This window comes from Trifolium pratense, linkage group LG3 (genome assembly GCF_020283565.1).
Source record: "Trifolium pratense cultivar HEN17-A07 linkage group LG3, ARS_RC_1.1, whole genome shotgun sequence".
NCBI lineage: Eukaryota > Viridiplantae > Streptophyta > Magnoliopsida > Fabales > Fabaceae > Trifolium > Trifolium pratense.
In genome coordinates, this window is record NC_060061.1 from 38,150,735 (window position 1) to 38,206,146 (window position 55,412).

Below are 55,412 nucleotides of genomic sequence, written 5' to 3' on the forward strand. Positions count from 1 at the left end.
ACTTACAGGTAACGCCAAGGCTTTGCAACCTTTTTAATTTTTCTTTTTCTGACGTACCCAACTCGTAGGTGACGCCAAGGCACTGTAACCCTTGTTTAATAATTTTTTTTTCTGACGTACCCAACTCGTAGGTGACGCCAAGGCACTGTAACCCCTGTTTAATAATTTTTTTTTTCTGACGTACCCAACTCGTAGGTGACGCCAAGGCACTGTAACCCCTGTTTAATAATTTTTTTTTTTCTGACGTACCCAACTCGTAGGTGACGCCAAGGCACTGTAACCCCTGTTTAATAATTTTTTTTTTTTTTTCTGACGTACCCAACTCGTAGGTGACGCCAAGGCACTGTAACCCTTGTTTAATAATTTCTTTTTTTCTGACGTACCCAACTCGTAGGTGACGCCAAGGCACTGTAACCCTTGTTTAATAATTTTTTTTTTTTTTTGACGTACCCAACTCGTAGGTGACGCCAAGGCACTGTAACCCTTGTTTAATAATTTCTTTTTTTCTGACGTACCCAACTCGTAGGTGACGCCAAGGCACTGTAACCCTTGTTTAATAATTTTTTTTTCTGACGTACCCAACTCGTAAGACTTACAGGTAACGCCAAGGCCTTGCAACCTTGTTTAATTTTTCTTTTTCTGACGTACCCAACTCGTAAGACTTACAGGTAACGCCAAGGCCTTGCAACCTTGTTTAATTTTTCTTTTTCTGACGTACCCAACTCGTAAGACTTACAGGTAACGCCAAGGCCTTTCAACCTTACATTTGGTTCAGAGCTTTCGTATGAGTTGATCTTGAATAATTTTTTGTTCAGAGTCCGCAGCTTAATCATGATTACTGCAAATAAGCTTTGATACATTAGAGGTTCAACGATAATAATATATGAAAAATAAAATAAACGAAAATGATACCGCCATGGGCGGTTTGTCGCGGCGCTCCTCGCCTAGTAAGAAAAGCAATTATGTTTTGACGTGGCAAGACTGAGCTCCATTGCGGTAGTTATCGCGGAATATGCTTCAACCTGAAATATTAGTTGGCGGCTTCTTTCTCGCCGAGTGGCAACAATGACCAACTGCTTGTGTTTTAAGATCGCCGCTTGAAAGGGTGTTGATGTTTATTTTGACCATATAAGAAAAGTACAGACAATGCTGATGCTTAGCTTGGTTGTATGTGTGTGTAAGGCTTGATTGCGCAGATTTGTGGTGAAATTTATATCTCATCAAATACAAAATGCAGCACCTGAGCATGAAACTTATTTTGGGACATTTTGAAAGAGTGAGAACACTCAATAGACATTAATAATAATAACAGTAAGCACATTATTATACAAATAATAAATAGATGAATATTAATCTAAAGTAATGGATCATCATATGCTCAATAGCAATGGGTATTCTAAGTTATCATCATTCCTTTGATAAAAATACTAAAATGAGATAAAACAAATCCAAATATCCGTCAAAATAGTTGTAAGTTGTCGAAAACAGAAAGTAAAGGATTGAAGGCACCTGGATTATGGTCGTTCAAGCCGGCAGATGATCTGTATATGTTCGCTTTATAACTTGAATCGTTTACCATTGTACTTGTCCTCCTCCCGTCTCTTTACCTCTCACGTTGTGGTCTACATTGCATCGTATTCATCCTTAAATCGCCATAGTTCCAAAATTTGCTCCAGTTTCCACAAAACAGTTACATGATTTTGACGGCGACCATGTCCACGTTTGAAACAATCGATAAGCGAAGTTGCGCCATCAGGCAATTGGTAGCAGGATGGCGATATTGGACGACGACAACAATTTGGCGAGACGGCGAGTTTAGATTCATGAAACCAAACATAAAAGAAACAAAGTAAAATAGAAACAATAGATGATGAACCAAATTAAAGTGAGTTAGTCATCAACGAACAAGTACGCCAGTACACAAACATTATAGCGACAAAACAAAGGGCAGTTACATGTTGATAGTTTATTTTGAAGCAACAAGACACAGTGCTATGCTCCGTTGTAGCCAATTAGCACAAATCAAATCAATAAAACATACCATGACGGAAAATTGTTAAAGGCTTCATAATTGTGTTAGTCTGTTAGATTTAAGTTATACTCATCGATTTCCACTCATGAATTATACTCATGAATTATACTAAGGTCATCAATTGAAAATATATAAATCAAATCAAATTAAATTAAATAGAATATAAGCACAGGCAATTACCGTGGCAAAAGGGGTTATATTATATTAACAGGTACCGAAAATTATTGAGAGGATTCCATGAAATCAAGAGTACACAGTTGAGAAAACTTAGCTTTTAACAGAAAAACGAGTCAATCGATTACCGCTGTGGGCGTCTTTCTTTATCTCTATGATGGCTTCCAGAGAACAGCATGAGGACAAGAATTTGTTGAATCAACTATGACTTCCCAAACGAACCAACGACGGCGGTGACATCGTCAGAACTCAAATGGAAAGGTTGGTATGACGGCAAAGCAATATCACCGTGTTTATTCAAAAAGAGAGTGGTAGGCTGGGAAACAATAATTTTACCGCAGCCCCACGGTGGGCGCCAAAATGTTCTGGTAAAAAACAAGGGGGTTTGTATTATTGATCAAATGGTGTGATTACACTCAGTTCAATCCCAACAACCCTGGGAGTTTTATATGTCAGAATTCGTCCCTTACAAATGAGAGTATTGGGGCTATTTATAGAGCTTCTATTCTTCTTCTCCAAGCAAGGGTTCCTAAAAATCCGGTCCTTAGCATCTTCTTCGGTGGTGCAGCGTGAAAGTAGGGATGAGAACCTTGGTCTCCAAGCTATGGCAGTTACTAGAAGTTTATTTCTTCTTTCTTAAGTTAGCGGTTGATACCAGGAAGGAGAAGATATTTACAGTAGCACTGAATCCACCCTCTTTGGCGTTGCTTTAGGGTCGCCAGTCACGCCTTAGCTTCTGATCGCCTATTGGACGCTCTAGGACTTGGTTGATTTGGGCTTATCATTCTTTTTACTCTAATTGGGCTTACTGGATATTCTCTTAAACCCATTGCCCAGTCCAATATATATATATATATATATATAACATGGTTAAAGCTGGGAAAATATACTAATAAAGTGGTTTTAAGCAAAATGCAGAACATAGCTTATTAATTAAGTTGGCCGATTCAATGTAATTTTAAAAAAGAGAGTATAATATAAAGAACATAGGGATTCAATACAAAAATTGCCAAATAAGGATGATAATGGGTTTGATCCTCACACTTGCGATAGAGAGGGAAATGAAATTAAACCACTTGATGCTAGAATTTACTCCCGAACCAGATTAAACTAGTGGTGAAAGCCAAAAAAATCGCATAATGGTCGTTGATAGTATCATAGTGATTGATAAGCACATTTCATTCCAGTAAAAGACATAGCAAAAGGCATAGCATAAGGATATGTTAGAGATTACAGGGAATCCCTAGTTCCATTGTTTCGCATAGCAACAAGATTTTCTAAGTTCGGTTGAAACGAGAAAAATCACAATTTTGCACCAAAATAAACAATAAATCATGAGTCAAATTCCTCAAATTGAAAACATGTTTATGACATTATAAAGTACTCTGACACAAATATTGGTAGCTCTAGTTTGAATTATTCAAGCAAAATAGAACTACTATATATTGATATATTTCAATCAGAGACTAATTAATAAAATCACTTAAATATTTATATTTAATTCTAGTCTGTTTATTTATTTTATTTATTTATCAATGTCTTTAAATTCAAATTTTATTCCTTACAAAATCACGTTTTTATGTTTAATCTCTTTTAAATTTTAATAGTAACTTTAGTCTTCAAATATTACGGTTTGTAAAATTAGTCTCTATTTTAAAAACATTTTACGAACGATAGATATTTTTATAGTCCCTTAAATTAGTCCATATAAAATCTAAATATGAACTAAATTAAAGTGAATAAATTTTTTTAGAAACAAAACTTAAAAACTCGTGATTTTGTAGGAACTAAAAACTTATTTAACATTTTAAAAAATTTGTTTAATTTTTTTAAATTTTTTATCTTCACATAAAGTTATTGCTTATTTCATCGTTTATTCCTTAACAAACACTAAAAATTAAGTAATTAAATTTTTGACAAATTACCTATTAAAAAATTTTACTCCATTCCAAAATAAATTATCCAATTATCCAAAAAGAATGATTCAATTAAAATAAATGATCTAATTAGTTCAAAAAATGATCCAATTGAAATAAAATTTTATCCTATATTTGATTTATTCAACTTTTAATTGAATATTTTACAGTGATATATAACCATAAATTATTGAGAAATATTATTTGAACAACTAATTTTTAACAACTTTTTGACAACTTTGTCTGTCATACACTCATACTCACATAATATTTCTATTATCTCTCTTCTTTTTTTTCTCTCTATTGTTTTTGTCTAACAAAAATAGAGGAAATGAAATTTGTGCCAAAAACTGTCCTAAAATTAATTATTGTTCATATAACACACCTCTAAATTATTACTACAATTTCCAAGTAAATAATCAATATTCCCTTCGGTCATTTTTATAAGAAACACTTTAGAAAAAAAATTGGCCTTTTTTATGAGAAGTTTTGACAAATTTTCAAATGTTTTAAATGTTCAATTTCAAAAATAAGTAAGTTAGTTGAATAAAGAGTAATTAAATAAGTAAGTTAGTTGAATAAAGAGTAATTAAATAAGGATATACATAGAATAAATTTAAATTTATAAGAGTATTAAATGAAAATAACTATGTTAAATTTGTTTTCTTGTGTGATTTTTTCAAAGTGTTCCTTATAAAAAAATCGTAGAGAGTGGTACTTTTTGAAGACCATTAAATAAAAATTGACAGGACATTGCATTATACTCCCTTCGTTTCTAATTATAAGAACGGTCATGCTAAACAGTACCCCCGAGGCACTTGTTAAGTATACCTAAAAAGGAAATAAAAAATAAAATTTATATTGAAAAGACAATTTTTTGTACTTTTGAGGCATTGAATGCACGTATTTTGAGGCATAATTTCTATTTTAACATGTTTAACCACTGTTTAGCATTTTCCTTATACGAAAAGAGGTACTTTTTAGATACATTCAAAGTTTAATGTATCTAGACTATAATATATACTCGACATTATAGTCTAGATACATCAAACTTTCAAGGTACCTAAAAAGTGAATATTTTTTTATAATTAAGACCGGAGGAAGTATATGTAAGGGAACCGGTGAAATTTCTAATCACGAGACTATTTGAAAAAAAATTAAAAAAAATAAAATAAAAGTTTTATTATCTCTTTAATTATTACTACAGTTTTTTAAACAAGAAAAAAGAAAAAAGTCAAATAATCTAGCATCTACGCACTTATTTAATTGGAAAAGGAAGAAGGAGAAAGCGTGAAGCAAGGAAGAAGGAAGAGAGATTGATCCAACGGTACAAAATTCGCAAGCAAACCCACGTAACTCCTGTTCTTCGCCATCAACAATAACTCTTCCTCCTCCCAGAACACAAATCCTTCATTATTATCATTCTTAATCATCCTTTTAACTCTTAATCATCCTTTTCATTATATCATGAATGAATCATGATTGAATTTAAATTTATTATTACTAACAAAACAAAAAGATTAGAATAATAATAATAGTAACAATAAACAGAGTAATAAATTAGTTAGGAGGATGCAAGCGGTTGGAAGATTAGGAAGTTACATCAGTCAAGGCGTATACACCGTTTCCGGCCCTTTCCATCCATTCGGTGGCGCCGTCGATATCGTCGTCGTTCAACAACAAGACGGTTCATTCAAATCATCACCATGGTATGTTCGATTTGGTAAATTCCAAGGCGTTTTAAAATCAAAAGAAAAAATTGTTCAAATCAATGTTAATGACATTGATGCTGATTTTCAAATGCATCTTGATAATAAAGGTGAAGCATTCTTTTTAAAAGAAATTGATGATGTTGAATCAATTTTAAATATTGATCCATCAGAATCTGGTGATGATGCTGATGATCAATCTTTTAGGTCTAAGAATAGTAATTTAGGTTCTGAAGATGGAGGAATTATAGGGAGAAGTAACTCTCGTCGTTCGCGGATACTTGGTCTTATGTTTGGGAGAAGGTCTTTGAGTGGTGAATTTGAAGATGCTATTGGGAATAAAGAACGCGCCGAGATTGCTGCTAATTTGTTGGATATTAAGTGGTCTACAAATGGTGATCATGCTGTTGTTGTGGAGAATGAAGATGGTTCTTTTGGTGTTGTTGCACAGCATGAAAAGAAATTTAATGGAGGAGAGGTTTCTGGCCGTAACAAGGTTTCTGTGGTTGAGAGTGTAGAAAAGAGTTCTAGAGTGAACATGGTTAGGTGTTTGAGTGAACAAACTCATGAGGTTATGAACCTTTCTCATGGCGAAAGTGGAGAGGTTCAAGTCATGCATTCACTCCCGTCTGAGGTAAATTCATAGTCCTAGGGTTTGTTTGGAATGACTTATTTCAGCTTATATAATGACATAAACACTTGTGAGACTATTTAGGAGAATTTATGGAAGCAACTATATTTTAAGCTTATTTTCGTCAACTCTTCAGGATAGCTTATGAAAACTGTTTTTTATAACAACAGTTTGACTTTGTGTTATTATAGATAAACACTTACTAGTGTATATGATAAGAGGTTATGTTATTAGCACTTAATTAAGTTCGAGTTTCATTCTCAGGCTCAGCAAAGGGACTCTTCTGATTCTGAAGCTAGTATGTACGATGTGGAGGATGTTGAAAATAACTATTTGGATAGAGGACATTGTTCAAGTGACAATGTTGGGTCCTATAGTGTTACCAACGCTTCCAGTTACTACAGCCAGGATGAGCAAGGATCATGGGAGAATAACACGAAGGATAGCACGGTATCAACTCCAAAATACTCTATTGGTGATTGTTTACCTAGTGAAACATCAAGGAGACCATCGTCCTCAAGTTCAGATGAAGATAATTTCCTTTTTAGTGATCTTGATGAAAATGCAATCAATGATCAATTTGAGAGATCATCAACCTCTGAATATATAGATAAAGAAGATAATCTTTCTTATGAGAATGGCACTAAACTCTCAAGATTGACATCCTGTCCCATAGATATCCCTAGAAATAAGGATGCTGGGGGGAAAGTTGGGCAGCACAGAGGATCCTTGCCAAATACTCCTTCTGGGGGTCGCAGGAGGCGCAAACATGTTCGTTATCCTTTAAGTCAATCACTGGACTCGACATTTCCTGGCAGAGATGGCATGAAATCCTTAAAATTCGATGAGTGCACAGAAAAGCAGCTACCGAATGAGCAGGCAGGTTCCAAAGATTACCGAGATTCTGATGAATTCAAAGATACAGCTCTGAATCACCCTCCTGGTAAGAGAACTGATATAAATTACCATTGGAAAGTCTCCTTTGTTTTTTGTATACTGAATTGGAAATGATCTATGAAAAGATGTATATAATGAATATACTATATTCTATGGAAAGATGATTTTTATACTTAGCGTAGCTGCAGTTTTTATTTTTCACTAAAGATTTAGAAGCAACTTACACATTCTACTACATGATTTTAATTTGTGGAGACATGTATTTATTACTTTGGTAGAGCAAAATGGAAGGATTTATCATTTATGCAAACAATTTAGAAACACTTATGGTATGGAGGGATGCAAGTTGACACTACTTTGAAACATGCATTGCTGAAACTGAAAATCTGGTTCATAAAAAATTAATTTCTTTAGCCCTGGGGTGATAATATCCTTGTTATTGATATTTATCATGGGATTTTGGAATTAGGCATGGTGTCTTTTGGAAGTCTGCAGATATTGGGTTAAGGCGTGGTGTGTTTTGAAATTCAAAAAATGTTTAAACTGAACGGCATCATAGCTGTTGAGTGTTGACCAGTTGAATAAAAATAATCATGCAGGAGGTACGTCAACAACCGGCTCTTCACAAGGTGGAAATTGGAGAATTTGGCCTTTCCCCTCCTTGAGCAGAACAGTATCTAGAGAATCTTTGCCACCTATTCCAAATGATGCCAAAATTACTAGTAATGGCAATTCTCCAGAGAATAAGATTTCCACAGATGTGAACAAAAATGATACTAAACCCCCTAAACCCAATCAAACGAAAAAGAAGGTCAGAGAAACAACTCCAACTTCGGAACAGATAGCATCGTTAAATCTGAAGGAAGGGAGGAACATCGTAACCTTCACTTTTTCTACAGCTATGCTGGGGAAACAGCAGGTCAATAATCATGAATTTCAGCAATTTAAGAACATGAAGTTTACTTTCCATTTTATATATGTTTCTTTAATTTGGTTCTTTTGACCAATATTATTTCTTATATTTTACCTTTGATTTGATTGACAGGTTGATGCTCAAATATATCTGTGGCAATGGAATGCTCGGATAGTGATCTCAGATGTGGATGGGACAATTACAAAGTGAGGATATATCTATTTGGAAAATTAAATTGTTTTTAAAATAGATAACTCGATCTGATAATATGCCGGTTATTCATTCTTTTATTGGTTGTTTTCTATTCCATTGTTAATTTGGGGTCTATCTAAAAATATTGCCCTCTGCAATCTCATTGCTGAATGGATTTTCCCCAGTTCAAAATATGTCATTCTCATGCCTCTATCAAATAAAATATAGCTGCAATATAGGGTATTCCTTTATGATCTTCCTAATCCATGGTTTTTAGGCCAAAGAGAAAACATTTCATCTCATCGCACATTTCTTCACACATGTCAGGGTCAAATCTGTTGTGCTATGCAACAGTAATTTTCTACATTATGATACTTCAATGACATTGGACACTTAGATTCTCTAGGGATATTATTTCTTTTGATCTATTTATCACTTTAAGAATATTAGACATGGATCCCCCAAGTTTGTTTCCAGTTTATACAGCGCTAATGAATCAACATCCATCTGCTTGTTCAGCGTGTCCATTTGTTTGCTCCTCAAAAATCATGAGTCTTACTTCATGCTATCTTTACTTAATATTTTAGTTACCATTTTGTTTTACTTCCTGCTATATGATTTATATAAATTTGCACGCTCTTGCCAACCTGAAATATATTGTAAACACAGCACATGTATATGAAGCTTGGGGTATATTTCAGAGTCTGTTTGCCAATTGTTTTAGAGAACGTATCGGGTGACAATAAGGATTAGATCAAATTGAAATAAGAGAAGCAGATAAGAGTATGAGTATGCAAAGGAATCTATCTTGATTCTATATATTTTTTACTTTTGACTTAATGATATGGGGGGCAAAATAAAACATAGGTCTTTTTATAGAACTAATATGTAACATCATTATGGATTGTTTGTGAAAGATTGCACTTGGAGCAATAAGGAAAAAATGTTAGAACACTAGTGTCTTAGTGTCTTAGTTGAATGTGGGAATGTGGGGCACCCTTTCTGGATTTCCCTTCATATTTGATTCTCAGTAGTCAAGTGTATATGCATATATTTTTCACCTGGTGCATAAATCATGCTCTTGAATGCCTAGTTTTAAATAATAATAAAATTGAAGGGGAAATAGCACTTATAGTTTCTCATCTTTTCAAAATACAAGACTTTGATTTCTAGTCAAGAAAAGTTGTGTGGCAACACTATTTTATAACTCAATTGGTCTACTTATTGGACTTCGACATTACCTGTACTATTTTTTTTTTCCATTCACTTGGGAGCATTCATATTATTTGTGTAATTAATGGCGCTTAACAGCTTAGGTTGGGATTAGATGTAAAATACAAATAGATGAGGATCCTTGTTTAGTTCATTCTAATCATGGTTATTGTAACTTAAAGTTGGCAGACATAAATAGTTTCAGCATTACCGATACACCTTTTAAGTCAAATTCGATTGAATATTTGTGGTAATAGTTTTATGAGAAAGTTTATGAGCTGTAGTAGTAATGCCTTGGTCAGTTTTGAACTGAAAAGGTTGAGTTTGCTTATTTAAGTAAGATTGTTTTTATTGGAATGCCAACTGCATTTTGAATAGTGAGCAAGAAAGTAAGACATGATGGAGAATAAAAAGGAAAATTGTAGTTGTCAGGAATGAACTTTTCTTCTTCCTGCGAGCATTTTTAACATCCTGATATGCTTTTTCCTATTAGAAGTCCGTGTCTTCTATCTCTCTTCTGTTATTATTTTATTAAAAATTTCTAACTCTATGGTGTGGCAATTGTAATTTATTTATCTTGTTTCATGTCCTGCAGGTCAGATGTTCTTGGTCAGTTCATGCCTTTGGTTGGTGTTGACTGGTCACAGACTGGTGTTGCACATTTATTCTCTGCTGTCAAGGTTTGTTTATATAGTCCATGTCTATATAGATCGCTCCAATGTGATACTGTGATTAATTCCTGAATGCACTGATTATACATATTTGCATTATTGGCAATTTTTGGGTAGGTAGACTCATTACAAATAGTTGCTGTGTCTGTTGAAACCTTAAAATTATTAAGTTGTCTTTTAACTGCTTCTAATATGTTTAACTATCTATAGTAATTAGTTTACGATCTCTTTTAGCCCCGATTTGATGTTTTTCATTGTCTTTTCCTTGTCAATTTCACATTTGCAGGAGAATGGTTACCAACTGCTTTTTCTCAGTGCTCGTTCAATTTCTCAAGCCTATATTACACGACAATTCCTACTTAATCTTAAACAGGTGAGGTGATGCATAAAATTATCAATCTGTTTTCAATATCAGAAACGTTCTAGAGTGTGTGTGTGTGTGAGAGAGAGAGGGAGAGAGAGAGGGAGAGAGAGAGATTACAAATTCACAACTTCATATTTACTTCATATATATATTGCAGGATGGCAAAGTTTTACCAGAGGGCCCTGTTGTTATTTCCCCCGATGGACTTTTTCCCTCTCTATACCGTGAAGGTAATAAGTGTGCTTATCTTTGTTTTCTGCTTCTTTATACTTTTCCCTTTCTTCTATATCAGACCCCAGTATTTAGAGGTGTGATCAATATATGTAGAGCACAGGCATAGCATACTAGTTATCTATTATCTTGAAGTTTTCTTATAATAATTGGCCATTTAATTGATGTATCAGTGACACTATGATATTCATCAAGGCTGAGTCTCTGGTCTTTACTTTATAATATTTTGGACTATGACACTTTTTTCTTTCTATTTTCAGTTATCAGGAGGGTTCCTCATGAATTCAAAATTGCATGCTTAGAGGTTAGTTTCCTGCTGTCACATATTGTTATTGCCATACTTTTAATTATGGGTGTAAATGAGTTAGTCAAATTGAGCATTTGGAGTCGGATGTTGCATTCGCCTTTGTGTTTGTGTGTGTGATAGTCACTCTTTTAAAATGTGAAACAACTTACTTTAAAATTGAAATTATGCAACGTATAGATATATAATATAAGGATAACTTATAATCCTCTGGATAACTCTATGAATAAAATTACATCTTTCCAAGTAATACATATATGATTTCGTCAAAAAAAAAGAAGTAATACATATATGATAAACATACTACATACATGAGAAACTACTCATAACAGCTTCCAAAACAAATTGAATAGAGATTTTTTCTGTATATTCTGTTTTAAAAGCTTATCCAAACAAATTAAAATAAGTGAAACGTTGATTTCTAAAGAAGTATTTCCTTAAAATAGTCCAGAATAATCACATTCAACAGTTACAGAACCTACATAATTTTGGAAGTGGACAACAGTTGAACAACTTCAACCAGATCTTGTTTGTTTAGCTAAGCAAACTAGCCTGATCTAACATTTGATAAGTTGAATTTGAATAATTCATGAATAGTTCTACTCATTTTCACCAAAAGTTTTAATAATTTTCTTCATGATCATCATTGTATTAAATTTAACTTGAATTTTTATGTCTCCAGACTATCAAGGCTCTTTTTCCTGCTGATTGCAATCCGTTCTATGCTGGTTTTGGAAATAGGGATACTGACGAAATCAGTTACCTTAAAGTTGGAATCCCTTTAGGAAAAATCTTCATTATAAATCCCAAGGTAAATAAATCCTTATTTTTTAAAAAGAAAATGCTAGAATTTCCTGAAATATAAGTTTGTCAAGCCTTTCTTATTTTTTTAAGTTTGCAGGGAGAGATAGTTGTGAACCGAAGTCTTGACACAAAATCATACACTTCTATGCATGCACTCGTAAATGGAATGTTCCCCCCGACGAGCTCTTCTGAGCAGGTTTAACTAACGAACTTTATCTTTTATTTTTCTATTTATATCGTCAGTCTTAGGGATTGTGTTCCAAGTATATAATTGGAGTCTTCTCATAATTTAATATTCAAAATAAAGCAAGTTGGTTGTGACTTCTGAGAGAATACTGGGGTTGAGCTTTGCATATTTGTCAGTTGTGTGATATATAATTTCTGGTTGCATTATCATGCTTTGAATGCAAGTTTGAGACTGAGGATTTGTTTCTAATGCAACATAGTTTTGCTCTTAATCTTACTGAAAGTTCATTGCAGGAGGATTTTAATTCGTGGAATTTCTGGAAGCTACCTCCTTCTGCAATTGATATTTGAAAGTTTTTGGGCTCAATCACCTAGGTCCTGCTTGGATATGGATGGATGCAGGCTGTGCAGCTCTTAAAAGAATGTAGGTAAATTCATTTTAAGCTCTACATAATCATATTGGATAAATTGATAAGTCGGGCATTCCCGGCCCACCAAGCAAAACCGGTAGTTTCTTGGTCACTACCAGTTAAGGCTAAAGTTCCATTAAAAAGCCGGTCAAATTGGTGGAACCTTAGACACTTGATATATTGTTAGGACTTTTTACGTTGTGAATCAATCACAATTGTCATTAAAAATGTTTGACTTTAATTATAAGTACTTCTAAAGTCACATTATTTATTTTGCGCTGTTCTGCATGTGTAATTGTGCATGCAACTTCATACTGATAATCTTTAGCTAATACAGGGAATGGCCTATTCTGTCGTGAATTGATTTATTGAAAACCGTAGTTTGGTGGATGGAATTCTCATAAAAAAAAAATCAGGGTGGAACTTCTTTCCTGTTTGATGTTGTGAGATGTTCAGGTCAATTTTTGTTAGTTCAATGTGAATACATGACCACCACTAAACTAAAGCAATGGAATCCCAAGCAGTTTACATCATTTCTCGATTATTATAGATTAGTGCATAGTTAAGTCCTATAATCCTTTCAATTCGATTGTATAATTGTATATGTAAGTGCATTTGAATGACTCCACATGGTTCCATTTTTCCAGCATAAAGAAATGTTATGCTCACTGTCATTTCTTATTTATTTTCTTATCTTTACTTTTGTGTGATTACTTTTTTGGATTCAAATAGTTTAGTGGCAAAACTCATACACACTAAATGTAGAGAAAAAGAAGAATTGTGGGTTGTTTCAAAAAAGGAAAAAGCTACATAGTACGAAAACTCATTTCGTGAAATTCAACGAAGGTATGCTGACCCTTGGATTTTGATTTGTTTGGTCTTGATTTAATTTAGCTTTTATTATTAATTTATTGTAAACATACAAATAGTGGTTATCATGTTTCATTATGCATTTGAGTGTATTCCTTTTGCACTATATAGCAATCCTCTTCAAAATATTAAAATGGAGAATTGTGGGTTCGAATCCGTGCTCCAACATGTGTGTGTGTGTATATACATATATATAATATTATAATTTCTTATTATATCGTCTTTTGCAGCAAAAAAAATAATGTATATATTGCACAAATTAGGATTAGGGTGGAGGTGGGGTGACTTTGGAGACAATAAAGAGTTGGTTTTGGAGTGACGTTCAGAAAAATGTTTAACGTATGTAGGAGTGGATGTTTGATCATAGTGACGCTTATTTTGTTAAAGGAGTTTATCATTTTCTCAAAAATACTAATTTGCTGATCCTATTTTGCCCTCAAGGAATATAGTGGTTCTTAAAAATGTGTCACTATTTGATTGCCGTTTGTTAAAGAATAGTTTGTCCACAAAGGACAATGTGGTTAAACGATGAATTGTAATTAAACTCAATCAATTTTATGCTTTGATTTGTTTGGAAAAGTGCGGGATGACATTTTAAGTTCGTTAGGCTTTTCAAGTGCTCTCTCTATCGATCTTACTTGCATGCACATCAAATTTGTGGTGAATTTTTTGGAAAGATTGTTTCCAAGTCATTTGACTAGCTTGTGTGTGAATTTTTTGCAACATTTTTTATCATATAATGAATCGACTTCTCCACAAATTATCGACGTGTGAAAATTTAGGTTGGTGGATAAGTGCAAAAACTTAAAGTAGGATTTAAGTCATTAATCCACTAAATTGTCTAGGGTGTACATTTTTTTTTGGGGGGGATCAATCCACTACGTTTGTCACTTTTGTGTAGCCTTTCCATGTGTGGCTGACTTGATTTTCTTTCTTAGCATATTTTTTGGATTAAAAATATTTTTTTTAAGTCTTTAAAAAAATATAAAATTTTCATTTTAGTCCATTTTTCATTATTTAGTCCTTAGGAAATAAAAAAACAAGGACTATAAGTATAATGTTTTGTATTTTCTAGAGACTAAAAAGAGGGTATAGAATTAAAAAAAAATAAAATTTAAGATATTAATAGTGATAAAAATATATTTAACCATATTTCTTTTATAATTTTTACCCGTTTTTTGCTAGAATAGTTTTAATAAAAAATTTATTTCTTAAAATATAGAATGATTCAAAATAATTTTATAAATTTAGGGCGAAAAATTTGTTGAGTCAAGATATAAAAATATTATGTCATATAAAAATAAAATATTAAATATTATAAGTTATACCAAAATATATGAGACGAAACCAAATAGTTATATCCAAGTGATTAATATATTTCAGTTAATATGAAATAGATATCAAAAGTATTTGAATTCAATTTCTACATGAAATAGTAACTAATGATTTATGATTCTTCATCTACCATTCAATGAAAACTCGAGATTATTGAAAGCAATAACCGTTAAAAATCATAGGGTTAAAATAAAAATACACAATATATATAGTTCAATAACTTAAATAAGTACACACATGGTGAAATTTTACCCATGTTGCATGGATCCTTCTTATTAGTGATTAGATATATATAGTGATCTAAAACAAGTAAATTAAACTTCAAAGTTGATTATTACTCCACCAAACAAGACTAGGATATACGAAACCTATTGTTTGATTTTGACATTGAAATGCTTGTCAGCAAAGAGAACAAGGTTGTTGAATTCATTTTCATCAATTAAACCATTATGGTTAGCATCTGCAAAGTTGAAATCATTACCACAATTCCAAGATGCAAAGAGTCCTCTTGTAAGACGCATAACATGTCTTAGTTCTTCTTTGCTTATTTTTCCATCACCATTTGTATCAAATGCTGTCTTCAACCATCGTTTGAATTGTTCCACCGTCATCACATTCTTCCCATGATAATGATCACTCAACCCTTTATGCTCCATGAACGCCATACCTAGTTATATATAGTAGCTTATTAGTACTAATTATAACTAATAATGCTATGTTTTTAGTGTTTTTGTTTATGATTAGCTTTCAAGCTTGGGTGGTGTATTTATATTGCAATATTTGCTTAAATTCTTGTTTATTTAAGCATAGTGCTTTTCATTTTATTACAAAACACGTTGTTTTTTTGGGTACAACAAACACATTTTTTTTACTTCGTAAAACACGTTAGAATATATTCGATACATATATTAATTTCCACCCATTGTGGAAAATTTAGGCTAATGTTGATTTCTTCTTTTTTATGAGGTGTTGACTGAAATAGACTCTACATGTACACAACTCGTAAAATTTTCTCCCCTTTTGTGGCCGGGAGTACTGGTTCATGTTTACTGAGCCACATAATTTATAAATTTGGATTGTATGCTGTCGCAGTTTTATGACTATGAATACTCGCTTTTAGTCGTATGTGTAGTTGTTTGATTAACACGTCTTTAAATTTCGTGTTTGTAACGGGTAAATTCTTTAAATTTTTAAGTATAATAAATTCTTTACTTTTTTTAACTCGTTGCATTGTTGTCCTTTCAGATAACTTTTGTTACTTTGTTGCATTGTGACCGTTAATGTTGATTTCCATCATATCAGTATTTTGATGAAAAAGACACAAATGTTTGAGAAGATTAACTAATAGGGTAACAATGCAACAAATTTTTGTAACGGACGATAACTGAAAGGGTAAGAGTGCAACAAGTTACAAATTTAAATTCAAAATTTACACCCTCAAATACTTCATTTCTCTTATCTTTAATTTAAGTAGTAAAAATGTTAATCAGTGTCCCAGAGCATTAGTAATTAGTTAAGGAACCAAAAATAGTAAAATTGTGTTTATGTAGTAAACATTTTTAAAAATGTAAAATAGGTTTTCTTTCAATGAAAAATTTATTAGATTTGAATTCCTTAAATAGTGCTCCAAGGATACTAGTTAGTGTAACCTTTTAAATAAAATTAGAGAATCAAAATTGTATTAGGTCTACTACTAGCTAGCATAGATGCAGTGTAAAATTGCACAAACATATTGAATGGAAGCGTCAATTTTACTAAATGTTACACTGTTACTGGTGGAAGATTTTTCTTCTTAAACAAATACATAGATTAAACCACATGCGCGTTGTAGTGGGTTGAGTATTTTTATTTATTTTTAAGTACTTAGCATATATAACCAATGCTGCTTTATTTATTCTCTTTGCAAGTTGGTCTAGATACACCAATAGCAAGCAAATTATAAAAATATCCATGCTTATCCTTCATCTTGATCAAGAATCTGAAATTTATCAACGACAAAAGTAAAGAATCTGGATTATAAATAGTATGGTCTACCTTTAATAGGTATGTGTTGGAAAAAGATGCGAAGTGTTGTTAAGTTTAAAAGTGTTTCTATATTATTTAATTTAATAAAAGTATGACAATATTATGCATAATTTAATTTTAACCAAAGTACAACTTACCAAAAAAAAAAAAAAAACCAAAGTACAACTAAATCATTTCATTAGTATTAATAAACTATATAAATTACTTAATACAACAATGAACATTAATAAAGAGATAGACACTACTTGACAAAACAAAACAGTCATGTGTAGGCTCACTTAAGCTAAGACATGATGAATAATGTTTTTAATAAACTCTATTTGCATGTTTTTAAAAAATTATAATGACAATTTTGAGATTCACGTTTTTATTGAGTATGAGAGAAATTTCAAATTTTTATTCTTCAGTGGTATTTTTTTTTTACCAAAAATAAGATATTCATTCAAATAATTGATACAATACATCAAATATAAATTCAATTTCGCTAAAAACGAAAAGGATGAATCTGTAAACAAACTCACAACATCCAAGTTAATAGCATATAACGGCAAAATGCCTACAAATAATATGATAAAATAAAAGTGACCAAAATATCTATATTTCCGGATCTGCAACGTTGACGTCCAAATCATTGATTGAATCTGCAATTGGTTGAAGTTGATCTTTCAATATGAACTAAAAGAACACCGTAACAAGACGGAAAATCCAAAACACCATACTAATCAGACGACGATCAACACACCGTCGCAAGAATAGGACTAATATGTAAAAACCACTTATGAAGTGGTATTTAAAACTCCAAGAATTTAACTTTGATAAATACTTCATAAAGGTTGTGTTGTTTTTAATTATCTTCTAAAATTATATTATTACAAAAAATTATCTCATCCAAACACACTATTAGTTAATTGAGTATTAAGAAAATTTAGAATTCTAAGTACTTGAAATGCTTCAATTGAATTTCCTTCATTACTATTTTTTATTTGTTTAGTTTGAGTAGTAAGTTCTTTTTTAAATTAACTTTGTTGGGACCAATTGCATAATTTTTAAAAATATATTAGGGACCAATTTGGTAATTTATTGAAAATTTATAGGAAATAAATTTAATTTTTTAAAAAATATAGGACCAAATTACAAAATTTTAAAATAATAATAGGGACTAATGTGTAATTTTTTGCAACATATACCTTTTGCATAAATTTGAATGAGTTATAAGGATTAATTTGAGATTCACATTATATGGAGTAAGAAATTTTTAGTCCTTAATTTTTTTTGTTTATATTTAAATTTTCCAAAGTACAGGATCCAACATGTCTTCATTAGGGTGGGGTGATAAAGGGGAGGCTTGGGTGTAGAGGAGATAACTGTGGGCATGAGAGGAGATGTTGGGGAGTGTCGAGCTTTACTTTACAATTTCATTTTGCAGGCTCAGTCCTCGAATTAGTGGCAATGACAACCTTATCCAGTTAGAGGCTACTCAGTTCGCAGTGTATGTCAGCTCTTGACTTCACATGAGTCCATTACTTTATGCTTTTTAGGACTCCAAAGTCCAAATTTCTACTATTAATTGTGGAATTTTGCTTTTTAGGCTTTCGTGTTGTTCCCAGATCCCAAAAAATCCAAAAATACCCATAATTTAGGGCTCAATGTGTTTTGGTCCATACAATCCGAAATGATAATATTTTTGGAAAATAGATTCTGAAAACGCATACTTTCTGAATGCTTTTTCCGAACCCTGGTTTTATAATTCAAGAGCCTAGTTTTAGAGTATAAGTTTCGCAAACGCTTAACAACCCAACTTTAGCTAATTTAACATGGTTTCAGAAATTACATTTCAAATTTATATTATTTCGGATTGTAAATTCCAAAGCCCTTGAATAGCCTGGATTCTCCCGTCGAGAGTGACTTTGAAAGTATTAATTAAACTCTTTCAACTGAATATGATGAAACCTATAAAAACGGGCATTATGGTCATGATGGGGGCCTGGGAGTAGTATGGGGGACCAGAAGAGCAAAAATAGGACTCGTATTAACTATTGGGCCGAAACAAGGTAGATAGCATAACCCATAATTAAGACAGAATCCATATTTAGAGTTAGAAGTGAAGTTAGTTGTAGAAACCAAAAATGGAGTCTCAGGGACAGTGGAATCCTCTTCTATCATTTTCAAGGTTTATCCATCAAAACTGTAACAACCTCGCTACTCATTTCGAAAACACCAAACGACTCGCCGGAACCCTAATTCAATCTCACACTCACACCAAACCCGCTTTCGCCGCTACTTTAACTACCAAAAACGTCGCCAAATCCCTCGTCGGAACCTCCGTTTACACCGTCAGCAGTTCCAACAATGAATTCGTTCTTATTTCTGATGCTGAAGGTGCTAAGTCCATTGGATTGCTTTGCTTTCGCCAAGAAGACGCTGAAGCATTCCTTGCTCAGGTTTCTGTTTCTCTCTCTCTCTCTCTCAATAATTTGTTAATTTTATTTTAATTTTAATTTTCTTGATTTCACAATGTTAATTTATTGTTTGTTGTTTTAGGTTCGATCGCGGAAAAATGATATTCGAGGCAATCCTAAAGTTGTTCCCATAACACTTGACCAGGTACTTCAATTTCATAATTATCTTATGATAATGATAATGCTGGTTTTCTCAATTAATCATTGCTATGAGAAGTTAGTGCTTTACATAAACCTGTACCAATGGTTAGTGGCTATGATTTTTTCTAGTTAGAAAAGTTACACGTATTAGGAAAAGTTCTTGGAGCATATTATGTATGGTGTTTATTTATTCCGTATCTTTTACATACAACTATTCTTCCTGTGCTATAGGTATACATGTTGAAGGTGGAAGGTATTGCATTCCGATTTTTACCCGACCCTGTTCAAATAAAGAATGCACTGGAGGTTAGCATCAGTTCTAAATTATAATTGTTGCGCACAGCATTCACATAAAAGCCAAACTAGTATTTTCCTCATCTTAGTCCGCTAGTATTGTCAATGTTGAATGAGTTGTCTTATTAGTTTAAAATGTAATGCATGATAGCTGCTGTGTGGGAAATAATTCTGTAACTAAACAGGTAGCATATATGAGCAAGCACTGAACTGCTGGGTTGTGTTTAACTTAATTTTACTTGTGTTTACCAGCTCAGAGCTGCCAACAAAGAAGGTTTTGATGGAGTTCCTGTTTTTCAGGTATGTTTTCTTGCGTTGGCAATGATGGGGTGTGGGTAGGAGTTACAAAATAGCACAAGTTTGTCTTTTGGTTAATGTACATAATATCAATAACTCTGTTTGGAGTTCATTATACTTTATGTTCACTGAAACTCACTGCCTAAGTAATACTCCCTCCGTCCCAAAAAGAATGACCCATTTTGAATATATGCACTATTCATATATATTGTTTTGACCATATTTTTCTACTAATAAATAAAAATAAATATTAACATATAAGATGTTGTTAGATTCGTCTCGATGAGTATTTTTAAAATATCAATTTTTTATAATTTTTACTATTATACAATTAAAGATATTAGTCGCCAAAGTTATGCATTGGCATGCGTGTTTCGGTCAACTGGGTCATTCTTTTTGGGACGGAGGGAGTATATATTATAAATACTAGAGACCGGAAGTCAGCTCAAAAACCATCTAATTATTTTAGTATTTCCCCGTCTGTCTAATTTACATGTCCGTAGTAATTATTGATCACATTATTTTTTTACCTATTGACTAATAATCACATGTGCTTACAGTCAGACCTTTTGGTTGTGAAGAGGAAGAATAGGCGTTATTGCCCTGTATATTTCTCTAAGGTTTGTCTAACCCATTCACATCTTTAGTGTTTCACTTACCCAATAAATCTTAGGCTTAATTGCAATTTTGGCCCCTCTATTATGGTTAATATGCAATTTTTGTCCCCTTATTTTAAATTTCTCAATTTTAGTCCTTCATATTTTAAATTAAGCAACTTTTGTCCTGTTGTCAAGTTGTCATCCGATTTTTAACTATGTTGATGATGTAGCGGGCTATTGCTGATGTGACACTGAATACGTGGAACTGACATTGCTAAAGATTGCTGACATGGTGTTATGTGGCTATAAAAATGGACTTGGACTTTAAAAATTATTTTTCAGAAAAGTAGCATGCCTAGAACTCGAATTCACACCCAGGCAGGCTTTTAAACTAATATACTTAACCACTACATTAACTTATTGCCACATGAATATAACGAGTATGTGTGTGTGTGTGTGTAAGGCCATTTTAGCTCCGCATATTCATCGCCACGTCAGCATTTGACCGCCACATCATTATCACCGTTAAACATTGGGCGACAACTTGATGGAGAGACTAAACTTGATAAATTAAAAATAGGGAGACCCAGGCAGGCCATAAGAGAGGGACCAAAGTCCAAAGTGCAATTTACCCTAAATTTAATTAGGAATGTAGCTTGATGGAATATAATTATATGTAGTTATCATTTTCTTGTTAAATGGACAGGAAGATATTGAACAGGAACTATCGAAGGTTTCCAGGGCATCTAAAGGTCCTGGAGTTTCTAAGCAGATAACGGTATAGAATATGTCATCTCTTGCTCTTGTTTTTGTTAGTGCCTATGGGAAACTTGTTGCACCCAAAGTTTCTAAATATCAATTAATATACTTTTGACATTCCAATGTACTTGTCAGGCTGGTTACTGGTTTCCCATATATATTCACAAACACACACGAGGCAGCATCTTGTATTTCTCCTATTATGTCCAAGACTCATCTTGAATAAATATTAGTAACATTTAACTGGCAATATGATCCATTTGTAAACCTGTTGGACAATTGGTTGAATTATAGTGTTGTGTAAATATATTTGCATTTGTAATGCATTTTTCAGGTTGCCATGTCATCAATTCCTTTTAAGTCAATAGTTTAGGCAAAAAGTACTTGATGTTATTTATATCTTGCTCTGAACAAAACTATATGGCCTTGAAAGCAAACAACTATGCTGATGCAATAATTAGTTTTAGCACAATAAATGGTATGATTTGTTTATGTTTCTTCAATTTTATGGCTAACAATGCATCTTTTGGATGGGAAATTTCAATCTGAAAGTAGCAATTTGAAACCCTCTGTATGGGTTATAGTTCATAGCATACACTTTTGTGATCTTTATTTCATGGAAAATGTTAGGAGAAAAGGGAGAAAGTCACGTTTTCTTAAATAAACAGGAAATAGATTTGCATGCGTGTGGATATGAATAATCACATAATCCTCATGTGCTGATTTCAATTCTGATATTCTGCTAGATATCTAGTTTGTGAGAGTTTTCAAATGATAAAATAAGTTACATATGCTAGAGTGTTTTGTATATAACTTATCATTCATTTGTAGGTTTCTTATTTATTTGTTTACTTTTGATATTAAGCAGGTTGGTACCTTCGAAGATGTACTGAAAAAAATGGAGGTAGTAAAGTTTTCCTTTTGGTTATACTTTATAAGCAGGGAATTAATTTGGATTCTGATAATTCTCTCTCCCATGTTGCAGACGAGTGAAAGGGGTTCGGGATGGGATGATTTGATTTTTATTCCCCCAGGAAAACGCCACATTCAACATATAAAAGAAATTAAGGCTTAATTCCCAGGGAGCAAACTTAAGCTAACCAAAGTTTATGTGGGTTTCTTGAGCAAATTGAATGCTATCAATGACACTTTCCAGTCAGCTGGTGAGATGTCAAGACCGCTGCCTTCCAATAGTTTTGTTTCTTTTCTGCTCAATTGAAATTCCTTCTCGTGCAGATACTGCCTTAAAGATTTACAATGGATATAAGGTATGTCTATATGTGAGAGGGCATAACCGCCAATGTCCATTTCAGTTTAGGGTCCCATGGAACTACCATTGTTGAGTATGTTAAATACTACATGCGTGAGATTGTTCCTACTAATACATGTACAGTATTTTCATTTTGGTAACAACTGTTATCTACATTTGCACGAGTTAAGGGTGAGGTCTTTGGATAAGGGTTTGGAATTATAGGTTTAATTAGTTGCAGGTTTTTGAACTATGTGTGAAGATTTTAAAATGTCATTGTACTAAAAAAAATATATAATTGCAAATTAGGGATTTAATTATAAGTCTTAATTTAGGGATTTAATTGCAAATTATTTAAAATTTCAGGACATAATTACAAATTATTAATAGTTTTAGGGATCCAATTAAAAAGATGCATGTTAAGAGAAGACCTAATTACAAATAATCGACAAGTTTAGAGATCCATTTACAAACTTTAGTTTAGGAACTATTTAAATTTCTAATGAACTTTCACGAGTTATCAAACTTAATAAATACCCTTTTAATTTAGTTACTTATAATAAAATGTAAAATCAAATTAAAGACATACAATTTATGCTATCAATTGGACCTTTTTTCTTCAAAATTTAAACACTTGCCTTCATGAAGCATAGGGAAATATTGGACCAATGCAAATCATTTCATTAATAATCATTAATAAACATAGGATAATTACAAATGAATGAAAGACAAAGGGGCAATAAGTTTTTTGAATGTTAATATTATAAAATTTATTATTGTGCATATATAAGAAAAGTCTAAAAGATTCATCAACATGGGGGCATGTCCGGCGGCGGAGGCATTAGTGTTCCCTTCAAAGATTTGCCATTCTTCACAATAAACACTGTCTCCATGCCCCAAGAGAGGTGGCGTTCTAGATGACAGTGCATGAACCATACTCCTGTAATTGAATGCACACACAGTTCATACAACAAGGAGTTTTGAATTAAGCAAAATGAGAGGGAAATAGTTAAATATAGTATATATTGCAATCCCACGTACCAAGGGTAGTGATAGAATCATTTGTTTTAAATAATTGTTGTTTATTTTGCATGGATTTAGGTTTATGTCAATTTTTTTCTTTGTTTTTTTTTCCAATAAATTTACGATGACTTGGGTTACCTTAAAAAAAAGATGTTTACTATGTATAAACAATATAAGTTCAGTAGGCCACATACCAGGGTTGGTGGCGACGAACCTAATAGCCGCCCATCCATTTTTAGGCACTGTCACCGTATTCACAAGCGGAGGATCAACCACATTGTAGTTCATGGGGTCCTTACTTTTGTTGAAATTACCAAATCCATATCCAACAACATGGAAACTATATCCATGTAGATGCATGGGATGGTCTAACCCTGAAATCAAATTTGTGTCTTGGAAAACAAGTTCAACATTTGAGCCATATTTTAGAACTTTAACTTTAGTTCCTCGCTTTGGTGTTTGCAAGGTCAAAGGTAAAGAATCTGCAGTGAAGTTAAATATATCAGGTGGAAAATTTGGAAATCCCTTTTTGTATACCCCATGGATATGATAGTAATAAGCTTCTAGTATGTCAAAGTTAGGGGCTTGAAAACTTATGTTGGTCATGCTAGCAGCTAATTTGGTTCCATTTGGGCCTTCACAGGATTGGTTATTGGGACATGGAAAGGTGTTGATAGAAAGTGTAGATAGCATATGAGTGTTGAGTTTTTTTGGGACACCATGAGAGTAGTTATCAGGTTTGCCTCTAATGCTTGTGATGAAGTCAAAAGCTGCTGTTGTGTCATTATAGTCTGGAAGATTAGGTAATGAAGGAGTTGAAAGTGGAGTAGAACTCCCTTTGTATTGTACTATAGCAGTGGTTGTGGTGTTATCAAAATCTACTCCTACTCCACTTGAATATGCTCTTGCAGCCATATAGTAGTGATCAGGTTCTTGGTTGGCATGAAGCAATACATCCATTGTGTTTCCTGGTGATATGCAAATGTAATCTCTTGTCATTGGTTTGGTGTACATAGCATCAACATTGACAACAGTGAGATTGTGTTTAGCAATTGACATAAACAGAATGAGATTCATTGCCGCATTAACCACACGTAGAAGATATGTCCTTCCCCGCTCCACTCTTAGCTTGAATGTTTCTGAAAAATAAAAGAAATTGAACGTTTAGAGCCAAACATCAAAGATATAAAAATGTTTGAAATATAAGATATATTTCTTCATTTATTTTTAGGTGAGATATAAATTTCTTAAAGTGTAGGTATATTATTAATGGTTATTTAGAGTTTTTAGTTACATGAACGTCCCATCGTATATTATTAATGGTTATTTAGAGTTTTTAGTTACATGAACGTCCCATCGTATATAATGTTATGCGCCATAATATTATTTTCTAAAACATTTTCATAAACATCTATATAGTGTTATTTTAACCATCTCATAATACATGATTTTTTTTTTTGTCATCTAGCCTATTAATTATAAATTTCACCTTAAAAGTAAATATGTGGAGTGTCAGTGGTTCGAACCTCAACTACACATAGTGCAATGTCTCTGTCCCTACCGAATTCATTTTATAAATGTCATTCTTTACTTTACATATTCTCTTTTTTTTTCTTCTTTTTGACTATTTACTATTCATGAAATAGACCAAATTAAAAATATGAAGACTCCGTGAATGAATGTAGAAGTTTTAATTATATAAAAAAAAAAATTGATTTCAAGCCATTAGGTAATGTAGTGGTGAGGGGTTTGGGTAGTATGTTATAGATCTTGGATTTGATTCTCAGCTCATTGTAAACAAAAAAAATATTTTGAAGAGCGAAAAAAAAGTACTACTTCCTCTGGTTCTATATATAAGAAACATGTTACTTTTTAAACTTATTGTATAATTTATGTATTTAGACTATATTATTTTCTAGATACATCAATTTCACGATTAATCTAAAAAATGGAATGTTTTTTATATATATATAGGACTGGAGGGAATATTAGATGTTGATTTGTATATGCCTCCAAATCCTAAAATTAATTTAAATAAATTTGCAGACAAAGATGAGGAAGGAACCGAGGAAATGAAGCATCACGAAGCAATTATAACAATGGTGGAAAAAATGTCATTTTTATGCAAACTCTGTCGGCTAAACACATTCAAATAGAACAACGAAGATATTTATTTATTTTATTGACGATAAGATATTTATTGAAGTGGTTGAAATGGATAGTAAGAGTATTTAGATGTATATTCAATATAATTGACCATATAGTATACTATTTGTACTATAAGGGAGTTTAAGTTTTAAGTACCTAGTTACAATCATTTAAAGTAACTTTAAAAAATAAAATGAAAAGTGGTTTAAAGTTTAAACAGTTATAAAAAAAAAAGTGATGTAAGCTAAAAAGTAATGGTCGCATGATCAATTAAAAAAGTTAAATGATTTTATATTGGATTTAAAGAACATAAGTGTACTATTATCTTTACACGTACGACCAATAATATTTCATTTTTCTGATACATCATATTATTATTATTATTTAAATTATTTAATTAAATACAACAAGCATCTAATTCCTAACCACTAGTGTCAGTCATTCAAACTCCTAACCACTATCTCCTCCACTAACATCTTTGTTGTCTACCTGTTTGTGCAATTAACACAATCGAATCTCGGAGTTAATTATTATTCTCTCCGTACCATAATATATGTCACTTTTAACATTTTTACGCATATTAAGAAATGTAATTATTGTGGTATGGAAAAAAGAATTTTTGAGTTAATTTATAAAATTATACTTCATTAATTGTATAAGAAAAATAAATTGAAGAATTGAAATAAGAGAAAGTAATAAAAAAGTAAGGGTATAATAGGAAAAATAATGTTTTATTGATATTGTAAAACGACATATAATTTGGTACAAATTTTTTCTTCAAAGTGAGATATATTATGGTACGAAGCGAAGCGAGTGATTATCAAAGAAAAGAGTGAAAGAGAAGATGAGAAATAATCAACAAATATATTGGTGGTGGCTTGATAATAGTCCCACTAATACCAAACGATCAGTTCCTTGATTTGGTTGCGTTGTAGAGATGGACATCCTGAAGAGAGAAAAACGTGGGATGATTTGCAAAGATTTTTCATTTGATTTTTTTAATAAAATTTAATTTATGATGTGGCAAAATTTAATTGGTTAATCATGTAAAGGATGTTTTACAGCATCTGTGCATATCCAGCGCACTCTATTGTATTAATGTAATTTTTTTACTAGTATTATAATTTCAAATTATATCAAATTTTGTTTTGAACGATCTATTTCGAATTATATACTATCGAGTTGATTATAATATCATTATTGATCTATCGGCCGAATTTCATATTATAAGTGTCAATTTTTCTTTGAACTAGAGTAACAAAAAAAAAAGTATTATTTATATATTTACCTGACTTGGAGCAAGGATACAAATCTCCTGGTTGGCCATTTATAGTAATAGCATCAGATGAGTTTGGACCTCCTCCATTTTGAAGAAATTCTCTCAAGACCTCATTGACATCACTTTTCCACCATTCAGCTAGTATGCAAAAATTAAATAAAACATTAAAAAAAAAACTTTCTATTTAACTATATATACTCCAGACTAATATACACAACATATGATAAAAAAAAAATTAAAAAAAAAATCATACCAAATATGATGGGTATCTCTTTGTAAGGTTTAATAAAAGTGTAGGAACTATTAATTTTAGGATAGATAATGATAGCCCCATGGACAGTTGCTCTAGTCCAATCACTATGAGCATGCCACCATAAAGTCCCTTCTTCTTCTGAAAAAATCAATTTTTGTCTGAATTTCTTTCCAGGTTGAATTGGACATTGAGTTATGTACTCAGGACCATCTGTCCATGGATTCCTAGGCTGCTTCACTCCATGCCTGTTCATTTAATCAGTTATAGTAACAATTAAAAACTTCAATTAATTTACCATCCATGTTGTTGTGTTTGTTGCATGTGTCATCAAAAATTAAAAAATGAATACCAATGTATAGTTATGTTTTGGTTTCCCTTGTTATGAACATTAACAAAGATTGTATCACCATGGAGGACTCTTATAGTTGGCCCTGGGAATTTTCCATTTACAGTCAATATGCTTTTTGTGCTACACAGTCTTGTGTAATTGGCTTCTTCCACCTGCAAAGTTTAATCGATTATTACATATATTACTATATGCATACATGTATGTATTGATTAACTTACGATACTCCTATTGTATATATGTGACTAATATTATACATACGTGTTTCAATTACATACCAAACAGTTTCATGCAACAATGTTAGTTTAGTAAACAAGTTAAAAATATGCAAATTATATATGGTTATGATAGCTACTCTATATGTAACATTAAGTAATTGTACTGTAACAAAAATCCATAAAAATAAAAAATAAAAAGTAATTGTCACAAAATGAGAGGACTCACAACAAAATTATAATGACTTCGAGTTTGCAACTGACTTCGAGTTTGGAATTGGGAACTAAGAGCAATTAAAGAAGAAATCAACAGAATTTGAAGGAACAAATCTTTGTAAAATGACATTTTTCATGAATGAAAATGTATAATTTTGGGTTATGAATGCATTTGTGTTTGAAGGGGGTTTTATACTTTAAGTGAAAAGATGTTTGGCCAACTTTTTTGGCTCATAAATGCTACTTTGAAGTTAATGTTTTTTATTTTTTTGACTAAAAAAATAAATTTAAAGTTGTATGCTGATTTTAATTTTTTTTTATATTAGAAACTTTTTTTGAGCTAAAAGTTGTTTGAAATAATATTAATTAATTAATTCAAAAGGTCTTATTTTACTATAAGATACCATGAATGAATTATATATTTAAAAAAGAAATCAAATTTCTACAAAGGTAAATAAATGAATAAGGAATATGAATTTTCTACAAGTGACAAATACAGATTAAAATATTATATTCTATTAAAATATTTTTATTTTTCATATTTTTACTAAAAAATTATGACTTTCTTGAATAAGATTAAAATATTATATTCTATTATATATTACCATAACAATGATTCATATTGTTTATAAAAAAAAAAATAACAATGATTCATATTTGTCAACATATATTACCATGAATATGCTTTTGCTTTTTCTTTCACGCAGATAACATTCTTGATAAGGTTTCCATAACAACACCGCTGAATTTTTGGCCATTAAAAAAAAAGAAGATAAGGTTTCCATAACTTTCCTAATTATGCAAAAAGAATAAGATTAAAATACATATAAAAAAAATATAGTAAAATCATATATCTAAACGTGGAAACTGGAAACATCATAGTCATAGACTTAGTCAAAAAAAAAAAAATACATAGACAAGTAGGGATAGATTCAGAAATCAATGACCGGACGAATTTTCTTAATAATAAATAGTAGGATAAAATAGGTAAGATGTATTCAAGGTTTTTTAAGTTTTGGAGTTGTAATAGTTAGGTTTTTAAATTTTTTAAGGCAACAGTTAGGTTTTATGTTTTTAGATAACAATTATATCTTTAACTTTCTAACTTATTGTTTCTTCAAAAGAAAAAAAATTCTAACTTATTGTAGTGTTACTTTGCAGTTAACCTCCGTTACAAAAGTTTGTTACACTGTTACATTTCCAGTTATCTTATTGCATTGGAGGAGATGAACTGGAAATGTAACAATTAATGCAACAAATTAAAAACATTAAAGGACTTATTTATTATCTAAAAATTTAAAAAACCTAACTGTTACAAATGTAATACTTAAAGAACATCTGAATGCATTTAGCGGATAAAATATGTCTTTACAAAATCACAATATTTTTTGTTTTTAGTCCTTTTAAATTTTTATAGTAGCTTTAATTCTCTAAAATATTACGGTCAGTAAGAATAGTTCCTATTTTAAAAATTTACAACAAATCAATACTTTTAGTTCTCAAAATAGTCCTTATAAAATACAATTAAATATCTAATCTATATAAGAAAGTTAATTGTTCTGGATAAGTGTAAACTACCCTTGTTTAAAGTGTTGTCATGTGTCTCAAATGAGGATAAATATTGATGTCCAAAAATTGATGATTGAACTAAAAGTACACTCCTTTTCAAATGAAACAAAGTCATATGAGCCATTTGGGGCATTTGTGAGTGGAAAAGTGTTTTATCAAACCAGATTTTACATTGTAACCAAGACATTGAGCCATTTATGTCTTTTTCAGTTTGAATAAAACTAAGTCATCTAAGCCACAAACACATGTGACATCTTTTTGTTTCTCCCAATGTCTCACCAAATTTCAAATTCAAATTTTTTCCCATCACTTATTCAAAATTCTATATATCTTCACTCATTTTCATATTATTCACTTCTCTCTTCTTTCTAATATGCATTTTTTTTATAGTATTCATCTGAAATTCTAATTGATAAAAATTTGAAAATAATTATCAAATCTGAGAAAGTTGTAACCAATTAAAATTAAAAAAAAAAAAACTATCTTATACAGAATAAGTTCTAACTTATATAAATTTTAAATAACTATCATATACGAGACAATTTCTAACTGATAAAAATTTCAAAATAATTATCAAACGTGAGACAACTTCTAAATTATAAAAATTTCAATAAAAAAAAAAACTTTTATACGGGATAAGTTCTAACTTTTATAAATTTCAAATTAATTATCATATAATGGACAAATTCTAACTTATAAAGGTTTCAAAATAATTATCATATGTGAGACAAGTTCTAAATTATAAAAATTTCAAAAAACTTATTTTATACGGGATAAGTTCTAACTTATATAAATTCCAAATTAACTATCTGTACAAGATAAATTCTAACTGAAAAAATTGAGAAATATTTATTAAACATGAGATAAGTTATAAATTATAATTAAAAAAAAACTACTTTGTACGGGATAATTTCGAACTTATATAAATTTAAAATTAATTATCATATACGAGACAAATTCTAACTAATCAAAATTTCAAAAAATATATTTTATGCGGGATAAGTTCTAACTTTGTATTTCAATGTTTTTGTTGGTTAACAAGAATGATGTAACTATTTAAAATCTTATGTCTTTTAGGTGCATGTTCAAAGTGAATCATATGTCTTTTCACAATTTTACACCATATAACTATTTTTACCTTTAAAACTAATCGAAATTCATAATTAACACTTTGCAAAAAATATATTTGTCTGCATATTTCGAACAAAATTCTAAATACTTATTAACTACATCTAAATTTTAAAAACATTTTCTTTCAATTTAGATTACCAAACTATAACTTAAAAAAATATCGTCGTAACGTTACGACCCGTACGATAACACGGGTCTATTACTAATTAAAAATAAAATCTTTAAGAAACTATACTTAAAAACTCGTAATTTTACATGACTAAAAACATATCTAAAGTCACAAAAATTTATTTACATGCACCTAAAACAACATCAAGTAAATTAGAAAATGTCATTAGCAAACTAATAGACATTTGAACCACTAGTCCACTACAAGTAAACAGTCATAATCAATACATATAAAACATGCATGCATATGGGAGAGGGTGGGGGGTTGGGGGTTGGAGCACCCTCCCTGTGGACAAGTGATGCAAAGAAAAAGAATGACTCCTAATAGGAGTGGTCCTGGTTCAATTTGAATTAGTTTTAAGTAAAAAAAACTAATCCAATTCAAAAATAAATTTATTTGTGATTCAGTTTGATTTTGGATGACAAATAAAAAAATGATCCGATTCAATTTTATGTGGTTTAATTTGGATTTATTTTTTAATTTTCAAATTATAAATTTTATATTTTTTTTATTAAATATTTTTTTTGACCGGATTTTTTTATTAATTATTAATAATATAAAAAACACTATAAAATAATATTTTGACTTTTTTGCCGAAATAAATATTAAGTTTGATGAAAAATATAACATATAATTAATATTTGAGAATGACAATTATCAAAAAGTAAAAAGTAGATTAAATAAAACTAACAAATAGTATTAACAAAATTTAAAATGAACAAAAAATAGATTAATGCACTATATATTCATACTAATAAAAAGATAAATGAGTATCAAAATATATGTATGCGGTTTGGTTCGATTTTAAAAAATCAATCCAAAATCTGATCTAACAGTATGCACAAAAGGAATCAAAACATATCAAAAAATATTCGGTTTTTACGGATCGATTTTTATTTGTAATGGTTAGCATTTGAAACCCCTAATAATTTCTATACTTCGTTGTTTGGTACTTCATTCACCACAAAACATGGTTTATATAATGGTGGTCAAAACACACAACTCAAACATATATCCAGTTACAAACTGCATTATTTCTCCTTTCCCCCACCACAAGGGGCGGTTCTAGTCCAGTAAGTCTAGACAGTTGCTCAAGCTCCGGTCGAAATTGTTGATAATTTTAGATGTTAGTTTAAGGTAAGATTTAGATTTTTAGGGTTAGTTTAGAGCAAAAATAAAGATTTTTAGGGGTTAATTCATATTTATCACCAGTGGCGGAGCTAGCCCAAAAGGTTGGGGTGGGCCGCTACGAATATAAATCGAATATACAAAAAAATTACTAAAAAAAGACATATCATATTGAGGGCGTGTCTAATATAGATATCTCAAAAAGAGTCAATAGGTGAACCATTACCATTTTCAATAAATAAATTTAAATTTTTTTAACAAAAGATTGATCAAATATGAATTTTTATACACAAACTCTATTTTAAATAAAAATTTGAGTACTTTTTTCTCCAAAAAAATATACTTGAATACTTTCACAAAATAAATTACACATTCTAAAATTTCTATAAATATTAAACAATAAAACATTAGAAGGGATGCTTCAAAAAAATAAATTAAGAAGGACATTTGAATTATTAATTTATAATTGAGAATTCTGGATCGTCTAAATAGAGGGGGTTTGAAACCCCCGCAAACTGGGAAACCTGTTAAAGAATTCTGGTGGTCCAAATTGACGGTGCTTGAAACCCCCGCAAACTGAGAATTAATAAACTAAACAGACTATTTGGCTGGGGTTTAAAACCGCCGCTAAAGAGTAAACCTGAAAAAAAAAATTAAATCTTGGGGCGGGCCATGGCCCTGTCCAGCCCATGAGGGGCTCCGCCCCTGTTAGGGAGGGATGTACGCTCTAGGAAATGGGGCAGCTGACCTCACTCCTTCAATTATCTTTTAGCCAATAAATAAACATTTTTACGTGTTGCCCCACATCGAAATTGTTGAATTTTTAGATGTTAGTTTAAGGTAAAATTTAGATTTTTAGGGTTAGCTTAGAGCAAAATTAAGATTATTAGGGGTTAATTCATATATTATATCACATATGAAATTTTACTCAAACTATATAATAATTTTGGCTCCGCGATTGTCCACCGCTATTATCAGGACGGATGTACGCTATAGGAAATGGGGGCAACTGACCCCACTCCTTCAATTATCTTTTAACCAATAAATAAACATTTTTATGTGTCGCCTTCACATTGAAATTGTTGGTATTTTTAGATGTTAGTTTAAGGTAAAACTTAGATTTTTTAGGGTTAGTTTAGAGCAAAATTAAGATTTTTAGGAGTTAATTCATATATTATATCACATGTAAAATTTTACTTAAACTCTAATAATTTTGGCTCGACGATTGTCCACCGCTATTACCAAGGACGGATTTACACTATAGGAAATGGGGCAGCTGACCCCACACCGTCAATTATCTTTTACCCAATAAATAAAGATTTTTATGTGTTGCCCCCACATCGAAATTGTTGATATTTTTATATGTTAGTTTAAGGTAAAACTTAGATATTTAGGATTAGTTTAGAGCAAAAATAAAGATTTTTAGGGGTTAATTCATATATTATATCACACATGAAATTTTACTCAGATTATATAATAATTTTTGCTCCGTGATTGTCCACAGTTATTACCAGGGACAAATGTACGCTATAGGAAATAGGGGTAACTGACCTCACTCCTTCGATTATATTTTAACCAATAAATAAACATTTTTATGTGTTGCCCCCACATTGAAGTTGTTGGTATTTTTAGATGTTAGTTTAAGGTAGAACTTAGATTTTTAGGGTTAGTTTAGAGCAAAATTAAGATTTTTATTCATATATTAAATTCCATGTAAAATTTTACTTAGACTCTCTAGTAATTTTGGCTCCACGATTGTCCACCGCTATCACCAAGGACAGATGTACACTAAAGAAAATAGGGGTAGCTGTTGGAACAAAGTTCACATTGGTGTGTGAATTGAAAATAAAATTGAGTCTCATATCGGGTACTAGATCATACTAGTGTGTTATAGCATACTAGTGTGTATTTTGAGGAAATAAATATATTAAGTCTCATATTTATTTAATTTATGGTGATTTTATTTTTCATCAATTTGAAACCGTTAAGTTTTATGGGAGAATAAAATTGTTTTCACATTAACACAATATATTAACACAATATGATTGTTTGAGGGATTTATATCCAGCTTTATATATTGAAACTTCTATGACAAATTATTTTGTAACAGACATAGGTTTTGAACATAATGGAAAATGGTTTTGGAATATTTGTTGGGCTGAAACATTGTCTTCAACCGAGTCAGAAGCAGCAACATAGTTATTGTATTTGTTGGCCGATGTTAGTCCTAAGCAGGACAAAATGGATAGCATGAGATGGATACCGGATCATAGCGGTAATGTTTCTGTGAATTCGGCATATCAATTCCTTCTAAATAGTGTTAAATCAACTATAGTAGATGGGAATGTTGTGCATGCTTTGCATCAGTTATATGGGTGAATGATGTTCCATCAAAAGTAAATGTTTTTGGATGGAGGTTATTATTAGAAAGATTACCGACCCGTATGGCTTTGACGAGGAAAGGAATTATTGTTAATCATCGTGAATGGTGTTGCGCTTTTTGTTATAGAGAAGAAGGAAGACATTAATCATTTGTTTTTTAATTGCTCTTTCTCACTACGTGTGTGGAAGAATATTTTTAAGTCGATGAAAGTGACTTATATTCATTTTGAGGAGGTTTGGAGCCACTTCAACAGTTTCGGGGTTTTGGTGAAGAATAATAAAAATGCTAAAGGTCGTCATCTAATTTGGTTAGCTACCACGTGGAGTTTATGGCGTGCTCGAAACAACACAATGTTTAGATGAGTTGTTGCTAATTAATGTGTCTGTCATAGTGGATCAGATAACTTTTATTACGTGGTTTTGGTTTATAGGTCGTATATGGAACAATTCTTGTTATAAGTTCTCTGATTGGTGTATTGATCCATTAGCCTGCCTCCATAGTATATAATGGAGGTTCACCGAATTGTAAGGGTTGAGTATACCTTATACTCATTATAATTCAATTATTTGCTTATAAAAAATATTTTAAAAAAAACTTTATGGTGATTGGTTACACAAATATTATCACAGCCGCCGATGGAAAAATACAGTTTAGAAACAACATAATTTCTAAGCAACCAAGCAGCTCTCCCATTTTGTCATTGGAAGCTTGTTCATTATCTTTATAATATAGCTTTTTCTATGTTGTTGTGGATGGCCGAACCCCTGTGTTCTAAGGCCTATCATGGTAGTTGTGAGCTTCCAAGTTAAAACAAAGTATATGCATTTCATTGAAACCAAATATGTGTGGAGCTATAATTTGGTGATTCACACCATCAGAACAAAAAGAGGTACGTGATTATCTATAAGTCACATGAAAAAAAATTTAGTCCTAAATGGAACTATTATATATAAAAGTTGTTCATTTGAATTCGATGAAATTTTTATGATTTAGAATTTTATACTAAACACGTTAAAAACATTTTTTTTTTTCTTGAGAAAGGTCACTTAAGATGATTAGAAAGTTATTCTTCGAAAGATAATTTAGAAAATTATTTTTCGGTAAAAATAATTTAGAAAGTTATTTTTCGGTAAAGATGATTAAAAAAGTTATTTGATTCTAAATTATGTTTTGATTATAAATATGAATTTCCTTTGGAGATTTTAAGTTCTATATGTCTATATTTAACTTGTTCTATTGTGTTGTTAGACTTTTAATTCTAACAAAATTACTTGTGAATATTACAATATTTCATAAGTTGAAGCTTTGAATAAAAGAGAAACCTTATTATTATTAATTTGGTTTAAGAGTGATCAAGTATCACTAGTTCATTTAAATAAAGAATGGTCTTAGTACCATGATCCCTTTGATTTGAGATTAGTCTTAGTACCATATCAAAGTGGCCTCAGTGCCATTATATTGATTGATATTGTAGTATCATCAATACATGTGGTATTATAGTACCACATGTGGTATCATAGTACCGTTGATTCATAAATTGATGTCGTAACATAAATTTGAGTGGTATTGTTGTAGTACCACTGAATCACCGATGAATCATAGATTGATGTCGTAGCATCAATTCGAGTGGTATTGTAGTACCATTCAAGAAGGTGTATTCTTTGACCGATTTCTACAGTGCAGTAGCATATCAGTATACTGTTGTAACTGAGCTGTTTTATCTTGTGGACGGCGTGGTTGATGGTCTGCTTACACAATTTTGGGCAGTGCCACGAAACGTCTTAAAGAGAATGACCTAGTCCGCGACTCAACCCAGTAATCTCTTCGGTGGCTAAAAATTATTTTTAAACGATTTTTTTAAATCCGAAAACAACAGTAGCTGACCCACTCCTTCAATTATCTTTTACCCAACAAACATTTTTATGCATTGCCCCCACATCGAAATTGATGGTATTTTTAAATGTTAGTTTAAGGTAAAACTTAGATTTTTAGGTTAGTTTAGAACAAAATTAAGATTTTTAGAGATTAATTCATATATTAAATCACATGTAAAATTTTACTTAGACTCTATAGTAATTTTGGCTCCACGATTGTCCACGGCTATTACCAAGGACAGATGTATACTAAAGAAAATAGGGGTAGCTAACCCCACTCCTTCAATTATCTTTTAACCAATAAATAAACATTTTTATGTGTTGTCCCCACATCGAAATTGTTGGTATTTTTGGATGTTAGTTTAAGGCAAAAACTTAGATTTTTATGGTTAGTTTAGAATAAAATTAAGATTTTTAGAGATTAATTCATATATTATATCACATGTGAAATTTTACTCAAATTCTATAATAATTTTGACTCTGCGATTGTCCACCGCTATTAATTACAATAAAAATATAAAATGACAAAATGACACTTATGTTGAAGCAATTTTTTTTATAACAACGAATACCCCCTTCCAATTAATTTTTTTGATAACAACAAATACCCCCCGATCATCAAATTTCAATTCTATTAAATTTTCTATTGCTTTTAGGCCCTTATTAAATAATGTTATGATAACAACAAATACCCCCTTTCATTACAGGGACCATAGATATACTTATACTTTTGCACATACGTATACTCTTGCACGTTAATTGGGTTTTTGATGTTCACTGGTCGGAGTATTATCTATTATAGAAGTGGTTCAATCAATCATTGCGTAAAGGAATTCAGTTTTGGGAAATATGTCGGAAGTAATCATTGATCACATTATTTTTTTTTTGGGGAAAATGTTAACATGTGTACCAAAGACACATGTTAAGAAAGCAAAAGTAGAAATAATATATTGAAATTTGTGCATTTAACTTTTTAAACATTAAATTTTTTTTCTAACATTAAATGCAATTTTCTATATTTAGAATCTTAACATGTGTCATTGATGGACATGTTAACATGACCCTTTTTTTGGAGCCCCTAATATGGTCCTCAGTCCACCGGTAAACCTTTTTAATTGACCTGCTACAATAGGTATTTGTATATTATTGGTCATTGGGTCCCACAAAAAGTTGAAAAATAAAAAGTTTATTTTTTTATTAAGTGAGAGTGGTTGATTACATTTATGTCCTTATACTAAAATTTAGATCTAAGACAATCTCCAATGGTAGTACCTATTAGGTACTTATATAAGTACTTATTAGTACTATCATTGGAGCAAAACTCATTGAGTATCTAATAGGTACTGTTTCTCAAATAGGTACCCTCTTTCTCCTCATTATAATATATTTTTGTGGGACTTACTTATAAAGATGTACTATTATTAATGAGATATAGAGTTATTAGTGGGACCGATTTAGAACTTTTTAAGAAGTGCTGGGTTTGAGGGATTGAGTACTTATTAGGTACTATTATTAAAAAATAATAAATAAGTGATGTGTACACGTGAGACTCAGTTAAGTACTCAAATTTGGGGATCTCCATTGTGGATGCTCTAACTCATCTAAATCAAAAATCAAAATCATCTTCATCCTCTATTGTCTCCAAATCATCTTCACGCAGGATCCATGGTTGTTTTCCTTGGTTTGTTCTCCGGCAAAGTCTAGCGTGGATAAGGATAGTAGGTCCTCCGCCTAAAAAATGTATTTTTAACTATTAGATCAAATGACTTACAATGGACTGTCAGTACCATATTCTTTTGTTTGTTTTACTTTATGATGAGAGTGCATCTGTTAGACTGTTACAAACAAAAGAAAAACCTCTTTTTATCACTTTTTCAAGAACAACAACATCATCAACTGTGATTTCGACAAACTCGAGTGGAAAGGGGAAAATCACTGTAGCACGATCCATAGCCCCAATTGTGATTCCGACGAAGTGTTATCTGCTTCTATTATTGTTTTTTTTTCCTGGTTTTTCCGCTTTTTCTTGAGCTTTCGGTTCCCTTTTGTTAGGCCTTGGGAATTTGTTTTTCTGTTTGTTATTTCGTGTATCAATCTCTTGCTGGTTGTATCGGTGGCTAAATTCTCCTTGTGCTTGGATTTTTGGCTTTTTCTCGAGTAAATGGTCATTTTAGTCCTTGAAAGTGTCACTAGCTGTCAATTAAGTCCTTGAAAAAACGAAAATTAAAAAAAAAAACTCCCTCAATGTTGATTCCGTTAGTCAGTTTAGTTCAAACCGTTAAACATCCGTTAAATATGATGATGTGTCTTATAATATGCTGACGTGGCACTCCGACTAGGATGTTCTAATGATGTGTTGGAATTTTTTTAAAATTCCACTAGTTTTCATTTTAATTGACATTAATTTAAAAAGAAAAAGATAATAAAATACAAAAAAAACTAAAACAATTCATACTAAAATCATCTCACCTTCAAATTCATAATAAACAAATTTGCTAATTTAAAAATCAAATGTACACACAAAACCCCTAAAATAATTTAACAAAACCAATAACAATAGGGAAGCAAATGCAAGAATTAAAATGACATAAAGCATAAAGTAAAAAAAAAAAGGAAAATGCTAACTAATGCCCCTGGGGCACTGATTAAGGAGCTAAATAAGGTATGAATGTATTAGAAATTGTGTAATTTACTTTTTATAAGTATAAAAAATGCTCTTTTCAATAAAAAAATTACTTCTTTTGATATCCTTAACTAGTGCCCGGAGGCACATGTTAGCATGACCCAAAAAAAATATGACATAAAGCAGTAGCAGCAAGACAATGTAAGAATGAAAGGAACTAACTCTAAGCAACCCCTAGGAAACAAGAGAAAAAATCATCCAAATCTAACAAAAATTTACAAAATCTAACACATCCCGTATGGGAAATGAAAATCATGCCTATTTTGTAAACTTCATCCAAACTTGGGAAACAAAAATCATCCCCAACTCATCTCACCTTAAAACCCAATATTCAAACACGGATCTGCTGGTGGTTGCTGGATATCAGTGCCGGAAGTAACGATGCAGCTGGTGGTTGAGGAAGGAGATGATGATGTCAAAGCCCGGAATTTTATAGCGAGATCGAGTAAGTAATCAGAATACACAAATCTTGTTGTGAAAGAGAAGAACCCAAAAATCCATTTTCTTATTTGAATGTTCTTCCAACCTTCAAATCCAAAAATTGAAAGTGTGAAATGGAGAATAAATTGTTGTCCATCGGAGAGTAACAAATAACAAGTCCCTTTTGCGATGAATTTATGTGATAAATTATGGGTTTGAATGTTTGATTGTTGTTCGGTATGATTTTCTTTACTGTTTTTTATTTTGTCAGGTTAATTTATTGTCTTTTTATTATGTTTTTTGTTTTTTAAATTAATATTTATTAAAATAAAATCCAAATGGACATTGAAAAAGTCAACAAATTATTAAAATATTCTAATCACAATATCACATCAACACATTTAACCGATATTTAACGTTTTGGACTAAACTAACTAATGGAATCAACATTCAGAGAGTTGTTTTTAATTTTCGTTATTTCAGGGACTTAATTGATAGCGAGTGACACTTTCAAGGACTAAAATGACTGTTTACTCTTTTTTTCTCTAATAAATTTTTTGCTCATTCAAAAAAAAGGTAGAAGGTAGAGATATGAAATTGATTTGGGTTTCCAATTTGGAAATTAGGGTTAGGTTGTAGAAGGTTAGCAGATTTTTATGATTTTTTTTTTTTAAATCTGGATTGAATGGTTGGGGATTTAAGTTTGTTGGATGAATTTGTGAAAATCATGATTGAAGATGAAGAAGGAGATGGAAGGAAATCTGGATTTTTTATTTTGTTACAGGAGATTTGGATTTCTATTTTAATATAAAAGTTTAATTTTTTCTGTTTTAAACAAAAATAATTATTATAAAGAAATAAATAAGTAAAAATAATTCTATTTTCTGATTTTTTTTTAAATTAATAATTACACAATGTGATTTAAATTAACTTTATGAATAATTTTTCTTACAATTTCATCGATGTTGGATTTTCTCATCATCAAATCACATGTCACGTAGTTTAAAATATATCACATCGTCAATTTATAGTTAAAAATTATGATAGCGGAACCAAAATTGTCGAATTATAAAATATAAAAGAATTAAATATTAGAAGTAGATAAAATTGATTACTAGCAATTTTATTAATTTCTCCTTATCAGTTTTAATAACATTCCATATTTTGTATCTTCCGTTATAATTTTACTAAAAATTTATTAAAAATATATAGAAAGAACAAAATGAATACAATAAAACTAACGACATTCACTGAAGATTTTGAATTTTATCAATCCGACCGTCCAATATCACATAATTGGACTGACGAACGATTGAGAATACAAATTTTTACGATCTGACTCCGAATGCATAGACAGATTGTAATAATAGTCTCATCGAAAACCTTGTTTCTATAAAAGGACCTTGAAGTTCGACTGAAACTAACGACATTCGCTGAAGATTTTGAATTATATCAATCTGATTGTTCAATATCATATAATTGGACTGACGAACGACTGAGAATCATAATTTTTACGATCGGACTCCGAATGCATAGACATATTGTAATAACAGTCCCATCGGAAACCTAGTTTCTTTGAAAGGACCTCGAAGTTCAACTGAAACTAACGACATTTGGTGAAGATTTTGAATTTTATCAATCCGACCATTCAATATCACCTAATTGGACTGATGAACGATTGAGAATCAAAATTTTTACGATCCGACTCCGAATACATAGACATGTTGTAATAAATAAGGTTATCAAAACCGGACCGGACCGGCCGGTCGGAACGGTCGGACCGTGAACCGGTCATAAAAGCGGTTCGGTTTTGAGCAAAAAACCGCGTGAACCGCGGTCGAACCGGGACGAACCGGTGAACCGGCCGGGCGGTTGAAGCGGTTTTGCAGATTTTTATTTTTTTTAAAAAATAGGGCAAAACGACGTCGTTTTAATTTTTTTTTAAATAAAAAAAAACCTGAAACAAAACAACGACATCGTAGGAATAGGAAATATTTTTGTTTTTCATCTATTTTTCGTTTGATTTGAATTATAAATTTTATTTTATTTTGAGTTGTGATATTTTATTTTTTTAATGTGTGAAATATTGAGCAATTATTCATATATTTTTATTTATATATTAATTAAAATATATATTTAATTAAAAACGGTTCGACTCCGATTGAACCCGGTCCGACCAATTGAACCTTGAACCGATGAGCTCGCCAGTTCGATGATCGGTCCGGTTCTGACAATCTTGGTAATAATAGTCCTATGTTTTGATTTACCCCTATTATATTTATGTTTGCAATCAACTACTAATCAAAGACAGTAATATACTACCAAAAATACTGAATTGTCCCTCTCACCCTTAACTTTTTGGTTTTTGTTGTTGCTTTGCGTTTTGAATAATTGAGGGTATTTTTGTCATATTTGGCACATAAGCTCCACAATGCTCCTCAAAGCTTTTCTGCAACTCTCCCCAAATTGCTCTTTTTCGTTTTTTTGCCTTATAACCCCACAAAATTGGAGTTCTCTACCACTCAAAAGTTGCATGATAAATTTCAAAAAGCAAGGTTATATTTGGTATTTCATAAGCTATTTACACACTGTCCAATGTTAGAAGATTTCAATTTCAAATTTCATATTCTCCCTCTTTTTCTCCCTTTATAATCAATTTGTGTTTTCTGTCTCTTAATCTACTCATATTCATGTTCTATCTTCTCTTTCATTTTCTCTTTTCTTCTGCATATTTTTTTCTTACTACTAATGTTTGTTCTTCTTATTTTGCAGAGAAAGAAGAATAAAAGAAAATGAAATCTTCACAAAGGTATGTCCTAGAAAAACTAGCATTTTCTTTGTTCATCTATTTTTTCTATCTTTTATATCATGTTTTTAACAAACATATTTTTTCTTCAACTTTCCTTTACATCAATGATTCTATAGAATAAAAACAACTAATAACAATTATTTATGAAAAAAAAAATTGTTGCAGAAAATAAATAAGAGCTTAGAAGATGCACTTCTCCAAAAATAAATAAAAAGTCAAGCAAATGAATATCAATCTTCACTAATTTCTTTTTCATTAAACAAAAAACAGCACCACCACATACTTATCAAAAGCATTGTTATCATTTTATTTTTCACTAATTAATGCAATAATATGTTTGTTCCTTTCAGGATACATAAAGATACAAACCTTTACCAAAAAAAAAAAAAAGATACAAACAAAAATGAGAAGAAAACAAGAAACAGAGGTAAAAACAACTACTTAACACTTTTTTGGCTCAATATTATTTTTTTAGCTTTTTTATTTTTTCATTCAAAATTTTCTTTTACACTAATCAATGTAACAATTTTTTTTCTTTTCAGATACATACAGATACAAATAAATATGAGGAGGAAAAAAAGAAAGAAAGTTTGATTTAGGTAAAAATAACTTAATATTTATTGATGTTCAATATTGTTTTTACATTTTAATTAAACATGCTGTTATGAAGAATAAAAATAAGTACTAACAATTTTATTTGGACAAAAATTGGTTGCAAAAGATAGAGCTTAGAAGATTTCAAAAATAAAATAAAATAATGATTTTAATAAATAAATAAATAAAAATTAACGGATCTAAAAACAAATAGAAGAAAAGAGCTAGAGAAGTTGAGTTTGTGACTTTCATTAAAGTAATTGTTTTTCTATGAACATTTTTTAAATAACATTTTCTGAATGAAAACAACTACTAACATTTATTAAGTAATTAAAAAAAAATGTTGCGGAATAATAAGAGCTTGGTAGGTTTCAAACTAGAAAATGACCTTGCTATATTGTTTTAAAAAGACCTTGCAGTAATAATTTTAAACATGAAATTAAATTAAATAAATATGAGTGTTTCTTTATAGATATGAACATAGATATAAAAAAATTACTTTACCAGCAAAAAATATTCCTTTAATTTCTCTGATTTTGTTGTTGTTAAACTAGGAGCTTAGACAAAGAAGCAAACCTCTCATACAAAGATGTAAAAAGAAAAGAAAGTATGTTTCTGGCACAGTGATACAATTTCAAGCACGATTCCGATTCGGTGGTTACATTTTCCGGCGCGGTGGCTACATTTTCCGGCGCGGTGGCTATTGGCAAATGTATTCCGATCTTAATTTTTCGTTCTGGATTTTGTGGATGAGAAGGAGGAGAGCCTTTTTATAGTGATGATTTTTTAAATGGTGGTGTGTGGTGATCAAAATCTAGATCTAAACAAATTGAAAGCACCACTCTAACAACAACAAAAAAGCAAAACAAAAGAGAAAGATAAAGAAGAAGGTTGAATAGGAAGATAGAGGATGAGATTTGATGGTAGCAAAATCAAGTTGGAGGCATTGGATTTGGGAATTTTTTTTTGAAATACCCCTGTACCCACAAAACATCACCAAAATACCCTACCTGAAAAAAAAATTTCCAAAATACCTTACTTTTCCCTTGTGAGTGGAACGCGCCATCCAGCATGTGGCGTCCATATGAAGAACGCGCCGTTGGCAATGTAGTGTTCATAGGTTGAACGCGCCATCCAGCATGTGGCGTTCAATTGATTATTTTTTTTTCGTTAATGAGGGAGAATGAGAGAAAGAATACTGGAACTTTGACCCATGCGGTGCATGGGTCTAATTAGGTGTAATATGTAATAATAAAAAATAAAATACAAAAATTCTAAGAGCATTTTCAATAAGAGTAGTATAGGGAATTTCAATAGTGATTAAAATTATGTACAATAATTGATAAGCACCATCAATTTTAAAAGTATATCATATCAAAATTATTGTTGACTATATTATTCATCACGAAATATTTTTATTGTCTTTCCTTAAGTTTATGTCTTTAATTTTTTTTTACCTTTAATTATCATCAATTTTTTAACCTTTAGTTATCAGCAATTTTTTTTAATAAGTAAACAAAACGATGAGGTTCCAAAATTATTTAAAAAATATATAAAATATAAAATAAGCACATAAACAAATATAGAATAATTAGTCCATGAAATTCCCTATACTACTCTTATTGAAAATGCTCTTAGAATTTTTGTATTTTATTTTTTATTGTTACATATTACACCTAATTAGACCCATGCACCGCATGAGTCAAAGTTCTAGTATTCTTTCTCTCATTCTCCCTCATTAACGAAAAAAAAAATCAATTGAACGCCACATGCTGGATGGCGCGTTCAACCTATGAACACTACATTGCCAACGGCGCGTTCTTCATATGGACGCCACATGCTGGATGGCGCGTTCCACTCACAAGGGAAAAGTAAGGTATTTTGGAAATTTTATTCTCAGGTAGGGTATTTTGGTGATGTTTTGTGGGTACAGGGGTATTTCAAAAAAAATTCTTGGATTTGGTGGCCGGCGGCTAGGGTTTGTTTGTGGAAAACAACTTCTCAAAACTTCTTTCTTGAAGAGAGAGAAAGAAATTAACAAATGCTATGGATTTGTGAAATAAAAAATACGTTAGAGAAAATAGAATGAATCCTATGGACTTCAAATAAAATTAAATCTAGCCTATGGACTCCAAAACAAAATTCAATTGAGTTAATTTCCAATTTTTAATACAATTAAATGAGAGCAAAACTTCTCAAGAAATTGCTTAAAAAAAAAAACTTCTCAAGAAAAAAATTTAATTAATATATTCTAGACAAAATATACCTCTTACAATATTTAAATTAATGTTTTTTTGTCAATTTTTTTTTTACGTAAAATTAATGTTATATATAGGACAAATTGATAATGTTTTAAAAATAATTACTTACTCTGTCCCAAAATATAAGCAAAAATGAGTCAAAAAACTTGATGTATTTGGCTAAAGATTTAGACCAAATACGGTACATTCACTTTTGTTAATCACTTTTTACTTATATTATGGGACGGAGGAAGTATTATACATCAAAAAGTTAAATGTAAATCGTTTGATGTTAATCAGACGACTCTAATGCACAGACTACATCAAATTGAATGCATTGAATCCATTTGAGATATAACCAAAAATAAGAAAGAGAGATGTGATTTGAAGATAGATGGACAAATTCACGGCCATACTGTAACACACCATTTGTTAACATAGCTTGATTGGTCATGTCCTAGGCCCTCTATCCCATTTACTCCACAAGTCTTACTATATCCAATTTCCACTCCAAAAGTACTACTTTTTGCTGAATTTGCAAAAAAAAATAAATAAATAAATAAAACTACAAGTAAAAATTTTATATTGAAAAAAAAAAAACTATTTTGACTTTTAAAAAAATTGAATGTATAATTTTTAAGAACTTTTTATATTGAGTCTCTTAACATGTGTCATAAGAATACACATTAAACTTTTCCATTTTTTAATTACTTAGACATTTCCGGTTTATAAACCACCGGAATAAGGTTGGTTGTGACCGGATGGAAGTAGTTTGGTGGTTCATGGCTATAGAGATAAATGTGTGTGTATTGAGGGATTTGGATCCTCTCTAATTATTCTCTCATGTTTTCTCTCATTTTGTTAATCTAATGGTTGACAAATCCTCCTACTATGTGCAATTTATTTTCTTTTTCTTTTGGTAACATTTGACGGTGGAATAAGGGAATTGGAGAATGCAAATAATTTTTTTTTATAACTAATTTATTAATATAATAATAACTCTTCACAAAAAATTTAAAAAATATAATAACTTCTTATAAAACAAAAGAAGAAATAACTTACTCTCTCCATCACATATTATAAAGAGTTTAATTTTGAGCATTATTAATGTAAAGTTGTTTTATACATGTATTTAATAATGTGTTATCATGTCGTTAAATGAATGAATACGCAACGTATTGAAAAACACATTTAATTATGTATAAAAATAGTTGAATGAAATCAAATATTATATCGATTTTTATTAGTATACAAACACTTTTTTTAACAAATTTATCAGATTTAATATTTACAATTCAAAACTACTGTATTATATACAGGACAATAAGTTGTTGCTCATAAACTTTCCAAAATAATAATATATGTGGAGAAAATTTTCTTGATAAATCTTTTAGAATAACTATTATATATTATTGTACATGTTGCTCATATTTTAATTATAATAATTATTATACACAGGATAAGTTATCGCCTGTAATTTTTTAAATCGCTATTATACATGGGGAGATGACCAATTTTAACTACTAAAATTAAATGATAAATTATTAAAAAATTAATACCTATATCAATTGATAAAATTTTAAAATACTTATCATACACAGGACAAATTTTCCGATCATTTTTTAAAATCGCTATTATATGCCGTAAGATGGTCAATTTTAACTTCATTTTTTTTTTATAATTGTATTTTAATGTGTAGTCAAATTTTATATGCCTATATATATTCTAGACAATTTCCCTGATAATCCAATTTTTCAAAATTATTTTATACTTCCTCCGGTCCTAAATATAAGAGAGGATTTACTTTTTAGATTTATTTAGAATTTAATGTATTTGATTTGTATTATAGGCTATATACATTGCATTCTCAATGTATCTAAAAAGTAAATTTTCTCTTATATTTAGGACCGGAAGGAGTACATAAATTCAATCAAATTGTAATGTGTAAAATCTATTTGAAATAAACATGAAGAGGAGAATGAACCATTTTTCAAGCTAAGCTCCTTTTAAAAATCTATTTGGACAGAAATATTGAGAATAATGAGAAGATGAAAACTATGTAATTTTTTTTGCAAAAAGGTGACCGGAAAAATTGGCCGGAAATTGGGTGTTTGGGTTGAGTTTGGAGATATCCAAGAGAGAAAGAAGACGTTTGAGTTGAGAAAGAAAAACGAAAGAGATAATGTTAAATGTTGAAGTGTGATATACATCACACTGTTGTACTAAAGTGCAGATTGTTTTATTTTTTTGACGAACTGAGTGCAGATTGTTTAATCCTATGTAAAAGTTTATTATAATTTATAACCATGTACTAAAGTAAGTACTCCTACTCTAAGGGATAAATAAATAATAGTAGTAATAGTGAAAACAGGTTCACGGTTCACCAACCGTAAAAGAAAAGTAATAAAAGAGGTTGACTTTTATTTAATTTATTTTTATGTAAAAAAAACTACTTTTTTTTTATACTTCATTCGTCCCAAAATAAATGACCTAATATTTACTTTGCGTACTACTCCCTCTGTCCCAACAAAGAGTGACACAGTTGATCGTTTCACGTCGATCCATAACTTTGACGATTAATATTTATATGATATACTTTGACGATATTTTTCTACTAATATGTATATGCAAATATTAGCATATGAGATATTTGAATTATCTCGATGAATATTTCTAAAATATATAATTTTTAATAATAGATAGCTTAAGATATTTATGATTAAATATTTTTGTACATCGGCAAACGTTAAGATGGTCAAAATAGGTCATTTATTTTGGGACATAGTGAGTATTTTACTTCTCCCTCCATCCCAAAGTAAGTGTCGAAGTTGTATTGGTGCACACCTGCCGATCCATAATTTAGAACTTTATTATCTTTCGTTGTGTATTACTAAAAATTATTAAAAGTTGATATTTTGAAATATCGATACAAATCTAACAAAATATTATATACTAATATTTATCTTTATATATTTATAAAATAAGATAGTCAAAGTAGCCGATAAAATTTACGGGAGAAGCTGATAAAATTTAAAATTACCTTACAAATTTTTGAATTATTGTTATACTCCAAAGAGGAATATCTTTTTGACTTATTCTATTTTACTTCAATCAAGGTCAGAATATTGACCTTCCCTATGCCCTTTTTCCTGCAACATTTGAGTTGTCACAGTAAAAAAAATCACTCCACAAGTCTTACTATGTCCAATTTCCATTCCAAAAGTACTACTTTCTGCAAATGAAACAAACCCAGTGGAAAAATAGCAGTACTACTTTATGCTCTAACACATCCAATCTCATTATTTATTTTCATTTTTTCTTGAACACTACTTCGTTGATTTTAATTACTTTGCATATTAAAATTCAAATTTCTCCTTTCCCTCACTTTCTCCCTATAAATTCGATTTCGTTTAAATTTCAAATACAAATATATAACTCAGTTTACCTAACTAATTTAAATGTTAATTTATCTAAATTGTATATAATTCATTTTTTTTGTTTTTGAATCAATATAGTCAATTTTTTAACTCAATATATAATCATTGTTTTAAGAAATCTAAAAGTGAAAATTTTGTATTGGAAAGAGAAATATTATTTTGACTTTTAAAAAATTGAATGTATCATTTTTAAGATTTTATTTTATCGAGTCTGTTAACATGTGCCATAATAATATAGTTAAACTTTTCTATTTTTTAATTACTTAAGATATTTGCGATTTATAAAGTAAACATATATTTTTTTTATTAAATAATTGTAGTAAGTTGATAAGACTTATCCAATGCAATAAAGACAACAACAAATGTCATTTACATGATATTTATCTAATCCTGCCGAAGCATGCCGATCTACAGTGTTTTTTAATTTAAGAAAAGCTAAATACTACTAATTAGTATCAGACTAATTATAATTTAAACTAACGCGACAAAACAAGTTATCGCATATATAAATTTAAAATTATTGTTATAAACAAATTATAATCAAAAGTTCACATTCAAATTTCATTGAATAACCGATATATCTGATCATTTTTATTATAGACTAGATACATGCACTACATGTTTTTGAGCAATAGTGGTAGACGAATGGTCAATGATTGGGCTTCAATGTTTGTTATATTGCATTCACGTTAATAAACATATGAATTTAATTTATATGCACCGTTAGTGTAAAGTTATTTTACACATGCGTCCAATAATATACCGACACATCATGTATGGTAATTAAAAACACATGATGTGGCAACGCATCATTAATGTATGTGTAAAAAATCTTTCTACATAAACCCACTTGGGTTGGTGCATTGGTATTGGCTTGGGACCTGGGAGTGTGCTCCTCTTGAGGTCTGAGGTTCGATTCTCTCTGGCGCCAATTTGGGTGGGCTAATTTAGCTTCTTAAAAAAAAAAAAAATCTTTCTACATATTTAAGTGCACAACAATTAAACTCTAAACATATGTCCTAAACAATAAAAATTAAAAAACTCTTAAAATAATTTTTTTACATTAGTTACAACAAGACATTATCTATAAATTGCGGACCCGGATTCTGTGTAGTCATGCAGTCAATCACTTTATGATCGTCCGATCAAGATCGGACGATCATGATTTAACAACGGTATTTTTTACAATATTTATTTAAACTGTCCGATCGTGATCGGACGCCTATCAAATAATTGCACTAAAAATTTGAATGCACCTAATCTAATTCCATAAATTGCAACTCGAGTAGGGTCTTAACTTCCAACAATATTAAGTTCAATTATAAGGGTCTTTACTAAAAAATGGCCAATTTAATCCTACTATTTTTTTTTTTTGTTTTTCAATCCCACTATTTTCAAATACCGAAAGAGACACGTGTTCAATTGTTCGTTGGCATGATCAAGTAAGTTCTATTAAGTATATTTCAAATTTACATTTTCTCATTTAATTTATTTTGTTAACCTCCTTTATATATGTCAATTTCTCATTTCTTCAACTAGGACTTATTGTCCCTGTTCCACACCAACTTCACATTAGTCACACCAGTCTCTCCTATGCATTTAATAAAAGCAGATTAGGATTTACCCCTACCTTGATCACAGGCTTCGGTTACCGATGAAAACAATCACCTTTTAGCACTATTACTTTACGTAAATTATTACCTTCCTTAGTTGATCAATTCAAGGCACAAGGACAACCTTTGAACCACTAAATCATCTATGAAGAGCCAAATTAAAAATTGTCAAAGTTCCCTCCATTATTTGATTTTTTCCAATCTCCAATAACTTACTCCTACTTCTTTTGTCAAAAAAAAAAAACTAATAATTTACTCATACTTCTTTTGTAAAAAAAAACTTACTCCAACTTAAAAAAAAAACTTACTCCCTCCATCCCGAGTTTAATTTATGTGCATTGTTAATGTAAAATTATTTTATACATGCATATAATATGTTGTCATGTCGTTTAATGAATGTTATATGTCACGTGATTTAAAACACATTATATGAGATATCAATATATTATTGAATGTATGTGTAAGATAATTTTACACCGATGGTGTATATAAATTAAATTCTATTATAAACAAAAAAATCACAATTATTAATAAAAGTCAAATATAATAATGAGAAATACGACTTTTTGTGTTTTCCTTAAAATAAGTTTCATCAGAACAATGTGTGTTACTTGAAATATGACTTTTAAATACAATGTTTGTAACTAAATAAAAGTGACTTTTTTATAAGCAAATAAAATATTAATACAACTCATTTTAACTTCTAGGTCGGATAGAGTTGAGCTTGGTGCCAATTTTGAGAAATCGGAATGGTAAAATATTGAACTTCAATCAAATCATACAATATATATATATATATATATATATATATATATATATATATATATATATATATATATATATATATATATATATATATATATATATATATATATATATATATCTGTGTGTGTGTGTGTGTTGGAAACACACAAATAAAAATTAGCTAATAAGACCATCTTCAATGGTGTAGTACCTATTAGGTACTTATGATACTTATTAAGTACTATCATTGAAGTACCACCAATTTGAGTATTTATTATGTACCACTTCTAAAATAAGAACTCTTTATCTCCTCTTGGACCCATCTTATTTTTCATTAAAATATTCTTTTCATGGGACCCACTTTATTTTATATATTCAATTTGAATTAATGAATATTTATAAAAAAACACAATTTTTTTTGGTACATCACAAAAGCACAATTTTTGAAATTATGTAATGTTATTTTAAATTATTTTTTAATTGAGTAATTCTTAAAATTTGACAATATTATTTTAAATTAAATTTCGAATTTTAATTATTTTTTTGAATTATAAAAAAAATAGTACATACTAATTTTGTAATTTTATCATTCAATCAATTTATATTATAAAATAGATAATTAAATAATAAGTTATTGTAATGATGTGAGGTTATTGATGAGACCCATTTTAGAACTTTTTAAGAAGTGCTTCATTGGAGGGTTTGAGTACCTATTAGGTACTATTATTAAAATATAATAAATTAATGATGTGTCTATATGAGACTCATTTAAGTACTCAAAGTTAGAGTGCTCCATTGTGGATGTTCTAAGTACGTAGAGTTTAAAAAAATACCAACTTTGGACTTATCAATATAACTAAATATTTGAAGTAATCTTTTAGATTTAACCATATATTTTGATATTGTAATTATGTTTGGTATTAAATATTACTCCCTCCATTCCTAATTATGAGAACCTTTTATAAAAAAAGTATCCCTAAATATATAAACCGTCTACAAATTTTTAAATGCAATTATTATTATTTTTTCAAATATATCTCTCAATATACTTACACGGGCCTATGGCTTAGCATAGCCTGAGTCCAAGATATTTTTATAAGTCTATTTAGTTAAATAGATCAGGCTACAGGCCATTAAAAAAGTATTTTAGCCTACTAGGCCGACCTATTTAAGTTAATATGAATAATATTTTTACTACTGTAATTATTTATATACTAAAATTTGTACTTTGATTAAATCATAAATTTATTAACTTTTTCAGTAGCTTAAGCTTATTAATCTAATAAGTTTTTCACATATATAAATGTATTTTTATAAACTAGAATTGAAATATGATGACATATATAGTAAAAATATGTCTTTTATGATAAGATTAAAATTTATCACATGATGTGAGTTGTTGCGGTTAAAGTCTCACTCTAAAACACTTTTGTAGTAGCTACTACTCCTCTCTCCGGCAACAGGAAGAAACAAAACTGATAACATCGCACTCCTTCTTGCTTAAAATAAACACAGTGCACTCCTTCTCCTTCATGCTTAACGATAAAGAAATTAACAATTGTAACTATTAAAAAATTTTAAAATATTTATCATACACATAAAATTTGTTCTTGATAAAACAATTTAAAAAATAAATGAATATACACATAAGTTAATAATATAAAAAGAAAATAAAAAGTTATTTGATAATATAAAAAGAAATTTGGCAATATGTCGATGTCGTAATTAATATAAGCTCTCATTATACTTACACGGGCCTATGGCTTAATTAGCATAGCCTCAGGCCAAGATATTTTTATAAGTCTATTTAGTTAAATAGATCAAGCTGCATGCCATTAAAAAAGTATTTTAGCCTACTAGGCCGACCTATTTAAGTTAATATGAATAATATTTTTACTACTATAATTATTTATATATTAAAATTTGTACTTTGATTAAATTATAAATTTATTAACTTTTTCAGTCGCTTAAGTTTATTAATCTACATAAGTTTTTCACATATATAAATGTATTATTATAAACTAGAATTGAAATATGATGACATATATCGTAAAAATATGACTTTTATGATAAGATTAAAATTTCTCACATGATGTGAGTTGTTACGGTCAAAGTCTCACTCTAAAACACTTTTGCAGTATACACTACTCCTCTCTCCTGCAACAGGAAAAATCAAAATTGATAACATCTCACTCCTTCTTGCTTAAAAAAACGCATCGCACTCCTTCTCCTTCATGCTTAACGATAAAGAAATTAACAGTTTTAACTATAAAAATAATTTAAAATATTTATCATATACAGAAAAAAATTTCTTGATAAAAGAATTAAAAAATAATAATATACACATAAGTTAATAATATAAAAAATTATTTGATAATATAAAAAGAAATTTGGGAATATGCCGATGTCATAATTAATATATATAAGACCTCGATATACCTACACGGGGCTATGGCCTAGCATAAACTCAGGGCAAGATATTTTTATAAGTCTATTTAGTTAAATAGGTCAGGTTGCAGGCCATTAAAATCTTTTAATCTACTAGGCCGGCCTATTTAAGTTAATATGAATAATATTTTTACTACTATAATTATTTACATATATTAAAATTTGTACTTTGATTAAATTATAAATTTATTAACTTTTTAAGTAGTTTGAGTTTATTAATCTACATATATAAATGTATTATTATAAACTAGAATTGAAATATGATGACATATATAGTCAAAATATGACTTTTTATTATAAGATTAAAATTTCTCACATGACATGAGTTGTTGTGGTTAAAGTCACACTCAATTAATTATAACACAACAATTTAAATCAACTAATTCTTTCTATTTATAAAATTAATTTCGTTGAAACCAACTTTTTAATGCGCCGAAGACCCCTTACGACCTAACGCCCCGACGCAATATAACGCGCCGAAGGCGCGTCCCGTGCGCACGCACGGGTTTTTAACTAGTTCCCCTTAAAATATGAAAATTCCTTCATTTTAGCCTGTAATGCTACAACAAGTGGTGGATGATTAACAAGACACGACACGTACACGTGGATTTAAATTATTTTTTATTTATTTTTAAAATCATCCCATTAGACATTGTGTAATTATTAATTTAAAAAAAAATCAGAAAATAGAATTATTATTTTTTATTTCCGCCGTAACCACACACCGTACCCACAAATTTACCCTTATGAAAAGCCTAAAAACAATTGAAAATAGGAGAATGTTAACAAAATTGAAGTGATTAACTAAGAATTGAAAAACAACCCAGATATTAGGGGGAGGTGATGTTCTCCATCGTAACTAATGTATTCAATATCGGAATAATGAAAGATAGCAATTGATTCACCGACGACGACACCTTTCCACTCGAGTTCGTCGGAATCACAATTGATGATGTTGTTGTTCTTGAAAAAGTGATAATTATTTAGATGGTTTCCAATTTGGAAGGGAACACTTTGAGCCCATTTGTTGGAGCAAAACCAAACACAAGAAAAATGAGTAATTTTACAAAGAGAAGCATAATAGAGGTTTGATTTTTGGGTAATTTCCAGAAATATACTGTTTGATTTTTGGGTTCAAATAACTTGATAAACCCAATTTTTCTTCCCCATCCTTTTGCGAATAATAGAGGTTGAAGATGATTTTCACCTAATTTAGACTTAAATACCAGGGCATAAACGTAATTAACCTTCCTCACCTAATAAAAAATAAGCTTTTTTATTTCTCAGCTTTTGTAGGACCCATCGACTAATAAAATACAGATACCTATTGTAGCAAGTAAATTTTAATTTAAGTATTAGTATAAATATTGATTCTAATCAAAATTAAATTAAAAATAAATTGATTTACGTTTCAATATATAATTATATTATGTGTCTCGATTATATGATATTTCCTATAGCGGAGGGAACTATATAAAATATAATAATAACTGTAAAAATTATTCAAACTTCAATCAATGAATTTGATACAATTGGTTCAGGCCGATTTAAGGGTAAGACAACTTTTTTTTTAAGCAAAGGGTAAGGCAACTTAAACATTAACTTTATGTCTCTAAAATATAAAAATTAATTATCAAGAGAAAAATGTCTCTCATAAGTCATAAGTTCACAATAAGAAAATGGTCTCACAATAAAGGCTTGCCTTCCGAAAACAGAAAAATTAAAATTTTTTCGTGGTATAAAATAACGTGAGACTTTATATTTTATGAATAAAGGAAAAATATTAAGACTTTGAATTAAAGAAAAAAAATTGTATTCTTTATTTTTTTAACACTTTCACTCTTTATATGTCTGAATAAGCAAAAAAATGTCAGTTTAAAACTTACTTTAAGCCTCTTTTAATGTTGGACCGGCGTGGTTGATAAATTTTAACTAAATTAAATTGAAATGAATCCAGAGTATATAAATTTGATCATTGGCAATGAAATTTCTATTCACACTTTACTATTTTATGTT

General features: G+C 30.2%; 4 protein-coding genes and 1 long non-coding RNA gene across 10 annotated transcripts; 3 read left to right on the top strand and 2 right to left on the bottom strand.

The window, feature by feature from the left end:
* The first annotated feature begins 5,362 nt into the window (after positions 1 to 5,362).
* On the top strand, positions 5,363 to 13,492 carry LOC123914409 (phosphatidate phosphatase PAH2-like). 4 transcript variants are annotated; one of them, XR_006811822.1, is made up of 12 exons: positions 5,363 to 6,465; positions 6,727 to 7,405; positions 7,959 to 8,278; positions 8,405 to 8,478; positions 10,272 to 10,356; positions 10,634 to 10,720; positions 10,869 to 10,941; positions 11,203 to 11,246; positions 11,929 to 12,057; positions 12,148 to 12,246; positions 12,531 to 12,664; positions 12,984 to 13,492. XR_006811822.1 is itself a non-coding variant. In XM_045965554.1 (11 exons), exons 1-11 carry the CDS (start codon positions 5,695 to 5,697, stop codon positions 12,585 to 12,587), a joined length of 2,418 nt encoding a protein of 805 aa, XP_045821510.1. In that variant the 5' UTR covers positions 5,382 to 5,694; the 3' UTR covers positions 12,588 to 13,492. The 4 variants fall into 4 exon arrangements, 1 of the variants encoding a protein (XP_045821510.1); XR_006811821.1 differs by having other exon boundaries at positions 5,382 to 6,465; positions 12,531 to 12,660; XR_006811823.1 differs by lacking the exon at positions 12,984 to 13,492 and having other exon boundaries at positions 5,381 to 6,465; positions 12,141 to 12,246.
* A 1,543-nt stretch (positions 13,493 to 15,035) lies between these two features.
* LOC123914417 (probable calcium-binding protein CML44) lies at positions 15,036 to 15,607 on the bottom strand. The gene has a single exon (XM_045965564.1). It carries the CDS (start codon positions 15,514 to 15,516, stop codon positions 15,220 to 15,222), a length of 297 nt encoding a protein of 98 aa, XP_045821520.1. The 5' UTR covers positions 15,517 to 15,607; the 3' UTR covers positions 15,036 to 15,219.
* A 3,326-nt stretch (positions 15,608 to 18,933) lies between these two features.
* Positions 18,934 to 22,859, top strand: LOC123914415 (protein TIC 22, chloroplastic). Of its 3 annotated transcripts, XR_006811824.1 has the most exons (9): positions 18,972 to 19,317; positions 19,418 to 19,480; positions 19,708 to 19,782; positions 20,023 to 20,070; positions 20,628 to 20,687; positions 21,373 to 21,444; positions 22,294 to 22,329; positions 22,411 to 22,588; positions 22,662 to 22,859. XR_006811824.1 is itself a non-coding variant. In XM_045965560.1 (8 exons), exons 1-8 carry the CDS (start codon positions 19,003 to 19,005, stop codon positions 22,498 to 22,500), a joined length of 759 nt encoding a protein of 252 aa, XP_045821516.1. In that variant the 5' UTR covers positions 18,934 to 19,002; the 3' UTR covers positions 22,501 to 22,859. The 3 variants fall into 3 exon arrangements, 2 of the variants coding, with proteins under 2 accessions (XP_045821516.1, XP_045821517.1); XM_045965560.1 differs by having other exon boundaries at positions 18,934 to 19,317; positions 22,411 to 22,859; XM_045965561.1 differs by lacking the exons at positions 22,411 to 22,588; positions 22,662 to 22,859 and having other exon boundaries at positions 18,971 to 19,317; positions 21,561 to 22,316.
* A 475-nt stretch (positions 22,860 to 23,334) lies between these two features.
* LOC123914412 (laccase-15-like) lies at positions 23,335 to 28,410 on the bottom strand. Its single transcript, XM_045965557.1, has 6 exons — positions 28,168 to 28,410; positions 27,727 to 27,878; positions 27,378 to 27,622; positions 27,134 to 27,262; positions 23,892 to 24,836; positions 23,335 to 23,614 (listed from the first exon to the last, which is right to left on the bottom strand). Exons 1-6 carry the CDS (start codon positions 28,282 to 28,284, stop codon positions 23,484 to 23,486), a joined length of 1,719 nt encoding a protein of 572 aa, XP_045821513.1. The 5' UTR covers positions 28,285 to 28,410; the 3' UTR covers positions 23,335 to 23,483.
* A 13,779-nt stretch (positions 28,411 to 42,189) lies between these two features.
* On the top strand, positions 42,190 to 43,571 carry LOC123914419. The gene is made up of 4 exons (XR_006811826.1): positions 42,190 to 42,320; positions 42,671 to 42,747; positions 42,863 to 42,919; positions 43,469 to 43,571. It is a non-coding gene; the product is annotated as an uncharacterized LOC123914419 (long non-coding RNA).
* The last annotated feature ends 11,841 nt before the right edge of the window (positions 43,572 to 55,412 follow it).

Coding starts and splice junctions, on each gene's coding strand:
- LOC123914412 (XM_045965557.1), bottom strand. CDS start 28,284: ATGTCATTTTACAAAGATTTGTTCCTTCAAATTCTGTTGATTTCTTCT. Junction 27,879..28,167: donor GAAGTCATTATAATTTTGTT/GTGAGTCCTCTC, acceptor TAAACTTTGCAG/GTGGAAGAAGCCAATTACAC. Junction 27,263..27,377: donor AGAGATACCCATCATATTTG/GTATGATTTTTT, acceptor TTTGCATACTAG/CTGAATGGTGGAAAAGTGAT.
- LOC123914417 (XM_045965564.1), bottom strand. CDS start 15,516: ATGGCGTTCATGGAGCATAAAGGGTTGAGTGATCATTATCATGGGAAG.
- LOC123914409 (XM_045965554.1), top strand. CDS start 5,695: ATGCAAGCGGTTGGAAGATTAGGAAGTTACATCAGTCAAGGCGTATAC. Junction 7,406..7,958: donor AGCTCTGAATCACCCTCCTG/GTAAGAGAACTG, acceptor ATAATCATGCAG/GAGGTACGTCAACAACCGGC. Junction 10,942..11,202: donor TCCCTCTCTATACCGTGAAG/GTAATAAGTGTG, acceptor TTCTATTTTCAG/TTATCAGGAGGGTTCCTCAT.
- LOC123914415 (XM_045965560.1), top strand. CDS start 19,003: ATGGAGTCTCAGGGACAGTGGAATCCTCTTCTATCATTTTCAAGGTTT. Junction 19,318..19,417: donor CTGAAGCATTCCTTGCTCAG/GTTTCTGTTTCT, acceptor TTGTTGTTTTAG/GTTCGATCGCGGAAAAATGA. Junction 22,330..22,410: donor ATGTACTGAAAAAAATGGAG/GTAGTAAAGTTT, acceptor CCCATGTTGCAG/ACGAGTGAAAGGGGTTCGGG.